Source organism: Rhinatrema bivittatum, chromosome 4, assembly GCF_901001135.1.
Source record: "Rhinatrema bivittatum chromosome 4, aRhiBiv1.1, whole genome shotgun sequence".
Classification (NCBI taxonomy): domain Eukaryota; kingdom Metazoa; phylum Chordata; class Amphibia; order Gymnophiona; family Rhinatrematidae; genus Rhinatrema; species Rhinatrema bivittatum.
Window position 1 is genome coordinate 382795947 of NC_042618.1, and position 51850 is coordinate 382847796.

General features: G+C 43.5%; 1 protein-coding gene across 1 annotated transcript; it reads left to right on the forward strand.

The window, feature by feature from the left end:
• Window positions 1-18262: 18262 nt before the first annotated feature.
• Window positions 18263-51563, forward strand: PDE12 (phosphodiesterase 12). The gene is made up of 3 exons (XM_029600931.1): window positions 18263-19624; window positions 38135-38213; window positions 49823-51563. Exons 1-3 carry the CDS (start codon window positions 18368-18370, stop codon window positions 50263-50265), a joined length of 1779 nt encoding a protein of 592 aa, XP_029456791.1. The 5' UTR covers window positions 18263-18367; the 3' UTR covers window positions 50266-51563.
• The last annotated feature ends 287 nt before the right edge of the window (window positions 51564-51850 follow it).

Here is a 51850-nt window from a genome sequence, read left to right on the forward strand (position 1 = left end):
AACAGTATTAGCAAATGGATATCAAGTCCAGAATGAGATAAAATTTGGGTAGAGGGGGAGGGGAAGTAGGAATAGGGAATAGGGGTGAAATAAGGGGTAAGCAATTGGGGGTTCAGTTGAAAGTATGATTGGATGGTTGAAAGTCAGTGAGGAACTTGCGGAATAATATTGTTTTTAAGTCCTTTTTGAATGTTTTTAGGTCGTGTTGAATTCGTAAGAATTTAGGTAGGGTATTCCACATTTTGGGTGAGGCAATTGAGAAGGCTCTTTCTCTTGTGGTTGCTAGATGTGCATCCTTGACACCTTGTGATATCAGCAAGAGGTGCCTTCATAGCTCAGCATGCATACCTAGGATCAGGGCAGAAGCAGTAGAGTTTCCCTGCTGCAACAAGTGTCTGAGCATGGCTGGAGGCATTTGGGTGAGTGTAGCTGCTCGCGGGACTATCCTATGAGCGGTAAAAGTAACAGTGTTGGGGGCAAGGAGGGGTATTTTCCTCCTCTCATATATAACGTTCATTTTCTCTCTCTCTCTCTCTCACACACACACACTCACATGTTATCACACATGGTCTTTCACACAGATGCTCTCTCACACATACACAGTTGCAGTCATGCTTTCACAGTTACACACGCGCACATGTGTGTGAGCCCTTAGTGCTGTGGCATAATTGATGCAGCCTCAAGGGCGAACCCCTGTGGCTTATGCTGGTAGCTGGTGAACGTGCCCTGTAGCGGAACAGTCTGGAGCTTCACTTTTACCAGCCTTCTCCCCTACAGTTTGAGCCCTTGGGAACTGGCAGCAGACAGGATTTAGGTGGGTCTCTAGGGCAGTGGTGATAACCAGAGTCCAGAGACACACCAGAATCAGGACATGCAGAAGACTTGCAGAGTCAGATACAGGCCAAGGTCAGGACAGGTCGCGAGGAAGAATAGTCAGGTCCAGGCAAGAGGTCAGATCTGGGCGATAGGCAAACATGAACAGGTCTAGGGAAAAGGTCAGATCCAGTCAGGTCCAGGCAAGAGGTCAGATCTGGGCGATAGGCAAACTTGATCAGGTCCAGGCAAGAGATCAGATCCAGAGAGGCAAGCTAAGGATAGGCGAAGACCCACAAAGTACTGGATGAGACGAGTAATGGAGACGAGGCAAGGCTGGGCGCAGGAATCGGGAATGCTGGCAACATGCACAGCTAGGCAGGAGAACTATTGCTGAGGCATCACTTCTCCACAGAGGATTTTTATTTAGTGAGGAGCCTGTCGTGTCATAAGGGAGTACTGTGGCTGAGTTCCCACTGAGGCCCCTTTAAGAATGTGTGAGCTGTGCGTGCACATGCCTAAGGGAGGTCGAGGGGAGCAACGGCCATGGGCGTCTCAGACTGCATGGAGCAGCGTCTACATCGGCAGCATCCCCACTGCATGGGAACCCGAAGCAGTTGCACTCCTGATGGCGTCATGCAAGCCGCAAAGAAGTTGCCAGTGTCTTGGGGTGAGTGCTGTGACTCACAGAGTCCTCCTGCAAGCTGCTAATCCTAACACACACACATGCATGCTTTCACACATAGATGCTTTCATATGGTCTTCCACACATATGCATGCTCTTTCACATATATATACATGGTCACACATGCTCTTTCACAAACTTACATTACATAGATGCTTTCATATGTATGCTCTCGTGTATACACAGATACTATCATATTATGCTTTTTCACACACATATATGCAGTCTTACAAAAACACACACACACTCTCCCTCTACCTAACTCACAAGTGTCTTTACCTTTTGACTGTGGGTTCAATGACCTCAGCAGGCAACCGGCGGCCTCATTTTCTTCTGCTGCTGGCAGCCGCTAGGCCTTCTCCATTCTTTGCAGGCAGCGTGTTGGGCCCGCCGGTGGCCCACTGGCATACCTGGGAACTTTTGATTTGAGGTCGCTCTGAGATTGTTGTCTATTGGAGGGAAGCAGGCAAGGGGGCTGGGGAGGCTAGGGAACACACTAACACAAACACACATAACATGCTCATTCTCCCGCATTCACATTCTCGCACACATGCCCACTTTTATTTCTCTTTTCCACATACACAAATCCACTTATTCACTACTTTACACTTACATCAACTACATTCAGACACACATTCCTTCATACAAATATGTGCACTCACAGACACACATGCACAGACATGCTAACTTTCACACACCCCTCTCTCTTTTCTCTCTTCCTCTCCCCCAGCCTGAACCCAGTAGCAGCCTTTTAGGCTTGCATGGTGTTAGAATTTGCAGCTCATGGGAAGGCCCCACAAGCCACTGGGCTTCCCCCAATGCTGCAGACAGCTGGGCCTTGTGTCACAGCAGGACGCCACCAATTTGCCCTCATGCGGCCCAGGATGCCACCATGATTTCCACTCCTCCAGTCTGCCTTAGGCATGTGCGTGCATGACCGCACACTAGTTAAAAGGCCCGCAGTGGGAAAATGCCCACCACTGACATCAGCACCTCAGTCCTATATTGGGTTCCACAGACTTCCTCTCCTCTCCTTAGCAACCGGTCTCCTGCCTAGCAGAGTGTGTTGCTACAGCATTCCTGCATCCAGTTTTGCCTTCCAGTCCTACCTCATCCAGCCTTGCCGTCCGGTGAAGCCCCATCCAGCCTTCTTCCTTGTTGTTTCTTCCAGTCTTCCATGTGTCTAGGTCCACCCTCGGCTTGTCATTCTAGATCCTGACCCCTTGCTTAGACTTGACTACAGTTCACTGCCACCTGGCCCCGACTATTCTCACCCGCTGCCTACCCCAACCTTGGCTCTCCTCTGATCCTCTAAATCCTGCTGTCTAATCTTTATCAGGTGTGTCTCTGGACTCTTAAGTACAACTTCTGCCCTAGGGACCCGCCTAAGTCCTGCCAGCCACCAGAATCCAAGGGCTCAACCTGTGGAGGCAGTGGCTGGTAAAAGTGAAGCTCCAGACCATCTCGCTACAGGGAGCATTCACCAGCTGCCTACATAGGCCTTGGGGGTTCACCCTCGAAGTTGCATCAACTATGCTGCAGCACTAAGGACTCACACACCCCCTATCCCTTACACATGCCCTATGGAACTGCTCTCTTCCTGCCACGCAGGTGCTTACAGCTCAGTATGCCATGACACACCCCCTGCTCCTCCTTATGACAAGGGCCCAGTGAGACTCTGGTCCTTCGAGTGGGCAACACTCCCCTTGCTCCTTCTGGCGTCGGCCTGAGGCTTCTCCTCCTTCCCACGCTTGCGGGCCCAGGTGATTTCCAGTAGCAGCACCAGCACCCAAACCCAGAGTTTTGTAGTGTTGACCCAGCAATTTCTTTGGAATTCTGGAGACTCCGGGTCAAATCTGAAGAGTTTCCAGGTATGCCAGCAGGGCCTCTTCCATTCTTTGTTGCTGGCAGGTTGGGGTCCACTGGCAACCCACCAGGCCGCCTCCATTCTTCGGCTACTGGCAGCTTGGGCTCTGCTAGAGGCCATTTTTTGCCACTGGCAGACCACTGGGCTTTCTCTGTTTTTTGCTCACCAGCGGTCCGCTAGGCCTCTTTCACTATTCTCCATTGGCCTTCCTTTTTCACCATTTGGGTCTCCTCCTCTCTTCTGCCTCTAGTGGGTTGGGCTCCGTCCGCTGGGCCTCTTCTATTCACTGCCAGCAGGTTGGGCTCTGCCAGCAGCACAGTGAGCAGTCTCCATTTTTTGGCTGCCAACGGGTTGGGCTCTGCCAGCAGCCTGCCTTCCTTTTTCACCACCAGCAGGTTGGGCTCCACGGTGATCTGCTTGGCCTCTTCCATTCTTTGCCACCAGCGGGTTGGGCTCCACTGGTGGCCCACTACCCTGCCTTCCTTTTTCACTGCTGGCAGATTGGGCTCCATCGGCAGCCCACTGGGCCTCCTCTCTTCTTTGCCATTGGCGGGTTGGACTCTGCTGGCTGCCCGAGGAGACTTTTCTGATTTTTTATCCTTATGGGCGTGTCATTTTTTCCCATAGAGAAGCAGCATGAATTAGCCATGCTGTCTGGGTACGTCCTCCGTGCCACTAGGTGGCGGAGCTCTCAAAGATCACCAAAGTCTTTTAGAGAGGTGATCCTTCCTGTATCCTCCCTCGTTTCTCCAAGTCTCCTCAGTCCAATTTTTTCCATGCGACAGAGAACACGCGGAGCTCTTTTCTCTCTGTGAGAAAGCTATTAATCACAAAATAAAAAAATCAAAATCACCTTAGGATTGGCAGAAAATCCCACTATGCCTCATCCACCAGGCTTGAAATTCTGCTAATGCGGAAAAATGTCTGTCATAGATGGACATCAGATTTGTTACATCTGCCTAGGTCCAAACCATGACCAGTCTAACTGTCGGGACTGTGGACTCATGTCCCCATGGGCCCAGAGGCAAAGAGCTGCCAGGATTGAGCAGCTTCATGGAACAGCAGGATCTTATACCCCATCAGAGGCCTCTACAAAATCCTCCCAGGGCTCTCAAGGACGCTCAAAAGCCCCCTCTCACCGTCGGGCAGCTTCAGCAGATCCCCCCTGGACCCTCGGATTTGGCGCCAAAAAAGGCCCATCTAAAATAGACGCACAGCACGGCAGACACGCCGGCCGCACTGAACCAAAAATCTGCGAAGCATGGCGATTGATTGATTGATTGATTTATTTAAAACCTTTTATATACCGATTTTCACGGAGAGCGTCTGACCAAAACGGTTCACAAGTTCAATTTATAACAAGACAATGCGATGTCAACACACGAAGAAAACACCGATGCATCGATGCCTCTAAGGGCGACCGGCGCACCCATGCAAGGAGTACAGTGCGCCTGATTTCATTCCCATTGCACCATCACCGACTCTGCGTCCCGCATCAACGCACACCAATGCATCGGCTACCTTATCGACGCAGCCTTCCACAGGACCATCTTCCATTCATTCTGCACCGACATAGCCTGCTTCCAGACCATACAAGAAACACACCTCCGGTCACAAGAGGCCCAGGGAGCCTTCTCCCTTACTAAATATAGAGTCAGAGGGAGATCCATCTTCCCCATGACACTCTAGCACTGCTTCAACCTCGTCAAAGGTGTTTTCAGGACTCTCCATGGCATCCAGACACCGCACGGGTTCCAGCCTACAGGATCCGCTATATGAAAAGGTCGAACGACCACAGGTTGACATAGCTCAACCCAGAACATCGGATTCAGACATACTACTGGCAGCACTTCCCCCAGCAGGTAGACTGGCGCAACCAGGACTACCCCCTTCATCGGAGATGGCTTCCCAAGCAATCTCTCAGATATCACTGATCTTATCCCAGTTCTTGAGAGCAGAATCAACCAGTGGACAAGCCTTCTGAGGCTCCATTACCTTCTCAAAGGCCCCAAACTCCGGACCCTACACCCAAACATTGGCCTCGCTTTCCTTCTCCTCCGAAAGAGCATTCTCCTCCTGAATCAATCTCATCCGACACCTCTATAGGTTACCCATCCGATCCAGCGGAGATTTCACCGGAGCCAGTATCACCACCGGAAGACCTTACCTAGTCTCAGTTTCTAGAGAAGGTGGGTCAACGATTCAATGTACAAACCAAAAAGATTCCTGATCCCAGACAGGAAATGATGGGTATTCTAAAAATTTTTGATACCCCATCGGAACCTACAGCACTTCCCGCACATTCAGTTCTTGACTCCCTAATGCAGAGGGCATGGGAATCTCCCTTCACCTCACCACCAACTTCAAGGAAAACAGATTTAAAATATCGCATGAGAGATTCACCCTATTACAATACGGTGCAACTTCCCCATAATTCCATTGTCATGGAATCAGCAATGCAAAGAGCATGAAAATCAAAACTCCATACTAACACCCCTCCGGGAAGAGACCACAAATATTTGGATGATTTCGGAAAGAAATCTTATCAATCGGGCATGTTAAATGCAAAAATCCAGAATCATCAATTCTACGTCACTCAATACTTATTTGAGTGCCTTCAATCCCTTAAACTCATCTTGCAGGATGCCTCTTCAGATGCCCGACTTCCTCAGGAATTTTTTGACATGGAGGAGGGCCTTTGCCACCTCCTTTGTTTATTTAAAATCTTTTCTATACCGTCGTTCAGTATCCTACTGTCACAACGGTTTACAAAGAGGCACATATAGTAAATTGTACATGTATATGTTCCTATTATAAGTAGAGGGGGTGCCTTGTGGTCTCGGTAACATAGTTTCATAATGTTCCATATATGAGGGATTTGAAACATCGACGAAAGCCACTGCAAATGCCATCGCAGCATGACATATGGCTTGGCTCAGGTCGAGTGCGATAAGAGATGATGTCCATGAGAAGCTAACAAATCTCCCATGTCATCCAGACAACCTCTTCCGTAACAGGCTAGCGGAGACGGTAGCTAAACTAAAAGAGCAAAAAGTAGTAGTCCTGTCCTTAACCAGCCCACCAGAAGGTTCATGACATCATTTACCGTCTTTCAAGAAGTCAAACTACCCTCGTCGCACCTACAGACACTACTCATCATATCGACCACCGCCTTACCAACCCAGCCACCATCAACCATATCAGCAACAAGGGCCACGCCAACGCCCCCGAGCTCCACAGCAACAAAAACAGTCAACGGAAGCTCATCCCGTCAAAAACCAACAAGGTTTTTAAGAATAGCATTACCACCGCTACTGAACCACACCGTGGGTGGCAGACTATCGCGATTTCTACCAGCCTGGAGCACCGTTACATCCGAACTTTGGGTCCTCAATATAATAGAGAAGGGTTATTCCCTAAATTTCCAAACTCGCCCTCCCCTCCCACATCTGGTTATCCAAAAACATCAGAGGATACACCAGGCATCTCTCCTACAGGAGATAAATCACCTACTCCAACAAGAGTGTATCCAAGAATTACCATCACCACAAATCCAAAGATTTTATTCCCAATACTTCCTCATTCCCAAGAAAATCAGGAGGGCTATGCCCCATCCTAGACCTATGGTCTCTCAACAAGTACCTGCAAAGGGAGAAATTCAAGATGACAACCCTAAAATCCATCTTGCCCTTCCTACAACCCAAAGATTGGATGTGCTCACTAGATCTGAAAGATGTGTATGCACACATACCGATGCATCCCAACTCTTGGTGAAATCTCTGCTTCACCGTGAATGAGAGACACTTCCAGTACAAGGTATTACCGTTCAGACTGTTCTCTGCCCCAAGAGTTTTCACAAAATGCCTAGCGGTGGCGTTGGCGTTCCTTCGCCGACAGGGAATACAGATTGGCTACCAGTAGCACCCACTCAGTCAACCCTGCGAAGCAATCTACTCTGCACAATATCTTGCCTAGACCATCTGGGCCTCCTAATCAATTATGAGAAATCAAACCTACAACCTACTCAGTGCCTCCAATTCATCGGTGCACATATCAACGCCATTTAAGACAAAGCTTTCCTGCCAGAACCTCAAGCGATCACTCTGACAACGATCGCCCATCAACTTCTGGGCAGTACAGTTGCCCCAGCCCGTCAAGTCCTCACCATCCTGAGCCACATGGCGGCAGCCATCTATGTAGTTCCACACACGCGTCTTCATATGCGTCGTTTACAATGGGGCCTAAAGAGACAATGGGACCAATTTCGCAGCCCCCTCTCCACAAAGGTCGCCATAACAACTAACATGAAACGAGATCTTCATTGGTAGATAACACCACCGGCACTAACAACGGGCTCGTATCTATGCCCCCTTCGCCATCAGATAATACTCACCACAGATGCATCTCCCTCAGGTTGGGGAGCCCCTCTCACACACTTACAAACTCAGGGATGATGATCCAACCAAGATCAAACCCAACACATAACCCTTCTAGAGCTCCGGGCCATTCGACATGCCCTCTGAACCTTCGAGCACAGTCTCCACAACCAGTTTGTCGTGGTCCACACAGACAATCAGGTAGCAAAGTTCTACATAAATAAGGAGGGTCAGGTTCATGGAACCTTTGCCAAGAAGCTATAAGAATCCTAGAATGGGCTCACAGCAGAGGAAGCTCCCTACAAGCCACATATCTACCGGGAATCAACAACTCCAGAGCAGACAAGCTAAGCAGGATTTTTCACCCCCACGAATGACAACTCCAGCAAGAGGTAGCCAATCGAATTTTCTCCACTTGGGGTCATCCCCAGATCGATCTCTTCGCAACAGAAAACAACAAAAAAGTCAAACTACCGTATTTTCCGGCGTATAAGACGACCCCCCCCTTTTTTATACATATTTTTAAGAAAAAAAATAATTTTACACTCAAACCGGAGCAACCCTATCTATGAAAAGGCAACACTACAAATACCGTATATCAGGCCCTAAAAACCAATACACCTCTTATTAGGAAAACAGAACTAGCAAGCAGCTATAGATCCCCATACAGAAATAATTGTAAAACTATACTAATAAGCAGAATAAATGTTTCAAAACAGCTATGAACAGAATAACATCCAACAATTAAAACCTCATAAAAACTATTAAACATTCTCCAAACACCAATAAAATATTTCAAAAAAGCAGACACATCACATAATATTAAATAATTAAAATGGCAGTCAATCAAGAAAAATAAACTTTAAAAGCCACCTTTACTTACCCCCTCCAGCAGCTCTCCTACTCCTCTTCCATGCAGGCCGTAGCACACACCAGAAGCAGCAGTAATGGCTAAGCTCTGTACTCATGGTCCTCTTCCTTAGGGCCCATGTCTCTCACACACACACACACACACCATACCAGTCATGCCCCATGACCAGTTTCTGTCTCTTACACACCAATCATTTCCCAAACAGTCTTTGACACACACTCCAGACACCTTCCTGAACAGTTTCTCTCATGCCATACACACACACAGGCTTCCCACTCCCGTGTTCTGCTTACCGTACATATACAGGCTTCTCACTCTCATAATCACTTTCTCTGTCTCACACACACACACACACACACCAGTCTCTCTCTCATTTCCATGCTTGTTCTCCCCGTGCACAGGCTTCTCATTCCCTGAATCACATTCTTTCTCTCACATTCACACACACCAGTCTCTTTCTCTCACACACACCGTCACCTTATCAACCAGTCTCTCTCTCATGCACGCACACACACACACAGCCCTCCCGCTCCCATGCTCTCTCTCACATAATCAGGCTTCTTACTCCCATGCTTTCTCACATACCCAGATTTCTCACTTCCATGCTTTTTCTCTCTCTCACACTCACATACACATCAGTCATCTCTCTGAGCAGTCACTTTCATTGTCTCTCGCATATACACACACATGAGCTCGCTGACCAGTTTCTCTCAATCACACACATGCTCTCAATCAAATGCATTCTCTCACTTACACACAGGCTGGCTGCTTCTCTCTCTCTCACTCACTTCCACTCCACTCCCCCCCCCCCCGAGCACAAATAGTAGCTGCAGCAGCCTCCTCCTCCAGCCCCCGCAGGCCAAGAAAGAAGAAACCCATCGGCCGCAGGAGGCTCATCCTGCTGTCTCCTTTCTCGATTACCAGCTCCTTCGACTGCTCGGGGGCCGATGCTGCTGTCGCCGCTGCTCTTTCTTCCCGCACATCACTTCCTGTTCCGGTTCAAAGGGGGGGGGGGGGGCGGGAAGAAGAAAAGGCCAGCCGCGGATGCCACAGCTTTTTTTTTTTTTTTTGCACCGCTGCCATTCCCGCTGGGCTTGAACGTGCTGATAGCCCAGCGGCAATGGCAGTGCGGTGCGCGGGAAGGAGAAAGCCGTGCCGCATGAAAAAATAGCAGCGGCGACAGCAGCATCAGCCCCCGAGCAATCGAAGCAGCTGATAATCGGGAAAGGAGACAGCAGCATGAGCCACTAAATCTGCAATCTAGAGTCAAAGGTCCTAGGGCAGAATAAGTGTTCATGCCTGCGTTTTAGGTGAGTTTCTTGTATAAACACCACCGACGCTCAAAACCGGATCAAATCATTGCATAACTGCTTCCATTTTACTGAGGAATTCAAACCTTTCACATTGAAGGAAAGGAATCTAAGTGAAGCCATTTGTGAGATATTTCATAGCACCACCAGCATTCCAGAACCCTATCATGTTACCCAAAGTACTTAAACCAACCGTGTATCCCTGCAAAACTCTCATACACCCCTCCCTCAAACCCCCCACAACCCCGCATACAACACAAGTCCCTCCGCGAGGAGGAAACCCCTACTGAAGGAAGCAAATCCCCTCCCCCCGCTAAACTGTAACACTGAACGTACTCTCCAACTCCCCTGGAAGCACCAGCAATCACCACCTGAGCAAATCAAAAAGTTCTGAAATGATTGTAAAGGAAATGTCCACAAAGAATATAACAAACTTGCCACGCAGCCAGCGTCTTCGGTATTATGTGACCACATCCGACCTATGAGTCCTTCATGTAGTAGCTGAGTCTTTTCTGCTATCCGCAGCGGGTGGATGCCAGGTCGCACCAGCCCCTGATGTTCTCTTCAATCGCCGTCCGCCTTGCCCAGCTCTTTGCCACTTTGCAGACGCCATAACTGCCGGAGAGGAATTACCCCCAGGTTCATGGTAGTCAATAGTTAGTCCTGCCTCTTTAAGAATAGGCACAGCTTCACCCGGCGTCTTAACCTTCGATGTAACTCCATTTATTGTAAATGCTAAACCAATGGGGTATAGCCAGCGATACCTATGATTCTCTTTCCTCAAGACGGCAGTCACAGGGTGAAAATCTCTACGTCGTTTTAACGTGGCTGGGGAAATATCATTGAAGATAGAAATAGCATGACTTTCCCATTTAAACATTTCCAGTTGTCTCGCCGCTTTCGCAATGGCCTCCTTAACTTGGAAGCTTTGAAGACAGAAGATTATGTACCGGGAGGCATTTTTCGGCGCAGCTCCCAGCGCTCTGTGAGCCCTTTCTATTATAATCGCCGGAGGTATCGCCTCCCCGTCTCCACTGTTGGCCTCTGCGGCCACATGCAAAATCGCTAGACAAATGCAGGGAACTACCTCCATTGTATTTGCAAACGCCGGTTCCTCGGGTAGGCCTCGGATGTGCAAGTTGTTTCGGCGCGTGCGATTTTCGATATCCTCCAACTTGATTGCTGCCTCTTCGTGCGCCTGCTGTAATTGGGTAATGTCAGTCTTTAATGTTTTTATCTGAGATTCTTGCTCCTCGAGCCGACTCTCAGTATCCTCAACTCGATGACCCATCTCCTGTATGTCAGCCCGAACTGACGTTATAGCGTCCCGGAACTCCTCCGTTAGAGTCTTGATGTCATTTTTCAAATCACGGAACCAAAACTGTATATCTTTCTTAAGTACAGGTTCCTCCCCGTCCTCGCGCTCCTGCACCTCCGGCCTTTGTTTAAGCTCCACGCCATCCGGGCCTTCTCCTTCCGTGTGGCCACTCAGGGCCGCGAATCGTGATCCGCCGGCATCGAAAGAATATTGCTGCAGATCCACCGCGTTTTTTCGGGTCGTCATGTTTTCGCCGATGAGAGTTCTTGAAAATACTCAGAACGGTGTTTTCTCACGCCGAAGTCGGGAGTAATAGCTGATTATTCAGAGGTAAGTGCGGGAGAGAAGATTTAAGCCGCCATCTTAGTTGGATGACGGCACTTCCTCCTTCATTCTTCTTCCTATCATACTTCAATAGTAGTAGTCACCTCACTGGGATTTACTTTAGGTATTATGCAACAGTATCACTACATGAAGGAACTCAGCAAGATTTGGTGAAGGACACTTACTCCATTTATGCTTCCTGATTCTCTCCTCTGTGGAACTTTTTATGCATTTTCAGTCCCTGTTTTGATGTGAAGCTTTTATCATACTCATAGCATATTAATGGTTTCCATCATGTGTGGATCCTTTCATGCCTAATATTCTGTTTGGTTTTTGACTGCCGCAGCACACTGAGCCAACGATTTCAAAGTATTATCCACTATGACGCCTAGATCTCTTTCCTGGGCGGTAGCTTCTAATATGGAATCTAATATCATGTAACTACAGCATAGGTTATTTTTCCCTATATGCAACACCTTGCACTAGTACACATTAAATTTCATCTGCCATTTGGATGCCCAATCTTCCAGTCTTGCAAGGTCCTCCTGTAATGTATCACAATCTGCTTGTGATTTAACTACTCTGAATAGTTTTGTTATCATCTGCAAATTTGATTACCTCACTCATCGTATTCCTTTCCAGATTATTTATGAATATATTGAAAAGCACGGGTCCAAGAACAGATCCCTGAGGCACTCCACTGTTTACCCTTTTCCACTGAGAAAATTGACCATTTAATCCTACTCTCTGTTTCCTGTCTTTTAACCAGTTTGTAATCCACGAAAGGACAACGCCTCCTATCCCATGACTTTTTAGTTTTCGTCGAAGCCTCTCATGAGGAATTTTTAGATTTGTCACCAGGAATAACCGTAACCGTAACTACTTAGCAATCTCAGATACAAGACTTGTACTAAAAACATTGCAGCAAAATATACTTGGTGGTTAGGAACTTAGCAGATAGTAGAAAAGTCATGGGATAGGAGGCGTTGTCCACTACTGTTGTTTGGAAGGAGCTGGTAGCTATGAAATGCAGAGTGGCCAACAGTTTGGTGAGGCCTGGCACAGCTTGGGACCTTTCCGTGACCTGATCTCGGATTTCTTCATATAATTCCAGGATGACCCGAGAGCCTGCTAACCACATAATCCTCTGGCATGCCCAGCAGTGAGGCTTGGGGAGGAAAGATGCGCTCCCTGTATCTCCTCTGCCATGACCACCTGAATGCCAGGCGCTGCCGTGAGCCCTGACCCTCTCCCTGCGGGGCCAGTGGCTCAGCCTCCAGTGCAGGGACTTCCCTAGGAGGGGTTGGAACTGCCCTTGGTTGTTCTTGTGATTGTTGTGTTTCCTGCTGTTGTCTGGGGTGAGCCTCTTGAAGCATCCAGTATCCCCCAACAAGTAAACTTGCCACAAACATTATGGGTTTAGGAAGACTGGCCAGGTAAAAACAGGTGATTTTATTGGGCCTAGTGGGTGTGTCTGATAGAATGCCTCTTTTTATCGCTCATGATATTCGCCGTGATAATAGCCGCGGTCTCGCAATAAAGTTTTTTTTTTTCCCCTGTACTGCAAAAAAGTAGTTATTTCTGACGCTAAATCCCATGTTACTGTGCATTAATCTATTGCATTCTGCGGTATGAGACCCCAATTTCCATGAACTCCTCCCACTTGCATAACAAATGTTAAATGTTCATGCTAATTTGCGTTGCAATATTTATCATGTGTGTTAGACCTATTTATTGTGCATTCAGGCCCATAATGCATTTTGATGAATGACCCAGTTAGACTGTAAGCCCTCTAGGGATAGGGAAATATTTACACTACCTGAATGAAGTACCTGAAAAAGCAGAATTAAAAAATAAAATAGAAGAAAACCATGACTGGATTCTCTGCGAGGAGATCCTGGATTATAGTCCTATACAGACCTACATCATAAAAGAAATGGATAGATATTTAACGGAGGAAATTCACAAAATAGCTATAAAAGGGGAGGTGCTATTGCTAGGGGTTTTCAATCTGCCAGATGCTATTGGGACATTCTGGCTGTGGTCTTTTTCTAGAAGCAGGGAGATCCTGGATTCTCTGCAAGGAGAATTGTTCTGTCAACTAGAAATGGAACCCACACAAAAGGCGGCGATACTGGACTTGGTGCACACTAGCGGGGCCAGGATCTATGGTGTTGTAGTAGATGGTAATCTAGAATCCTGAGATGGTGTAGTTCAGTATCAGTACAGGAGATGAAGGTTCATTCAAAGTGTCCTAGACTTCATGAAAACTAACGTTGTTAAAATGGGGGAATACCTCAAGGAATCATTAGCTGAATAAGTAAATAGGGGAAGTAGAAGAATAGTGGGCAAAACTAAAAGGAGATATTATAAGATTTTTGTTAGGAAAGAAGAAAGAGAGATCACTATGGGTTTTCTAAAGAAGTAGCTGAAAAGGTACGGGAGAAAAGGTTAGCATTCATAAAACAACTATTTATTTATTTCACATTTTTCTATACCGAGCTTCATGGTTGAATACCATATCAGATCGGTTTACATCGAACGAGGGATAGAAACTTGTAACAAAAAACGGAACAATAAGTTATAATCAGAAAGAAAGCAAGAAAGTTACATTGAACAAGGACTATAAACTTGGAGGCTTTACAGCTTGGAAGTAAATAGAGTAAAAAAGGCCCGAGTAGGGCCATAACTTAAAATCAAAAGTCATAAGATAGTTTAATTGCGGAGGTATTGGATAAGAGGCATCTCACAAAGAAGGCATGGTTCCATGGCTCGTGAGTAGGATGGTAGATTATTGTGTGTCTGAAGGATCCAAGAAGGCTAGTCGGAACAGCCAAGTCTTAAGTTTTTTTTTAAAAGTTAGTAGGCATGATTCCAACCTGAGTTCTGCAGGAAGGCTATTCCAAATGTTTGGACCTGCTAGAGAAAAGGCTCGGACCCTGGTCGAAACTAGGCGAATGGTTTTGGTTGGAGGGGGTTGTAACTCTCCTTTGTGGATTTCTCTAATCGGTCTGTTGGATGTATGGAGTTTGAGGGGAAATTCAAGGTCAAGATGAAAATAGTTATGGATGGACTTGTGTATCAGGGTGAGAGATTTGTGAAGGACTCTGTAGTAGACTGGTAACCAGTGAAGGTTTCGGAGAATTGGTGTAATATGATCTCTTCGGTTGGTACTGGTTAAAATTCTGGCAGCAGCTAGAATTTTAGCTAGAATTAGAATTTAGAATTTTAGAATTTAGAAATTTAGAATTTTAGCTAGAGCAACTAGAGCTCGCAGAAAGAAGAAGACAGGAGACAATATCTGGAAAAGCTGGGAAAGTAGTTAGGAATGCAAAAATTCAAATGGAAGAAAAATAGCAAATATGGTAAAATGGGGAAGAAGACTGTTTTTTTTTTTTTTAGATGTTAATGATAGAAGGCAGTGCAAAAGTAGCATTGTTAGACTGAGAGGTAACAGGGAAAGAATATGTAGAAGCTGTTGAGGAGAACAGAATTGCTTAACAAATTTTTTATTTGGTGTTCACAGGAGCAGGACCACAAAAACAAGCACAAATAAGATTGGAAGCAAAGGGGTAGATTTTTAAAAAAAAGCGCATTCGCGTACTTTTGTTTGCGCAGCCGGCGCAAACAAAAGTACGCTGGATTTTATAAGAAACGCGCGGTTAAAATCCTGGATCGGCGCGCGCAAGGCTGCCGATTTTGGGCAGCCGGTGCACGCCGAGCCGCGCAGCCTGTCTCCGTTCCCTCCAAGGCCGCTCCGAAATCGGAACAGCCTCGGAGGGAACTTTCTTTCGCCCTCCCCTCACTTCCCCTACCTAACCCACCCCCCTGGCCCTATCTAAACCCCCCCTTACCTTTATCCACGGATTTACGCCTCCCGGAAGGAGACATAAATCCACGCGCGCCAGCGGGCTGCTGGCGCGCCGAGACCCGACCCGGGGGCGGTTCCAGAGGGCGCAGCCACGCCCCCTGAACGCCCCTCCCCGCCCCCAAAACGCTGCGTTGTTCGGCCCCGCCCCCGTCACGCCCCCCCCCCCAACACGCCCCCTTCAAAAAACCCCGGAACCTACGCGCATCCCAGGGTTCTGCGCGCGCCGGCGGCCTATGGAAAATAGGCGCGCCGGCGCGCAAGGCCCTGCTCGCGTAAATCCGCCCGGATTTACGCGAGCAGGGCTTTTAAAATCCGCCCAAAAGTAAACCTCAGTTGATGTATGTTTGTGATGAGCCAACTAAACATATCGGGGTAGATTTTAAAAGGTTGCGTGCGGGCATACATGTGCGCGTGCTACTTGGTGCTCGCGCAAGTTATAAAATCAAGGGTCGGCACACGCAAGGGGGTGCACAATTGTGCACCTTGCGCGCGCCGAGCCACGCTGCCTTCCCCCGTTCCCCCTAACCTTTCCTCCCCCTAGCCCTACTCTAACCCCCCCTCAAATTTTTATTTTACCTTTTGCGCCTGCAGCAGGCTGCCAGCACACAATCCCTCGACACAGCAGCAATGGCCACTGTGTTGCAGGCCCCCAGACTGCCCTTTTAGTAAAGCCCTGGGACTTATACATGTCGCCGGGCCTTTTTAAAATAGGCCCGGCGCGCGTAACCTTTTTAAAATCCAGCCCAACATGAATAAGGTGATGAGGCCAGATGGGATACACCCAAGACTAGTAAGGGAACTCATAGATGTCCTGGAAGCTCCATTGGCTGATCTTCTCAATACTTCTTTAGAGCTGAGAGTAGTTCTGGAGGACTGGGGGAGGGGATGTGGTTCCTATTCATAAAAGTGGAAGTAAGGAGAAAGCTGGGAACTATAGGCTGGTTAGTCTGACCTCTGTGCTGAGCAAATTAATGGAATCTCTGCTAAAACAGAGGATTGTGAAGGGGTGAACCCTGAATTTTCAGTACTGTACATGCAGCCAAAATGAATTTTCTGATATTAGCAAATGGACACTTGGCCTATATTTTCTTCTGCAGCCAGATGCAGAGATGATGAACCTTTCTGACCAGCATGGCTTATCTACTCTTCAAGGCACTATTTTAGGAGCCTCCTGCAAAATACAAAGATTATTCTTTGTAAACACAGAGACAACAGAAAGCAATGCAAGGCCTATGTATGTGTGCAACAGGGGAATTATCAGTCAAGGTATCATCGGACCCAGAGCTGCTCTTTGTCACACTGTTAAACAGATGACCCTCCAGAGGGGAGGGCACCAAGCTGTCCGAAGAGGGAAAATAGACCAATCAGATCTCTGATCATGTACCTGCTCTGATATGCATTAGCTCATTGAATAATGCATATCAAAGCCCTTAGAACTGCAGGGAGAACAATCCTTGGAACTTCATGGGCTGGCTTCAGCAACATCAAAAAAAGAAACTACCATTTAGTTATTTATTTATTTAATTTATAAAATGTATTGATCGCTTTCCAATTTTTGTAATAAAAAATTTCCAAAGTGATGTATACAGACGTTAAAATATATACAAAATATTAAAACAAATAAAATAAAATTTCAACTATGATTATCAAAGAAATTTTGACACATCAGCAAAAGAACTTTTAGTTTTACAACTGTGGTCATTTTATGTCTCTGGACTGTTCTTTAGCAATTTATAGAACCATGTACATTGTTTTCACATTCCTAGTTGATTTTCTAGCGATATGACTGATTTTAAATGGGAATGATTCATAATATGGGAGAGTTATAAGGGGATGTGATAGGAGAGTTAGAAAGTCTGAAATTGTAATTGCTTTGAAGTGACATTTTATGTCTATAATGAGACAAATACTTTAAATCATTTAATATGATATAAAAGAAACGGAACTATCATCAGGAGGTTAAGGGAAATGGGTGACTGCGATGTGTGACCATGCCCCTCCCCCGACGTCAACTCTTTGTGCTTCATTTACTATTTTTTTCTTTTACGTTTTCTGTTAAGTAACCTTTTTTCAAGTTCCTACCTTATGCCTTTGTTAACAATTTTATTATAAATGTTCTCTGTATTTGACTATGGAAATATTTTTTCCTGCTTTTTCTGTTTTATGTAAACCGGTATGATTTGCATTTTAATGTAAGAATGTCGGTATATAAAAATTATAAATATATAAATAATATAATATAATATTGTAAAATGGAGTCATGAATACATTTTGAGTGTAAAAAATATTCAGTAATTAGGATTTTTTAGAGTTATAATAATAGACTTTATGCAAATGATGGGGGGAACTCCCACCTCAGTCCTCGAGTGTCCAGTTCAGGTCTTTGGAAAAGTTAGCCACCCTAGTCGTACCTAAATTTATTTTTGCCAACCATAGGGGCATCTCTGGTTTATTTCTGCAAGAGCAATGGATCTAGCTCCAAAATATTAAGAAATAAAGCAAGCAGTCCTGATGTTTCAAATCCTTTTTCTTGTGATTATAAAACCTATGATCATCTTACGTTTCCCTTCAAACAGACCATCTCTCGATCTCTCTTATACACCATCCACCAGCCCTGCACTTCCTGGTCTCCGTGTAAATCGACTTTGTTTTCCTTCAGCCCTTTCCCTGCACAGAAAGTTACATTTTTTAAACTAAACAAAAATAAATCCGAATTTGTTTGCTTTAAATTTTTCTCACCTGTATCTGACGGCACGGCTTTTTTCTTTGCTTAGGGGAGAAACTTTGAGAAATAGTGGGGTTAGACCAGCTTGGAAATGTTGAATGTGCTGACGCGAGCTGCAACTCTCCTTTCCCTCGGTCAGTGCCGTGTGAGCTCTCGCGGCGGTTTGCTGTTCTCTTTCCCATTCATGCGCTTTCTCGGCCTCGCCGAATGCTGCTCTGGTCCGGCAGGTTCGATGTTCTGCTCCGGGCTGCGACCGGAAAGCTGCTGAGCAGGCCCGGGCCGGTGAACTGGTGTAGGGCAGCCCCTACGTGGCTGCGTGAAGGCGGTAGCAGGATGGAAAGGGCAGTGGTGCGCTGTGTGCCCTCCGAGAGCAAACTCAGCATCTCCTTCATCCTGGACGGCAGTCAGAAGCACATGCAGCGGGACCAGAGCGAGCAGCTGGGCCGGGTCCTGGCCAGGATCGCAAACAACGCGGTGAAGGGCCAGACCAAGGTCAAGAAGTCAAAGAAGAACAAGATAGAGCAGGCCGCGACCGCTGAGCCGCTGGTGAGGCTGTCTTATAAGGACGAGGCGGTGGCCGAGGACGTGATCAACGCTGATGCTTGGCAGGACGGGGCTGTGTTGCAGGTGGGGGATGTAAAATACCTGGTGGAGAGGAATCCGCCCACCTTCAAGGATGTGGAGCTGCCCAGATACATCATGGCAGGCTTCCCCATCTGCGCTAAACTCCAGATTGAGTTCGGGGAGCTGGAGAAATCGGACTTCCAGTGGTACAAACAAGCCAAGGCTAGCGCTGCGGCTGCTCCTGCTGTTGTGGAAAGCAGTTGGGTAGAGGCTGGCAACGAAAGGGTGTTCACGCCATCGAATTCCGACATTGGGTTGAAGCTCAAACTTAGGTGTAGGCCTGGCAATAGCCAAAGGTATGGTGCTGCCCGAGAGCTAGAGATTAGTTCTACTGTAGAAGCAGGTCCTGGCACGTGTGCATTTGACAACAGACACTTGTACACTAAAAAGATAGCCGAAGAATCTTTGATTAGAACAGTGTCTTATAACATTCTGGCAGATGTTTATGCCCAGACTGATCATTCTAAAAACGTGCTCTTTCCTTATTGTGCACCTTATGCTTTACAGATTGATTATAGGCAGAATTTAATTAAAAAGGAATTAACTGGATATAATGCCGATATCATTTGTCTTCAGGAAGTTGACAAAACAGTGTTTTCAGATAGTCTTACACCTGCCCTGGATGCATTTGGCTTAGAAGGAGTATTCAGAATGAAGGAGAAACAACATGAAGGCCTAAGCACTTTCTTTAGGAGATCCAAGTTTAGTTTATTGAGCCAGCATGATATCATATTCAGTGAAGCTTTGCTGACAGATTATTTGCATAAAGACCTGCTGGAGAAGCTTTGTTCATATCCTGCTGTGAAAGAAAAGGTTCTGCAGAGATCTTCAGTCCTACAGGTAAAGAGACAAACATTCTTCATATGATGTCATACAATTACAAAGTATACACAAGCCATTTACAATATGTGGGTTTTCACTCGTGAGACTGTCATCACTGGGATCCGTTTAATGCACTTTTAAGAAATACATATTAGTCACTAGATGAAATGTAGAATGTGGAAACAAGATATGGAGCAGAGTTTGGGTATTTCTTCCTGGTCTGGGTGCCCAGATGCTATTTTGAATCTGGAATATGTCAGACATCCATTTCTGATGTTTAAAAAATAACATGAATAGCATTTCTGCAGTCAATGATACTACATGAAAACAGATTAAGTATGGTCTGAGTATTATACTGTATTTCTAAAAGGAAGTGCCCAAGCATATCGCTGAAGAAGCATTATGGTAACCTGCACGGACCACCACCCCTCGGTTGCGTCCTCTTTCCGCCTCACAAAGGAACTGTTATGCTAGAACTGCTCACTCAAATAACTTGTCAAATCGACACCTCTATGTTAACTGTATATATTTTTACTATGTAAGCAATTGCTCTCTGCTTATCTGCTTTGCTCTCCAGTTAGAAATTGTTTAATCTATCCCTCTTCTTCAACTGGCCTTGTTCTACATTCCCTGTTTTAATGTAACTTTCGCTTTCTGTGTTAACTGGTTTTACCCCCCTAATTTATTGTAAACCGGTACGATAAGACTTGGTCTTGAGCATCGGTATATTAAAAGAATTTACATTAAATAAATAAATAAATAAATAAGTGATATTGTTGCAGTACAGAGGTGCTTCTCAATCCAGTCCTCAAGGCACACTTAGCCAGTCAGGTTTTTAGGGTATCCACAATGAATATGCATGAGATAGATTTGCATGCACTGTCTCCATTGTTTGCAAATCTATTTCATAAGAACATAAGAAAATGCCATACTGGGTCAGACCAAGGGTCCATCAAGTCCAGCATCCTGTTTCCAACAGTGGCCAATCCAGGCCATAAGAACCTGGCAAGTACCCAAAAACTAAGTCTATTCCATGTTACCATTGCTAATGGCAGTGGCTATTCTCTAAGTGAACTTAATAGCAGGTAATGGACTTCTCCTCCAAGAACTTATCCAATCCTTTTTTAAACACAGCTATACTAACTGCACTAACCACATCCTCTAGAGTTTAATTGTGCGTTGAGTAAAAAAGAACTTTCTCCGATTAGTTTTAAATGTGCCACATGCTAACTTCATGGAGAGCCCCCTAGTCTTTCTACTATCCGAAAGAGTAAATAACCGATTCACATCTACCCGTTCTAGACCTCTCATGATTTTAAACATCTCTATCATATCCCCCCTCAGCCGTCTCTTCTCCAAGCTGAAAAGTCCTAACCTCTTTAGTCTTTCCTCATAGGGGAGCTGTTCCATTCCCCATTTCATTTTGGTAGCCCTTCTCTGTGCCTTCTCCATCGCAATTATATCTTTTTTGAGATGCGGCGACCAGAATTGTACACAATATTCAAGGTGCGGTCTCACCATGGAGCGATACAGAGGCATTATGACATTTTCTATTTTATTCACCATTCCCTTTCTAATAATTCCCAACATTCTGTTTGCTTTTTTGACTGCCGCAGCACACTGAACCGACGATTTCAATGTGTTATCCACTACGACACCTAGATCTCTTTCTTGGGTTGTAGCACCTAATATGGAACCCAACATTGTGTAATTATAGCATGGGTTATTTTTCCCTATATGCATCACCTTGCACTTATCCACATTAAATTTCATCTGCCATTTGGATGCCCAATTATCCAGTCTCACAAGGTCTTCCTGCAATTTATCACAATCTGCTTGTGATTTAACTACTCTGAACAATTTTGTGTCATCTGCAAATTTGATTATCTCACTCGTCGTATTTCTTTCCAGATCATTTATAAATATATTGAAAAGTAAGGGTCCCAATACAGATCCCTGAGGCACTCCACTGTCCACTCCCTTCCACTGAGAAAATTTTCCATTTAATCCTCTGTTTCCTGTCTTTTAGCCAGTTTGTAATCCACGAAAGGACATCGCCACCTATCCCATGACTTTTTACTTTTCCTAGAAGCCTCTCATGAGGAACTTTGTCAAACGCCTTCTGAAAATCCAAGTATACTACATCTACCGATTCACCTTTATCCACATGTTTATTAACTCCTTCAAAAAAGTGAAGCAGATTTGTGAGGCAAGACTTGCCTTGGGTAAAGCCATGCTGACTTTGTTCCATTAAACCATGTCTTTCTATATGTTCTGTGATTTTGATGTTTAGAACACTTTCCACTATTTTTCCTGGCACTGAAGTCAGGCTAACCGGTCTGTAGTTTCCCGGATCGCCCCTGGAGCCCTTTTTAAATATTGGGGTTACATTTGCTATCCTCCAGTCTTCAGGTGCAATGGATGATTTTAATGATAGGTTACAAATTTTTACTAATAGGTCTGAAATTTCTTTTTTTAGTTCTTTCAGAACTCTGGGGTGTATACCATTCGGTCCAGGTGATTTACTACTCTTCAGTTTGTCAATCAGGTCTACCACATCTTCTAGGTTCACCGTGATTTGATTCAGTCCATCTGAATCAATCCCCATGAAAACCTTCTCCATTACGAGTACCTCCCCAACATCCTCTTCAGTAAACACCGAAGCAAAGAAATCATTTAATCTTTCCGCGATGGCCTTATCTTCTCTACGTGCCCCTTTAACCCCTCGATCATCTAATGGTCCAACTGACTCCCTCACAGGCTTTCTGCTTCGGATATATTTAAAAAAGTTTTTACTGTGAGGTTTTGCCTCTACAGCCAACTTCTTTTCAAATTCTCTCTTAGCCTGTCTTATCAATGTCTTACATTTAACTTGCCAACGTTTATGCTTTATCCTATTTTCTTCTGTTGGATCCTTCTTCCAATTTTTGAATGAAGATCTTTTTGCTAAAATAGCTTCTTTCACCTCCCCTTTTAACCATGTCGGTAATCGCTTTGCCTTCTTTACACCTTTCTTAATGTGTGGAATACATCTGGACTGTGCTTCTAGAATGGTATTTTTTAACAATGACCACGCCTCTTGGACATTTTTTACTTTTGTAGCTGCTCCTTTCAGTTTTTTTCTAACAATTTTTCTCATTTTATCAAAGTTTCCCTTTTGAAAGTTTAGTACGAGAGCCTTGGATTTGCACACTGTTCCTCTTCCAGTCATTAAATAAAATTTGATCATATTATGATCACTATTGCCAAGCGGCCCCACCACCGTTACCTCTCTCACCATGTCCTGTGCTCCACTGAGAATTAGATCTAAAATTGCTCCCTCTCTCGTTGGTTCCTGAACCAATTGCTCCATAAAGCTATCATTTATTCCATCCAGGAACGTTATCTCTCTAGCGTGTCCCGATGATACATTTACCCAGTCAATATTGGGGTGATTGAAGTCTCCCATTATTACCGCACTACCAATTTGGTTAGCTTCCCTAATTTTTCTTAGCATTTCACTGTCCATCTCACCATCTTGACCAGGTGGACGGTAGTATACTCCTATCACTATAGTCTTCCCCGACACACTAGGGATTTCTACCCATAAAGATTCAATTTTGTATTTAGTCTCATGCAGGATGTTTATCCTGTTGGACTCTATGCCATCCCAGACATTCATTCTAGATAGCCTGAAAACCTGACTGGCTAGGTCTGTCCTGAGGACTTGGTTGAGAACCCCTGTTGTAGCATACTGTTATGGATTTTATCTGCTGTCATTTACCATATTCCAACAAATGCCATAAAATAAAATATATATCATACTTTTGTTGTTTCAAGCTATTACCTATTAGTTATGCTTGGTTTTTTTTTTTGTTTTTTTTTCCAATTCTTGGTCTAGTTCCCAAATCTCTTCTTTATTTTTTTAAACATTTTTTTTTCTAATTTTGTTAGACCAGTTCTCAACCTAGTCCTCATGACACACCAAACCAGTCAGATTTTCAAGATATCCACAATGAATTATAGATAGATATGAATATGAAGATAGATTTGTACATAATGGAGACAGTGCATGCCCCTTTGCTGGCCCCTTCCCTGGATACTATGAGGATCCTTCATCTGCAAGTTAGTCAATTTTTGATATCGTTGAATGTATCTGGGTTGTTTAGTATTGTCATGTATAACTACAGCCTAGTGGTTGAAGGGAGTGGGTTGTATGCTTCAGCTTCGGTGTTTCAAAGACATACAAGGCCTCATGCCCGGTTTATATTAAGAAATCTGGTGGAGGTTGACTTGCAAGTTCTTGATGTGGATGTTAGGGTAATGTATGTGAATGCTTGATGGGGAACAAATCTGAAATACTTTTTGATTTTAGAGGGTAATGTAGATTTGTTTTTAATTACTGAATCATGGCATTCAGATGTGAATGCAGTTTTGTTAAATCAGTTGTGCCCTCCCCAGATATTGCTAAATTTTATCATGCAAGGGAAGGACCAGGGGGAGGTGGGGGGTAGTATTTATCTTTTGATCTACATTGGTTTTTAAAGTTACATCCCATAAATTAATCACTGGTGGGAGAGTTTAATAGTGAGTTATGGTATTTGGGCTATAGGCCTGTTCTGTCATCCACCAGGGCAGAATAAAGCTTTATTAAATGAATTGTTAGATTTCTGCTCTGCTTTATCTTTACATTATCATCTACTTTTATTAGTGGGCAATTTTAATATTCCCATAGACTGGATCATGTGATGCTGTGAAGAGACACGGGCTACTTTGCTGTGCTCCTGGGGCCACCTCATCGTGATATTGAATCATCCTGCAATTTTTAGACTTTCTTTACACTTGTTTCGTGGATAGGATGGAGGGAAGAGTTGAACTGCTAACATTATAGCTGAGTCATGTCCATTCAAACTACTAAAAACACAAGGACAAAATTAAAGCTGCTGACCCCAAAATGGTGCACACTGCTACATCGGAAGCGGTATCAAACCTGACCAAAAATGAAGTGCTGATCGCAGCAATGATGGTGGCGGTAACGAAAGCTCTCGATAAACTGGATGCCAAGTTTGCTGAAGTATTTGAGAAAATTGAAGGATTTGCTGGAACGTGTGTTCAACATTGAAGATGGCACTCAGTCCTCTACGGAAGCTATGAGCACTTTCCAGGTGCAGTTGATAGTGGTAGAGTCCAAGCTAGGAGATCTTGAAAATAGATCTCGGGGGAACAATTTCTGTTGTGTTGGGCTTCCGGAATCATTACTCAACCATGAGCCGCATGACTTTTTAGAAGAATGGCTTCTGATTCCCTCGGGCTTATACAAATTGAGTATGCACATCAATTGGGCCTCTAACAGTGGAATCATGAGAGGCCCAGAGTTGTTATTGCATGTTTATTGAATTTTGCACTAAAATTGGTAGTACTGCAAGCTGTTCGGAAAGACATACAGACTTTAATGGGGGAGAGGAAGATACTTATATTTCAGGATTATTCACTGAAATTGGCTGGACTGAGAAAAGTGGTTTTCCCCCATGTGCAGTGCTTTATTTACCAGGAGGATTAGTTTTTCCCTCCAAAATCCTGCTAAACTTTGGGTAACACACACAGGGGAAACTACTGTTTACATCACGCCTGAGGAAGCATGGAAGTTCCTATAATTTCTTGATGCAGTATGAGCATCATCTATTTGATTGGTATGGCTAATTTTAAGGGAAGTGTAGAATTAAACTGGAAACCCTCTGTGTCTGAATCGACAACTGAAAGTTACTATTCTGCCGTTTAAAGTTACATTTTTTCAGGCTGACTGGCATCGTGGTTTCTACAATGGTTTTATGACGCTCAGAAGGACGCATTCTCATACATGTTGAAAGGGGAGGGGGTAGTCAGTTTTCGTTCTCCCCCGCAAATTAAAAGATCTTTTGTCATCAGTATACACTGCACAAAAGACAGGCAGGATGTTTGATCTTAACAACTGAACTTGCTGCTACTTTTGATGTGGACTGAATTATTTCAATAGTGTTTGGGATTTGGTTCTTTATTTTATCTGTGTGGTTCATTATGTAAAGGGGTGGGGTGAGTGGGCCCCATAGCATCGATAGTGTGATTCTCTCATGGTTAGGGCTGAATACAGGCTCTAGATTAGGGATTAAAAAGGGGAGATGAGAGTGAAGGAGATGGGTAGGGTGGGGGCGTCTCTACAGGTGGGGTGGATTAGGTTGATTGCTAGAAACCGATGTAGAAGGTATAGATTCTGGGAGGTACTATGGGGTTCATTATAAGATATCCACTATAGTGAACTACTATTTGGCAGAGGGCTACCTTGTGCTGAGGGGGTAGTCCTATGAGTAGGTTTAGTAAGATTTATGGAATCTATTGTTTGATATTAATTTATGACTAAAAAGAGTATCCGTTTTGCTTCCTGGAATCTCTGGTCTAGGGTCCCCGGTGAAACATCATAAGATCCTAAAATTATTGAATAGACACTCAGTTAATATTGCTGTGATTCAGGAGACTCATTTGAATGATATTGAACATGGTAAATTACAAAGGGGATCGGTTAGAGAGGTTTATTGGGCTTTGTCAGGTATGAGGAAAGCGAGAGTGGCAGAACTTTTCCTTTTCAAGTTTCCAAATATGTTCAAGATCTGGGAGAAGGGTTTATTATTCACAAAGTAACCTTTTGGAAAAACTTCTAATCCTTTGTAATATATACACTCCAAACAATTATGATCACAGATTTTTTATGAACCTTCTTAGACAATTACGGACTCTTTCTTGGGGCCAGTTATTTTCGGTGGGGATTTTAAAATGGTACAGTTTCCAGGGAGCATTATTTAATTCATAAATGTATTCCTATGTTATGTAGACAGCTGGATTTTTTGGATGCCTGGCAAATTTTGCTTATACACCTTAAGTGCTCATGCATCTCAGTCGCGCATTTATTATTTATTACTTTTTCAAACATTGTTCTTGCAGATCCTGGAGACTCTGATTGGGCCAATAGAAGTTAGACCATGAGCATATCTGGGTCAATGTAAATTGGGTAGAAAAGTCGAAGAGACCACATTCGCGTTTCTCAGCTTACTTAGTTGAGGATCTAGGATTTCAAGCTTATTTGGAACATAAGGGGAAAGAATTTCATTTACATAATAAAGAACATGAGACAGATCCGACTTTTTATGGTGGGACATAGCAAAGCTTGTCCTTAGGGGTGATGATATAGCCTTTTAAGTAAAAGGCATAAAGATATAAATAGTAGATTACTACAACTGGAGCGACAGGTGCAACAAGACTGATTGGTTCTATCTCAACTTCGGACAGAACTAACAAAAAGCAATTATAACATTCTTGACAGCTATCAATTCTTTAATTCACCAGAGAGCACTAAAATCTATGTTCTATTATAAGTATCAATTGTTCCAGTACGAAAATAAAATAGACAAATTTTTAGCTTTCATGATTAAACTCAGATTGGGCGCTAAATATATTGCTGTAGCTAGGGACAAGGATAATCTGGTTCATATGGGAGAGAGCCTCCAGAAAATATTTCTTAATTATTTCCAAAATGTTTATTCAAATGAGGCTGGGGGTGAGCAAACCAGAGATTTATTTATTTATTTGTTAGGCTTTTATATCCTGATGTTTGGAACAGGCCGTCACAATGGTTTACAAACAGAATAAAATAAAACATAGAAATTATTAAAAATGTAAAATAATAAACGAGATTAAATCTAATAAATTAAAGAAATACATAGAAAAACAGGATCAATAATTTATTGCATAATAATCAGTAATAAAAAGTTAAGAATTAAATACAAGCCTTCAATAATCATAAAAACTATAAATAACTACTGAAAAGATAAAAATTAGAATTCTAAAACTTGACTAAATAAAAAAACTATTATTAATATTTATTCATAGGGTCACTCTCCATAGATTTATGAACACCCAGTTGGATTTTTGAATGCCCTGATTTGTAATTGGGAAATTCACTTTAAAATATCGAAGGCGCCACTATTTAAGGTACCTGGAGTGGATGGTTTTGTGAGAGAGTTCTATAAAATGTCACTTGTTCAGGTTATACTGTCATTACAAGTATTGTTTACTCACCTGATAGAGAAACAGCATTTTCCATTTAGGTCTAATAAGGCTTTGATAACTTTTACCCAAGAAAGGGAAAGACCCACTTTTGCCAGAATTTTATAGACCTATCTCTTTACTGAACTTTGATCTCAAGTTGCTGCAAAGATCTTTGCAGATCAGTTGGCCAAGATCATTTTGGATTTGGTTGCAGACCATGAGGTGGGTTTTGTCAGAGGGCGTCAGTCAGTATTGAATGTGCGGAGGGTGTTGTCCTCTATGATAAAGAGCTTGTAGCAGGATACTCCATCAATATTGGTCAGTTTTCATGCCCAGAAGACATTTTTGTGTTGGAGAGATTTTACTTCACTGGCACTTAAATGTGGTTCATTTATTGTGCTCTAGTCCAACAGCTCAGGTTCTACTTAATGGAATTCCCACACCTGAATTTTCATTACAATGTGGCACACGACAAGGTTGCCCTCTTTCACCTTTGCTTTCTTTTACTTATGTTGGAGCCCTTATTGAGAATTATACAGGATAATAAGAACATTAATGGCATTGAATCAGGTGACAATTTTTAAAATAGCTGCATTCGCGGATTATATTTTCGTGCACCTTAGCTCCTTATTGAATGCCTTGATGTTAGAGTTCAGGTTTGGTTCTTTCTCTGCTTTTAAAATTAATGTGACTAACTCTGAAGCCCTAGCTTCTCATGCCACGGTTCCAACTCTTTGGGATACAGGAAGGGAATGGTTATTAAAACGGAAAATGTCATAATGCCTCTGTATCGCCCCATGGTAAGACCGCACTTTGAATACTGTGTACATTTCTGGTCGCCACATCTCAAAAAAGATATAGTTGCGATGGAGAAGGTACAGAGAAGGGCAACCAAAATGATAAAGGGGATGGAACAGCTCCCCTATGAGGAAAGGCTGAAGAGGTTAGGGCTGTTCAGCTTGGAGAAGAGACGGTTGAGGGGGGATATGATAGAGGTCTTTAAGATCATGAGAGGTCTTGAACGAGTAGATGTGAATCGGTTATTTACACTTTCGGATAATGGAAGGACTAGAATTCATGATTACCAATATAACCCGAGGACCCTCTTCGCCTATGTCAAAGACCTAACCAACCCCATCCAAAATGACAATAAGCCAAACTCCAGCAACATCTCAAGTGAAAAACTAGCACAATTCTTCAAGGACAAAGTTAACAACATCATCGCCAAAATTCCCCAAAACTACAACGACCCAGTTGACATCCCCCCTCCCATCCACAAATGGTCACAATTCACACCCGTTGCTTCCACAGAAATCGAACCTATCATCAGAAAAACCAACCCTGCATCACACCCTCTAGACCCCATCCCCATCAAAACCCTAAAACTCATCAGAGAGATTATTGTCAAACCAATAACCTACATCATCAACTTATCCCTAGAACAAGGAATCTTCCCAGAAAAACTCAAAAACGCCATCATCAAACCAATCATCAAAAAACCTCAACTCGACAAATCCGACCCAGCAAATTACAGACCAGTCTCCAACCTCCCATTCCTAGCAAAAATCATCGAAAAAACAGTCAACAATCAACTCACAGAACACCTTGAAACCTATAATGTTCTACAGCCCGCACAACATGGTTTCAGAAAATTCTTCAGCACTGAAACCCTCCTCCTCTCTCTCACTGATACCATCCTTAGAGGACGCGACAAAGGCAAATCTTTCCTCCTGATACTTCTTGATATATCCGCCGCCTTTGACACCATCAATCACAGAACTCTCCTCACTAGACTTAAAGAAATTGGTCTCCAAGACACCACAATCAAATGGTTCAACTCCTACCTCTCAAACAGATCCTACATCGTCAAGACAAACTCATCTGAATCCTCTCAAGTGCCCCTCACTCATGGAGTCCCTCAAGGTTCTTCCCTATCCTCAACCCTATTTAACATTTACCTCATCCCACTATGCAAATACCTTTCAGAGGCAAACCTCACCTACTTCATCTATGCAGACGACATATAAATATTACTCCCCATAAACAAGTCCATCCAACTAACCATGGAAAAATGGAACAAACTCAGCTCAAATCTATCCCACTTGCTATCTCAATTATCTCTATGCCTCAACCAAGCCAAAACAGAAATCATTCACATCCACGATGACCGACCCTCTCTTCCACTCAAGTGCACCCCCTCCGACCACCCAGGAAGCTCAACCAACCCGGGAGTGCCCCAAATCTCACCCACGCCGTCCACAAGAAACCTAGGCGTAACAATCGACAGCCATCTCAACTTTAAACGACACATCTCCAATACAATCAAGGATGGATTCTTCAAACTCCAGACACTAAAAAAACTCAAACCCCTTCTCCAAGAGCACGATTTCCGAACAGTCCTTCAATCAATTATCTTCGCAAAACTTGATTACTGCAACTCCCTCCTCCTTGGCCTACCAGAAATTCACATCAAACCCCTCCAAGTGCTACAGAACGCTGCCGCCAGAATCATCACTAACAACAAAAAATCCTCACACATCACACCCACTCTCAAAGAACTCCACTGGCTACCCATTACCCAAAGAATCCAGTATAAAACCCTCACCCTCATGCACAAAAAAATAAACAACAACAACATGAACTGGCTAAACAACGGAATACAACCTTACCCTACTCAAAGAACTCTCAGATCCACCAACACTGGCCTCCTAGCTGTACCCAATCTCAAATCTGCACACCTCAACGTCACCCGCAAACGAGCCATAACAATTGCGGGCCCCTCCTTATGGAACTCCCTCCCCACCTGTCTCAGAAATGAACCTTCATTGCAAGTCTTCAAAAAACACCTCAAAACATGGCTGTTCCTAAAAGCATTCCCACCTGACACGTAACCTACCCAAATTCAACTGCAACACACCACGCCCCCCTACACAAGCATCTCGCATCACCATCTTCCCTCCCTTGCACCACCTTCCCCCCTCCTATCCCCCCCATTCCCCCCCTTCAACCCTCCCTGCCAACCTAACCTTAATATATCCTCATCAACAAGTCATTTATGTACATATGTTATATACTACATCAAATGTTCAACGTAATCCTGTTATTCCTGTTATAATTTGTATAATTTGTTATATTTATTACAATGTTACAATTTATTATTTTTATTACAATGTTATAATGTAAAATAGGGCTGTTACTACCCTATTCTTTGAGTTATCTGGAAACCGATGTGATATCTCGATCGAACGTCGGTATATAAAAGAGATAAATAAATAAATAAATAAATAGAGGGCATTCCATGAAGTTAGCAAGTAGCACATTTAAGACTAATCGGAGAAAATTCTTTTTCACTCAACGCACAATTAAGCTTTGGAATTTGTTGCCAGAGGATGTGGTTAGTGCAGTTAGTGTAGCTGGGTTCAGAAAAGGTTTGGATAAGTTCTTGGAGGAGAAATCCATTAAATGCTATTAATTGTTTACTTAGGGAATAGCCACTGCTATTAATTGCATCAGTAGCATGGGATCTTCTTGGTGTTTGGGTAATTGCCAGGTTCTTGGGGCCTGGTTTGGCCTTTGTTGGAAACAGGATGCTGGGCTTGATGGACCCTTGGTCTGACCCAGCATGGTGATATCTTATGTTCTTACAGCTGAAGGTGTTCTTTGATAGAGAGGATTATTTTAAGGCAAAAGGAAAAGGACTCACTCTTTCTATTAGGAAGGCCTCCCTGATTGGGAAGAAAATTTTTACAAACATGGTGTGAACAGAATGCGCCCTCATTTTGGGAATGGTGAAATAACCTGCATTACTTGATGTTGATGGAGAATCAAAATGCAAATAGATCCTTTAAATATAAATTAACGTTTCTGGCAGTTTGAGATTTCTATCTACAGAAGCTATCACCGAGGGCTCGCAGTACAGTAATTGTCCTTGACTTTTGTAGGGGATATCCAAAGTGATGAAATCAAATCTGGCGTCTTCATTTCTAAATAGGTTGTATGCTATCTTGTGTGCAGCATTCTGACTGGGGGGGGGGAGGGGGGTATGAATGTGTTCTTGGAATTTATGATTATACTGCAATGAGTTGAAGGGGTATAGGGGAGTTGAACAGGTCTATGAGGGGCGGGTAAAATATATAAAAATGTGCTTTTGTTATAAGGATCTTATTTATTTATTTATTTATTTGTGGTTTTTTATATACCGAAGTATAGCGTTTTGCCTTCACTCCGGTTTACAGGATAACAACGTAATACATACAAATAACTTATAACTGTATTTAACATTCATATAGTATAACTTTATTTAACATATTAGAAGAGAAATTTATATGAAAGAGGTAATCGACACGAGGAGTAAATATATGATATTCATTAATTATTATGTGGAACGAATAGCAATCTGAGCGGTGTAGGGTTGATGTAGGATAAGGGTAAGAGTAGGAGCTCGGGGCATGTTAAGTGCTACAGGTAAAGACTTGAGAAGTCTTTACCTGTACTCCAAATCTTTACCTTTATGCACTCCAAATCTTTACCTTTATGCACTCCAAATCTTACTTTGGAGTGCATAAGAAACAAATGTTCTTCATAGTTCAATTTGTCTTCTTTCTTGTTTAATAAAATGTTTTGAATTAATATTCCCATGGACACTAACAACTCATTTACCACTGATTTCTTATCAGTGATCTCTGCCATTGGCTTAACTCACCTAGTAAAGCAAGGTACCCATCATGCAGCTCATATTTTAGGCCTACTATTGTTTCAATGACAAAAGTGGATAAAGGTATTATTTTTTATTATTGTTAGAGGATGTTGCTTGCTCTGATCATTGTTTGATGTCCTTTTGTTTTAAACTACAGAGAATGCCGACTGAGGTCTCTAGCTGTAGTTTTGAAAAGCAATATAAGGAAGAAATTGACAAATAGAAGTTTAATTTAGAATGGGAGTTGGTAAAGGAGCAATTAGATAAAAAAGGACTCTGCTGAATTATCGGACTACTGATGTCCGTGATTAATAAGGTAGCTCTGTTGAAAATGGTTAAGCAGCACATATTGCGGCCGTTGGTTACTTGGTATTCATCTGAACTAGTTCAGCTGAAGAGGAAGGTGAGATGAGCTGAAATGAAAGGGTCTGGAGGAAATGTCCTGCCGACAAGTCTAGAACTGTTTACAATCTTTGTCAATCAAATTATCAACTCCTGTTATCATCCAGATATAAAATTCATGGAGTTAAAACTATTTTCTCGGAGGAGAAAGAGGAAGGAGCTTACTGCCAGCAGCAGAGCGATACAGGGGGTGAGATTTTGCATCCGGCCCCGACGGGACTTTGCCGCGCTCCCTGATGAGGTCATAGGGAGGGGCCGACAGAAGATCTTAAAAGCCGGTCCCCCTGTTTGCTTACCGAGGAGAGAGAGGAAGGAGCTTACCGCCAGCAGCAGAGCAATACCGGGGGTGAGATTTTGCATCCGGCCCCGACGGGACTTTGCCGCGCTCCCTGATGAGGTCATAGGGAGGGGCCGACAGAAGATCTTAAAAGCCAGTCCCTCTATCGCGCCCATGCGGCGGACCTGGCAGGCGTTAACTCAGTTATTAAAAATCCCCCGGTTACACGCCTTCCTGTTGCCCTTGCAGGGTAATGGGGACTTTACCCCGGGCTCTCAAACGATGGGGTTCCGGCATTGGAAGCAGCGTGGGATAACTAGGGTGGGCCACCTTTTCAATAGTGATGGGGAATTGATGTCCTTCCCGGACCTTCAGTCTCTGTATCGAGTTGGATCTGCGCAGGTCCTTCCATATCTCCAAGTACAACATTACATACGGTCCCTGCCCCCTGCTGCCTTAGACCTTGGTGCTTTTCGCTCATTGGTTGCCCTTTTACTGTTAGAACAAGATGCCGCTCCTTCAATGTCCAGCTATTATAAACTTATGGTTAAGTCCACCGAACGGGATTCTTGTCAGCTTTTGGTTGATCGCTGGAATGTGGATGGGTTATTTGTGCTTTCTGTATCCATACTCCGCACATGTTTCCGACGCATATCTGCTATCACTGACTGTATGTACCTTAGAGAGATGCAATACAAGTTTCTTTGGAGGGCCTATGTGACAATCCAAGTGGCTTACCATTCGAAACTTGTAACCTCCAATGTCTGTGGGCGATGTCATCAGGCTGTGGATACGATGTCCCATTCCTTCTGGGCGTGCCCGCCTATTCGCCAGTTTTGGGGGCGAATAGCTCGTTATCTCAGGGCTTTGTTGGCTATCCCCTTGGCAGTTACACCTCTGACGTTCCTTTTTGGCTGTCTGCCGAAATTGCCGGTGAGGCGCCGAGGATGTGGGATGTTGATCCTTCAGCACTGGCGGACTCCTGAACCCCCGTCTTTTTGGTCTTGGAGAAATCAACTGCATCACCTCTTTCGTTTGGAGGATTTTGGCTCGCGCATTACCCCTAAGAAACGCTGTAGATTTCTGGACATCTGGGAGGAATACTTACAAGCTCTATCACACCGTTCCAGGAGTTTAATTTTGAATGATTGACTTGAGACACTACTTGGGACAAACCGTGTTGTGAACTTTCATTCGTGTCTACTCATGCTGTACTTTTCTTTTTACGCACAACGTAATTATCTGGGTCATTCTGAGGGGTGGGGTGGAGGGGGGGTTTTTTTTGGGGTTGGAAAGTCTTGTTGTTCTTGAGCATGTTGGCGACGAGGGTGAAGAGTCACGCCCTTGTCGCTCATCTTGTCAGTTATAGGCTTGTAAAATCAATAAAAAACTTTTCATACTAAAAGCCGGTCCCCCTGTTTGCTTACCGAGGAGAAAGAGGAAGGAGCTTACCACCAGCAGCAGAGCGATACCGGGGTGAGATTTTGCATCCGGCCCCGACGGGACTTTGCCACGCTCCCTGATGAGGTCATAGGGAGGGGCCGACAGAAGATCTTAAAAGTCAACCCCCCTGCGGCGCGCAGCACACACCGGTGCACCGCCCAAGTCGCGCGCTCCTAAGGGGTGCGCGGCTTTGTCTTACTTTTACTGGACTCTCTGAAATCGGGACGAATACGTTTGACTTCTTCTCAGGTAGGCTGTTTAGTTTCTAAATAAATATATCCTCGAGTATCCTCCATTTTATTCTACTGATCTAAGAATAATTGCGAAGCAGTGTTAGCTCCATAATTTCTGTTATATTATAATTGTGAAAATGCCACATGCCTCCCGCAAAAGAAGAGCAAAGGAGAGAATAGACTCTGCTAATCTCCTAGAAGCTTCAATTTGCGGGCCTATGGATGCACATCTGCAGCAGAGTTTTAAATCGGAGGGGTCGCATTTGGTTACGGAGGATGAGAGTTTTCAGTCATCCCCCTTGCCAGACCTTTCAATATCTCTATCCCAGATTTCCAGGGACCCACCTGCGAATCCAGCGTCTTCCAGGGGCCAGGGAAGGCTGTCGGGGGATTCACAAGCGGAAGGCACTGAAGTGAATCCACGAGCAGGTCCAGCTAAATCTGGAGAAACTGGAGGAAAGAAGCAGATAAGTCCCACTGAGGGACCAACAAGCCTGATCATAGAGGGGAACGGCCTACTAATGCCGCAGCAAATATCTAGAATTGAAGATTTTCCTGTAAAGGAATATGAGCCTCCAGTCTTGTTGAAACCTGAGGCTGTTACTTTGGACACTATCTGGGAAGCTATCTCAAGTCTGAGCGCTTCCATGGCAACACAGATAAATCCAATTGTTAATAAAATAAATAAAATACAAGAAAGGATAATTGATTTAGAAAACTCTAGAAAAGCAACAACAATTGAATTGGAGAAAATAAAGTCAGAAAGTGTTAAATGGAAACCAGTACAAGATATGATAACTGAGAATAAGGTTTTACAAATGAAAATAGAAAACCTGGAAAATGCTAATAGGAAAAATAATTTAAGATTTATAAATTTTCCTATGTTGCCATATATGACTCCTAAAGATATGTTTAAGAAATATTTGACGGAGGTACTTAAAGTCTCTGAGGAAATGGTTCCTCCAATTGCAAAAATATATTATTTAAGACCATATAAGAAACAAGAAGGACCTGATCAAGGTCATGAGGTTAAGCAACCTATGGATAGAATACTTGAAAATTTGGATATTTCACAAGTATTAGAGTCTTCTGATACTGAATTGGTACAACCAACAACTTTAATTGTATCATTTGCTTTGGAGCCTGACAGAGACTGGGTACTAAGGTTGTTCTTTAAGTATCATCTTGTTGAATTCTTTAACTTAAGAGTTAGGGTATACCCAGACGTGTCCAAACAGACACAAAAAAGGAGACAACAATTTTTGCTATTAAGATCAAAGGTTAATCAGATTGGAGGAACATTTCTATTAAGATATCCATGTACATGTTACGTAAAATATAAAAGTGAATCATATGGTTTTTTTTTACTTCAACTCAGTTATCTCTATTTTTAAGTGATAAAACACCGTTGGTATAAATGTTAGTCCATCTCCTCCAATTTATGATTTAGGAAACCCTGATATTAATAGTAATCCGCTGTATTCACTGCTTCAACAATTACTGATTATTTGGATTTTTATAATTGTACTACTAATTTCTAATAATTAGATCAGTATTTATTGTAATATTGTGGACTACTTGAAAAAAGAAGAGGCTTTATAGATTGTTGAAATATTGGATATTTGATTTGTACTATTCTTTTTTTCTATTTTGAACAAGAGTTTTCTTGTAATACTTTTGTTAAAAAGTTTATAAATAAAGAATTTAAAAAAAAACCTATTTTCTCAATAACTTTACCAACTGAAGGTAGAACTGAGGCAGGGCCATAGTTTGCCAGGTCCAGATGGGATTTTGAGAATGACTTTGGAATTGGACAAACTGTGGCCTTTTTAAATGGCGCAGGAAAAATACCCTTGCTCAGAGAAAGATTTGCCAATTTGGTCAAAGGACCTACAAATGTATCAGTTCGACTATACAATAGCCAAAAAAGACAAGCATCTAGTGGACTATGAGAAGTTTTTAATTTTGCAACTGCCATTTCCATCTCAGTTTTAATACAGAATCGAACAAGGACCACTTTGCATCCACTGCATTCTCAAAGATAATAAACTCTAGAGATGTGGCCAGATTAATTTTCCTAATTTTAACATCACAATATCAGGCAAAATCTTGACAGTTCACCTTTTCATCCTTACATTCTATTGGAAATTCTGACAAACGAGAGATTAAATCAAATTGTTTACATGAATGATTTAAGGAAGCCTTCAGTCGTGTAATAAAGTATGCTTTTCTTTGCTGGACAAACTCAGAGTGGATTTTGCTGTGGTCACAGCACTCAAATAATATTACTTTCAGTATCTGATTTCATTCTTAGAGAGTTGGACCAGAATTACTCAGTGGTGATGGGGGTTTTTTAGATGTTTCCGCCACTTTTGATTCTCTGTCGCATATTCTGCTACAACGCCTTTCATACATTGGGCTCAGCGGGACAGTGGGCAAATGGTTTTCAGCATTTTATCTGAATGGGTTCAACAGGTCCAGGTGGATAATTGTGTGACAGACTGGGTGCCTTTATGTTTTGGGGTGCCCAAGGATCTTGTCAGTCTTCCACTCTCTTTAACATATATTTACACCTTCTGTTCTTTGTTAGAGTAGAATATTATGTTTAGAATATACGCAGGCAATTTGCAGCTCTTGTTTCATGTGTTAGATTCACCTGATGTGCTACTTACTGTTATTTCACAGTTTATTGAGAGAATTAGAAAATGGATGAGACAGAAAGTATGTTTTAGACAAGTGATTTTAAGACCCTCATGAATGCGTTTTATTAATTTTAGACTATTGTAATATGATTTACATAGGTTTTCCTAAGTCACACTTGAGAGCTCTTCAACTTCTGATGAATGCAGCAGCTAGGGAAGTAACTGGATGTTCACTTTCTGCTCATATCTCTCCAATACTAATGGAGCTACTTTGGCTCCCTGTGAAATCATGTATTAAATTTAAGTTTATACTATAATTTATCCAGCATTATATGGTGATAGCCCATCATATATTAAGGATTTATTGAGAATATATTGTCTCCTAAAAACTTTGTTTAGCTGTAGTAATTGCTGACTAGCCAAAGCCACCCAGCTACAAGAGACTAGCCACTGTGCTTTCTCGCTAGCCGTTCCATCATTATGGAACGCCATGCCACTTGAAGTTCATGAAATTACAGATTATAAAGCTTTTAGGAAAGCTTTAAAGACACACTTGTTTACAATTGCCTTTAGTTAATATGTGATTTGTTTTATCTGTATTGTATTAATTTTCTTTGAACTGTTTTATTTTATTGTAATCTTCATCAAACAATATATTTGATAAGATGCGAAATATAAATTTTTGTAAATAAATATAAACAAGAGTGATGGTTATTATAAATAGTGTGTAACTTAGTTTGGATTTGTTAGGCCCTAAATCCTTGGTATTTCCTCTTATAGGTTTCTGTTCTGGAGTCTGCAAAGGATCCTTCTAGAAAGATATGTGTTGCTAACACCCATCTGTATTTTCATCCTAAAGGTAAGCTACTTGTTTATCATTAATAGATTTTAGTAGCTCTTAGTTCTAATGTAAAAAGTCTTACATGATTAACATCTAGAAAGCCCATTTACTCAGCCCATCATTTTAAAGTAGCACAACTGAGATTTTGCCTCTGTTGCTGCCAAGTTTTTGGAAAAATTGTTCTTAAAAATGGGTATTTTATAAAATAGCCAGGTTAAAAGGAGTTCCACTGGGGCTTCTCTAGTGACTTAGTGGTAGGGTTGCATTGAAAGGACTTGGGTTTGATTCCCAGCTCAGGTATTCTGTTCCCTGGATCACTGGGTCTGAGGATTTTACAGAAGTTACATTCATAGTAGCTAGTGGAGGAGGGGATCCCAATTATCACACAACAGCGCCTTCTAGGACAATACGTAAGGCTCCTGATTGCAGGATTTTCAAGAGTGCCAGTGTGATTGCTCTGGGCTGAAGACTATCACTGTCATGTCTAGTGTAAATGAATTGGAAAGGAATACAAAATAGGAGAAAATACCCAGGGTAGTTGCAGATGAAGGCTCTTGGCACCATAACCCAATGAAGGTCAGGTCCACTTGAGTTGGATGCCAAAAAGAGGAGTAAACTGTCAGGCAAAACAAACAAGTTTAATTGTGACTCTATACATCTATACCATATTGCAGTATTTCCCAACCCTCTACTGGAGGCACACCTAAACAGTCAGGTTTTCAGGATATCCATAATATGTATGACATACATTTTAATAGCCTGGGTCTCCAATGTATGTAAATCTATCTGATGCATATTCATTGTGGAAATTATGAAAATCCAACTGGCTAGGCATGCCTCCAGGAGAAGGTTGGAAAACAGTGCCATACTGGTAATACTTCAGGAATTTCTGGATATCAAAAATTTGCTAGAATATTTGTATATTACTTTTCTAGACACTTTCCTTGCTTATGCAGTAATTTCAATGTGCAGAATAGAAAAATTGGTTCCTATCTGCTAATTTTCATTCCTGTAGTACCACGGATCAGTCCAGACTCCTAGTTTTGCATCCCTGCCAGCAGATGGAGACAGAGAGTTTTACTGGTACTGCTACATAATCACTCGTGCCACCTGCAATTCCTCAGTATTGACCTGTACCCAAGCACAAAAATCGTAAAAAAAAACACCAACAAATTCAACAAATGTTCAAAAATTTTCAACAAGTCTGGAAATAGATGTAAAAGGAAGGTGTGTGAGAGGAACTGAAAGAAGGAATTCTGGCTAGGAGAGGAGGAGAAAAACTGAGGGGAAGGTACACTGAAGATGAAGGGGTGTGAGAGGAGTAGGAGGTGGGATATGATAGAGGTCTTTAAGATCATGAGAGGTCTTGAACGTGTAGATGTGAATCAGTTATATACACTTTCGGATAATAGAAGGACTAGGGGGCATTCCAGGAAATTAGCAAGTAGCACATTTAAGACGAATCTGAGAAAATTCTTTTTCACTCCACGCACAATTAAGCTCTGGAATTTGTTGCCAGAGGATGTGGTTAGTGCAGTTAGCGTAGCTGGGTTTAAAAAAGGTTTGGATAAGTTCTTGGAGGAGAAGTCCATTAACTGCTATTAATCAAGTTTACTTAGGGAATAGCCACTGCTATTAATTGTATCAGTAGCATGGGATCTTCTTGGTGTTTGGGTAATTGCCAGGTCTGATCCAGCATGGCAATTTCTTATGTTCCTATGTTCAATACCATGAGTTCTGTATACCCTACCAATAAATCTCAGCTTAGCAGATGACTCTCCACCTCCATAGGTCAGGCGGGTTCTGAACTGATCCATGGTACTACAGGAACAAAAATTAGCAGGTAAGAACCAATTTTAATTTCCCTTTACGTACCCAGATAGTCCAGACTCCTGGGATACGTACCCAGATAGTCCAGACACCCTAGTTAGGGTGGGACTTTGAGAGTCCTGCTCGCAAAACGCTCTCACCAAATGACCAGGACTTCAGATCCCCCATATCCAAGCGATAGTGCCGTGTGAAAGTATGCAGCAATTTCCAAGTCACTGCTCTGTAAATTTCCTGCGGTGAAACTAACTGAGTCTCTGTCCACGAGGCCGCCTGAGATTGCTTAGAATGAGCTCTCAAACCCTCAGGAACCAGACGTCCTTTCGTTATGTACGTGGATCTAGTGGCCTCCTTGAGCCACCTCACAATAGTAGACTTGGAAGCATGAAAACCTTTCTTAGAACCACTCCACAAAACAAAGAGATGATCTGACCTCCTGAATTTATTCATTACCTTGAGATACCTCAACAGAGCTCTGCCTATGTCCAACATCTTAAAGCTCCCTCGCATGAGGAGCGGAAGAGTCCATCACCGGAAAAGCTGGAAGTTCCACCGACTGATCCACATGAAACGCCAATACCACCTTCGGTAAAAAGGAGAGGGCACTGTCCGCAAGGACACCCCTGAGTCTGAAATCTGCAGAAATCGATCACGGCAAGACAAAGCCTGCAACTCAGAGATTCTCCTAGCTGAACAAATGGCCACCAGAAAAACAACCTTAAGGGTCAAATCTTTAAGCGTCGCTCTCTGAAGAGGTTCAAAAGGTGCCTCACATAAACCTCTGAGAACAAGATTAAGATTCCAAGACAGAAAAACTCTCCAAACCGGCAGGCGCAAATTCTTAGGCCCCCCCCCCTGAAGAAACCAAACTAAGTCAAGATGGGAGGACAGAGAGCAACAGTCTACTTTACCTCTTCTGCAAGCCAGAGCAGCCACCTGGACCCTAAGAGAGTTGAAAGCCAAACCCTCCTGAAGAAAAAACAAGATCTGAGAGACTGAACATTGTATTGCTCGCACGCCATTCATGATGCACCAGGATTCAAAATCCTTCCAGACCCTTACATAGGATACAGAAGTAAACATCCCCCTATCCTGAAGGAGCATAGCAATAACCCCTTCTGGGTACCCCCTGCACCTCAATTGCCGCCTTCAAAAACCAAGCTGCTAGACAAAAGTGAGCAGTCTGGACTGAAAATATTGGCCCCTGCTGAAGAAGACCCGGCAGATGGGCGAGGCATAACAGACCATCTACGACTAAGTTGATTGGATCAACAAACCATGAACGAAGTGGCCACTCTGGGGCTACCAACACCACGTTGCCTGGTTGTCTATCCAAAGCAACACCTTGTCAATTAGAGGCCAAGGAGGAAACACGTAAAGCAGAACTTCCCGAGGCCAAGGAAGCACCAGTGCGTCGACTCCCACAGTCCCATGCTCTCGACTCCCTCTGCCCCTTTGCATTGAGATGTTGCCATTAAATCCACATGGGGGCAGCTCCACCTCTCGCAGATGAGCTGCATCGCTGTCTCTGAGAGTTCCCACTCTCCTGGATCTAATAACCTGCCACTTAGAAATTCTGCTTGGATGTTTTCTACTCCTGCGATGTGCGAAGCGGCTATCCATTTCAGATGACACTCCATCCAAAGAATCAGTTCTTGAGCCTCCTGAGTGTGGGGAATTATGAGCTTTGCCAGCAAGCCATGTCAGGGGTTAACTCTAACTTCCCTTCTCTCTGACCTTTGCACTGAATGCAGCAAGACTAGCACATCTTAAATCTCTAGCTTATAATTAACCCTCACTGCCTAGGGAGAGGATACCTAGCTGCCACATATTCAGATGCAGGCAGAAGGAAGACACATATATGGTATAGGCTTCAGCAGCCAATGAAATGATCTGTACACACCCCCTGAGCCAATGGTCTAATGACATGTCTGTATGCTATGGCTAGGAGAGCCAATGATATAGTGACACGTCTGTATGCTATGGAGAGGGGAGCCAATGATGTGATGGCACATTTGTATGCTATGGATGTATGTACAATAAAAAGGGACCCAAAGGAGTGGTCAGCCCTTCTCTTCTCTTCACTTTCCTTCTTGCCATGAATCCTGCCTGATGTGTCTTCATTGCCGCAATACCTGAGCCACTGCCTGACTCTTGGTTCCTCCCTGCCAATTGATGTAGGCCACTGTCATCATGTTATCCGATAGAACCCTCACTGGCCAACCTTTGACCAGTGGCAGAAAGGCCAGTAACACTAAACGCAACCCCTGGTCTTTAACCAGTTGATAGATCAGAAAGCCTCCATTGCGGACCAGCAGCCTTGAATAGATTGTTGCTGACACACCACACCCCAACCAGACAGACTGGCATCGGTATTAAGAATCACCCAATCTGGGACCTCCAACTCCACATCCTGAGTGAGACTGGAAGTTAGAAGCTACCACGACACTGTCCCTGCCAACATCCTCGAGCGGCAAACGAAGGTGAAACTCCTCCAAGAGCGGGTTCTAACAAGACAAAAGAGCTCTCTGCAAAGGCCTCATATGAGTGAATGCCAAAGCACCAATTCCCGGGTCGAAGCCATCAAACTCAGAACTTGTAAATAATCCCAGACTCTGGGCATAGACAACCCCACAACTGACAAACTTGGCCCTGCAGCTTCAGAACCCACTCCTCCATAAGAAACACTTTACCCTCGAGAATGTCAAGCCGGGCTCCCATATACTCCAGGAACTGCGAGGGAACCAAGTGACTCTTTGCCAAGTTTACTATCCAGCCAAGTGTCTCGAGAATGTGGATCACTTTTTTTTTTTTAACTCTTTATTTTCATAATTTCCAAAATTCAAGTCATACAATGACATACATAGAATAGCGAACAATCCATAAGAAAAATAGAAAAAATACAAGCAAAAAATAAAAGCAAGCAATTGTCCTAGTAAGGCCTCAAATTGGGGACTATAAATTTAACAAAACATCAATAAAAAGAAATAATGACCAGAAAAATTAAATTATCTGCTACATCTTGGACTTTATCTCAGAAAATTAAGTAGAAATAGACAAAGGACTCTCTCTATTTTGCAGAAAACCTTCTAGCTTATCTGGATCAAAAAAAATATATTTGAGTGCCTAATTTAACAACACATTTGCACAGAAATTGAAGAAGAAAAAAGCACCAATACCTAACACTCGTTTCTTTTGCAAAAACCTTTTCCTTCTCAGCTGACTGGTTTTAGCTACATCAGGAAATATTGCAAGTTGTTGGCCAAAAAACCTCTTCTCTAAGGCACGAAAAAACATTTTCATAGTCCAAATTCTATCAGGTTCCAGGGCAAATACCATCAATAAAGTAGCAAAGCCCTCAATATTGACCTGAGAGTCCTGGAGCATGGCTGTTAAATTATCTAATACATTGGGTTGTATAGAAAGATTACTCAGTGGTACAGCAGATGGTCTACCAGAAACATAGAAAGCTTTAGTAATAGGTGTAATAGAGAGTCACTTAGTACCTTAAGTACCTCCACATAAAATTTCCTAAGCATTTCAATAGGAGAGAGAGTATTAGACTTAGGAAAATTAAGAATTCTCAAATTCAGCCTCCTTGAATTATTTTCTAAGGCTTCTAACCTACGTTGATTAAATTCTTGCCCTTTAATAAATGCAGTATCACATTTACCTAATGTTTCACATTGCTTTTCCAAATGAGAGCCACAATCTAAATTACACTTAATAGCTGTGTCATGCCCCAGAATCTGAGATTGAATGGAACCAATAACCGTAGAGATATTCTCAATTTTAGAACTGAGAGAAATTTCCATCTCTTGATAGCAGTCCAGAGTGATTCCATGGTAATCTGCACAGGTACCACCGGGGTGTTAGAAGCAACAGATAAAACCTGAGGATCCAATGAAACAGGTTCCCCCACCACAAGAGAAGCTTGTAAAGCACTTATAGGCTGAGACAAGTTCTCCTGCGACCTGGTCTAGGTGGTATGCAGAGATCAGGGCTGAGGGAGGTGGAATTCCCCGAAGAAGAAGCAGCAGGAACTCCCATGTCAAGTTGAGACAGCCCTGATGGTGTACTGGTACTCAAAGGCTGCAAAAACCCATCAATGGTCGGCTGGGACACCGAAGGGAGAGGAGCAGTGGGGTTGGAGGGGAAAACAAGAACAGTCCCCTTCCTCTTCTTCCCCAAACGGCCAAACAGATTAATGCCAAAGTAGAAATAACAGAGAAAGAGGGAGGAACTTACTTGAGGGAACCTTCAGAGTGGGAGACAACGAGGGGCGTCCAAAGAACTCTACAGTTAAACAAAGCAGTTAAACTAGCGCTCGGCTTCAGCGATGCGCTAGTGGCGGTTATGCGCCGCTGCGGGCCCAATTTTATTTATTTATTTATTTATGGGTTTTTATATGCCGGCATTCGTAGGACACATCAAGCCGGTTTACAATTAACTAGAAGAAGGAAATTACAATGAACGAGGAAAGGGGGAAGGGAGCAGGTTAGAAAAGGGGTGGGGTCGGGGGGCGAGGAACAGGGATGAGGGAGAGAGAAAGTACGAGAGTAGGAAGGGAAAGAAAAAGTAACCGAATTAAATTGCTAAGGAACATAACATATGAAGAGCAAGAATAATTAGCCGTATTAACAGTATTCAGGTATATACAAAACAAAATGCAAGTTCTAAGAGGCTTAAGGTTAGGGGGTAAGGGATGCCAGGGTGGTTCAAGAGGGATAATGTCTAGGTTTGGTTGGTATCCGGATAGGCTTGTTTGAAAAGCCATGTCTTGATACCTTTTTTGAATTGTAAGGATGGTTCTAGATGGAGCTCAGCAGGTAGTGAGTTCCATAGGGTAGGACCAGCTAAGGAGAAGGCTCTTTCTCTAGTGATGGAGAGTTGTGCGGTTTTGAGGGATGGGAGGTTGTGGCTGGGCAGTTAGAAAAGCGGAAATGGGGCATTTCCTCGAGCCAGGCGAGATTGTTTTTGTAGAGGGTATTGTGCAGGATGGTGAGTGTTTTGTATTGTGATCGGAAAGAGACGGGGAGCCAGTGCAGATCTTTTAAAATAGGGGTAATTTGGTCCCTTTTACGAGTATTGGTAATAACTCTCGCCATGGCGTTCTGAAGGATTTGCAGAGGTTTGATGGTGGAGGCAGGGAGGCCTAAGAGAAGGGAGTTGCAGTAGTCCAGTTTAGATAGGATGGTCATCTGCAGAACTGTGTGGACGTCCTGGGCATGAAGGAGGGTTTAGAGCTTTTTAAGGATGTGGAGTTTGAAGAAACCCCCCTTTATGAGAGACTTAATATGGGGTTTGTAGTTTAGGTGTTGATCCAGCGAGATGCCTAAGTCTCTCTGAGTGCAGTGGTGTGTACTTTAGTGCAGTGTTATGGAAAGTAGGTTGGAGTGAGTGGTCCAGTTGATTAGAAATGATGAGGATTTCTGTTTTTTTGAAGTATTAAGCGCAAGGTGGAGATTGGATAATAGGGAGTTGATAGACTCAAGGCAAGATTCCCAGAATTGGATGGTTTCGTTAAGGGATTTTTGAATGGGGATAAGAATTTGCACATCATCTGCATACAGGCCCCTCCCAGTGTCCTGCAGAAATGACGTCAGGATGCCTAGAAACTTACTAGATGCTTACTAGAAACTGGAAGCCCCGACAAAGCAGAGTGAGTCAGCACTCCAGAGAAATTCAGGGCAGTTCTTTTTAGCTGGTCAAGACATCCTTTCACCTTTCTCCCCTCTCTGGAGTCCCAATCTGCGAACTGCTGCGGGCCCAATTCTAAAGGCCCCTCCCAGCGTCCTGCAGAGATGACGTCAGGACGCCTAGGGCTTATCAGAAACTGGAGCCCTGACAAAGCAGAGTGAGTTAGCACTCCGGGGAAATTCAGGGCAGTTCTTTTTAGCTGGTCGAGACTGCCTCTCACCTCTCCTCTCTGTAGTCCCCAGGGTGGATCAATTTTTGAACCGACTGAACACAAAGATCCCACGACTTTGCCCTGATAAGCCAGCCATCTAGATAAGGGTGCACCCGAACTCCTTCCTGGTGCAGTGCTGCCACTACCACCACCATCACTTTGGTGAAAGTATGTGGCACCGTGGCTAACCCAAAGGGAAGAGCCTGAAACTGAAAATGCTGAGCCTGAAACTGAAAATGCTGTCCCAGAACCACAAATCACAGAAACCTCTGATGATCTGGGCGAATGGGTATGTGCAGATATGCCTCCATTAAGTCCAAAAAAGCCAGGAACTGCCGCTATCACAGACCTCTGGGTTTCCATCCGGAAACGCAGCACCTTGAGTGCTGCATTTACCCTTTTTAAATCTAGGATCAGACGAAAAGTCCCTTCCTTCTTTGGAACGACAAGGTAAATGGAATACCTTCCTGAGCCTTGTTCTTCCTGTGGAACCGGAATTACTGCTCCTAGTTTCCACAACCAGTCCAGCATCTCCCAAAAACCAGTTGCTTGTCTGTAGGACCACAAGGGGAAACCAGAAACAAATCCCGGATGGGCCGAGCAAATTCTAACGCATAGCCATCTCTTATTACAATGAGGCCCCACTGATCCTTGGTAATTTTGGCCTACTCCCCATAAAACCGCACCAAGCGACCTCCTACAACTGGATCAATGGCGTGGACTAGCCTCTCCTCATTGCGAAGACTTAGTTCCGGCTGTGCTACCATTTGCGGTGTCCCAGAATGGTCTCCGGCATCCCCAAAAGAACTGACCCCAAGACTGACCATGGAGCAAAAATTGCCTCTGCGGACCTGCTGCTCCTTTTGCTGGGTAAGACCTTCTAGTATCCCGAAAACGGGAACAAGTCTGAAAAAAATCTCTTAGCCTTAGGCTTTTCCTCAGGCAACTTGTGAACCTTTTTTTTGCCAAAATTATTTATTAATTATTTATTTATTTAAGTCTTTTATATATCGACAGTCGTTAGGAACATATCATCGGTTAACAGAATGCAGCAACAAGGCTTTACAATAAACTGCAATACGGGAATACAATACAAGTTAAATAGAAGATCAAATTGCAAATGAGAACTAATTGGGGAAGGGGGAAGGGACCAAGAGCTAGGGGGAGGCGGGGACTGATACATAGAGCATAAAATGGATTGGCAAGAAGATGACCTGCGTGCTAATTTGCAACAGGCGGGGGTCAGGTAGGCCTTGGGATGAGTTTACAAAGGAATAAGCTAGCGGCTGTAACAAACTTACAACGAGGCTCCAGGATATTGTTATAGGATGGTTATTGGCCATAGAGTTGGGGGTGAGCGAATAAATATGCAGGGGCATGAAATAGGTTCTGTATAATTCTTCCAGGTCCTCTCCAAACAAGAGTCGACCCTTGAAAGACAGAGACCCCAGCCGAACAATTATGCAACCACAATAACCTCCTGGCTGACACGGCCGACACGATAACCCTAGATGTCCTCACCAGGGCATACAGAGCATCAGCCACATAAGCCACAGCCGCCTCTAAATGCTCAGCCTTAAACGCTTCCTCTCCAGGCTTTGCCTTTGCATCCTGAAAGTGCTGCACCCAACGCAGACTTGTTCTCTGCGTAAAATTAGAAGAAATGGCCGAACGTAAACTCAAAGCCCACACCTCAAAAATTCTCTTGAGCTGCACCTCCAGCTTCCGATCCTGAACATCCTTCAACGCTGCGGATCCCGCAACCGGAATGGATGTTTTTTTTTTGGTAACGGCCAAAACTGCCGCATCAACCTTAGGAGGGAAAGCAGGTCCAATGTCTGCTCCAGCAAAGGGTAAAGCTTCACCATAGCCCTCCCTACCCATAAAACAGCTTCGGTAGTCCCCTACTCCCAATCTACCAGCTTCTTCACAGTTTATGATAATGGAAGGCCTTCGCTGGGCGCCGCAGCCCATCCAGGACCGGATCAGCTCCTTCCAGATCAGAGTCCTCCTGCGAGACCTTGACCCTGAGCTCCTCTAAAATCTGAGGAATCAATGGCCCAAGCTCCTCCTTATGAAATGGCTAAGCCACCTTAGGGTCATCCCCCCTCAGAAACCAGGATCTCCCCCGGATCAGCACCAACCACATCCAGATCCACCGACAGGTCATGCGCTGAGGGCATCTCCAGAAACTCTGGATCATCCTCTGAGTCATCCAAACTATCAGCCGGGACCCCCCGAAACAGAACCGGACCCAACAAGTGCTGGACCACCGCAGGCCACTTCCTTCGGGATGGCCCACATGGGACCCAAATCCAGACCCTTGGAAGGCCAGGCCCAGTTTCCCAGACTAGAAGCTGCCGCCTTCTGCTGAGCCAAATAGGCCTCATACAGGAGAAACATAAAATCTGAAGAAAAAGATATTGAGACGCCAGTCACGAGCTGAGAAGGACCAGGGACAGACAAGAGGATTACCATCTTCCTCTGCCTCCTCCTGCTCCTCCCCAGAGCTCAAACAGGCCAGGGACAGCCTCAGAGGAAAATCCCTCTCCCCGGCTGGCGGCGCAGCCTGAGCTGACTGAGCCCTCAAAATGGCCGCTGTTTCTGCGCCAAGGGGAAACTGGTCCTCCAGCCAGCGCGAAGTCTGCGGTGCTGGAGGAACAGAAACGGGCGCCAGCCTCCTTTTCGCTGCACCTGGGGAATCCGACAGCCCCTGCCCCTCACTGCCTGCGGAACAAGCAGCGCACAACCCGACACAGTTAAGTCCTGATCGCGCCGAGCTACACACCACCTCTGACTGACAGCAGGAAACTTACCTCAGCCCCGAAGAAGCCCCAGACTCTGAGAACTACAGCGTCGTACTCTCCAGCTGCCCAAAGCAAAGAGGTAGGAAGTCAGCCAAGGCCTGAATACAGGCTCCTACCTGTCTCTAATTCTTTTTTTTTTTTTTTTTTACTTTATTTACTGGCTGGAACACAGAGCTGTCCAAAAAAATAAAGAGACAACCCAAAAACCAAACCAGCTATGCTGAACCTGCATCCACCTCAGCAGCCTTGCAAAGGGGGGAGGGATCTGGGCACCAGATTTACACCCCACGGAAGCATGGATCAAGCATCACCGACCCCAGCTTGCCCACCTCAACAAACAGGGATGGCCCCTCTAGGACCCACCACCCTTTGGGTGGAAGGCTCATAATCATTAAAAATATATAAATAAATAAATTTGGTCTCCTAACTGCAGAACTGCAGGTTTTGCACCATCCACCATCTGCTGGAGACAGAGAAATACTGAGGAACTGCAGGTGGCACAAGTGATTATGTAGCAGTGCAGTAAAACCTTGTCTCCATCTGCTGGCAGGGATGCAAAACCCAGGAGTCTGGACTGATCTGAGTATGTACAGGGAACACTATAGTTGTGTGTTGGCCACTCTCTGAAAACCATATTAGCATTGCCTTTTTGAGAGATTTAAATGACTGATTTTATTTCCTTAGAGCAAGGGTTTTCAACTTGGTCCTCAGGACACTCCTAGCCAGTCAGGTTTTCAGGATATCCACAGTGACTATGACTAAGGTCATCTACATGCACTACTTCCATTGTACACAAATCTATCTAATGCATATTCATTGTAGATATCCTGAAAACCTGACTGGCTATATATGTCTCAGGGACATATAGTGTATATTTACTTTAAAATTAAGTCCTGCAATGTAATGAGTTTTGCATTTCTAAAATGGATTGGGAGCTTTGATTTTGTTTCCATTGTACTTTGTGTAGTTTATACTTTCTGCAAAGATACTTATTTATCTGTGATTTGAGAATGGTGGTATTTCTTTTAAAAATTTGTAAGCCTGGTTTCTATAACTGACTTCGGATCTATTTCTGTTCTTAGGTGCAAATGTTCGTCTTACTCAAATTGCAATAGCCTTGTCCCACATTAAGCACGTGACGTGTGACATGTACCCTGGCATACCTGTGCTGTTCTGTGGAGATTTCAATAGCACCCCATCATCAGGACTGTACAGCCTTATGAAAAGTGGCAGTATTTCCGATGATCATGAAGACTGGGTCTCTAATGGAGAAGAAGAACGGTGCAACATGAGCCTAATCCATCCGCTGAAACTGAAAAGTGCTTGCGGGGAACCTGCTTATACAAATTATGTGGGTGGGTTTCATGGTTGCCTAGATTACATTTTCATTGACAGCAATAGCTTAGAAGTTGAGCAAGTCATCCCTTTGCCAAGTCATGAAGAAGTCACAACTCATCAGGCTTTGCCTAGTGTATCACACCCCTCTGATCATATAGCACTTGTATGCGATTTAAAGTGGAAATAGAGCAAAATAAAGATTACTGTGAAGGAGCTTAACTTGAATCAGAGATTTTCTGTATTTGTATACAGATTGGCAGATGTGAACATATTCCAATTACCATAACAATGTGTAATTCATTTGATGTGTCCAGGTTCATCTGCATGTAACATCACTCCCCTTCTTTTCTATACACTCTGAGAAGCATTTCTAGACTTGCATCCATTTTTATAGGTGATTTTTTTTTTTTTAAAGTAACTAAGATTATTTTATTAAAATCTATTTGAATGGATGAATCTTAACTGATTATTTGATTAAATACATTTGGACTGAAATGTGTTTATAGATGGTAGGATAAATTTGGTAAAGTTCAAATGAGTAGATGACAGCAACACTGGATCAGACTGGTATAATAAGAACAGTGCAGGTTCTCTAAAGTTTTTTTTAAAGGCAAGATAAGCTTCTGCCTGCAGAAAAACATTTTTTGTGGAGGACAAAGAAAGGGGACTTAACTGTAGTATGGTTTCTAAGTCTTTCTTTTTTTCCCTACTTCACTCCCTTTTTAAAAAAAAATAATAATAAAATAGCATGTCCTGTACCTATACTATTTCTAAGCTGGAGTATTCAGCCCGGTACTGGGAACAGAAAAATACAATCTTTAGTTAAAGCTATCAACAATGTTAAGTAAGAAAGTTAGTTTTGTGACTTTGCCAGAGTATTGTAGAGCAGACAACTTTGGTTCCCATCTCCTGTTCCTTGGGACCAGGGCACCTTTGGAAGTGATACATTCAAAGGTTGAGGAAGGCAGGTGGCACTACTGCAGGCTGCCACCTCCTCCCTGCACCTTGCCAGAAAAGTGACACTGAAGGGTCCAGCCATGGAGGAGACTTTGCCTGCAGCACGAGCTGGGAAGATCTTCAATTGCCCAGGTATATTCACTGGGGAGGGTTTAAAACATTGCAGGGTATGGGAACTGGAGCATTTTCACTTACAAAAACATATTTGGGTTGTAGATCCAGTAGCTTTAAACTTCGTTTTATTTATACCTTACCATTTAAAGTAAGGTTTGTACTGAGCATACCATACAGCTTACAGTTGTCTTTTTAAATTTCTATTGCACAAGCTTCACATGAAAACTGTTGTAATCAAGATTTTTAATAAAGTAGCAATGCTATCTAAATTGCTCGGAAAAGATCTTGCCTGTTTCTTAACAGTTGTTTTCTCATTTGAGCTTAGTGCTAAATTGTCTTTCTTCCTTGTGCTCATATATCCTGTTTCTCCAGACTTTATACATTGTTTGGAATAAAAAGGTGCATGTCTCTGTATGCTGATTGCCCTTTTTTTATTTTTAAATCCTCTTCTTAGTATTGTCTGTTGTTCATGCTGTATTCATTCTTTACAGGTATCAGTGAGAGGTAGATATAGCATTCATGCCTGTTTTACAACGCTTCAGAAAAAGCTTATCAAATGGCCAAGCACAAAGTGTTTTTTAAAACTACAACCTGTATGAAATGAAAAAGGGGGTGATCTTAAACTGGCTGTCTCCACAGCATACTATTTATGATAATCAAAATGAGGAAAAAGCCCAAGTCACTGCAGGATCAGGGCAGAA

Excerpts from the sequence above, each read along its gene's own strand:
- PDE12 (XM_029600931.1), top strand. The coding sequence starts at position 18,368 with ATGCTGCTCTGGTCCGGCAGGTTCGATGTTCTGCTCCGGGCTGCGACC. Across the intron at positions 19,625-38,134 it reads AGAGATCTTCAGTCCTACAG|GTTTCTGTTCTGGAGTCTGC; the intron begins GTAAAGAGACAA and ends TTCCTCTTATAG. Across the intron at positions 38,214-49,822 it reads TCTGTATTTTCATCCTAAAG|GTGCAAATGTTCGTCTTACT; the intron begins GTAAGCTACTTG and ends TTCTGTTCTTAG.